The sequence below is a fragment of the Mustela lutreola genome, chromosome 13 (assembly GCF_030435805.1).
Source record: "Mustela lutreola isolate mMusLut2 chromosome 13, mMusLut2.pri, whole genome shotgun sequence".
In the NCBI taxonomy this organism is placed as follows: Eukaryota; Metazoa; Chordata; class Mammalia; order Carnivora; family Mustelidae; genus Mustela; species Mustela lutreola.
Genome location: NC_081302.1, coordinates 61422150 through 61494238, shown reverse-complemented (window position 1 = coordinate 61494238; position 72089 = coordinate 61422150). Strand labels below are relative to the sequence as shown.

At 39.7% G+C, this 72089-nt stretch overlaps 1 long non-coding RNA gene and 1 other non-coding gene across 5 annotated transcripts; one reads left to right on the top strand and one right to left on the bottom strand.

Annotated features, from left to right (window-relative positions):
* Positions 1-26897: 26897 nt before the first annotated feature.
* LOC131813741 (uncharacterized) lies at positions 26898-68178 on the bottom strand. 4 transcript variants are annotated; one of them, XR_009346930.1, is made up of 6 exons: positions 67751-68178; positions 61435-61470; positions 51287-52486; positions 45738-45906; positions 28954-29016; positions 26898-27275 (listed from the first exon to the last, which is right to left on the bottom strand). It is a non-coding gene; the product is annotated as an uncharacterized LOC131813741 (long non-coding RNA). The 4 variants fall into 4 exon arrangements; XR_009346927.1 differs by lacking the exon at positions 61435-61470; XR_009346928.1 differs by lacking the exons at positions 45738-45906; positions 61435-61470 and having other exon boundaries at positions 51276-52486.
* Positions 40153-40259, top strand: LOC131814190 (U6 spliceosomal RNA). The gene has a single exon (XR_009347191.1). It is a non-coding gene; the product is annotated as a U6 spliceosomal RNA (small nuclear RNA).
* Positions 68179-72089: the final 3911 nt, after the last annotated feature.

Here is a 72089-nt window from a genome sequence, read left to right as displayed (position 1 = left end):
AACCAAGATAGTCTTGGAAATTTAAGTCTTAGTTATTCTAAATTTTTCCCCAATTTCTTGCAGAGCCCTTGTGTTTTCAAGACTAGCATCGGATAACATTACATTCAGCTGCAAGTTTTGTGAACATCAATCTTGCCCAACGCTTGGAAAACATGCTGTCCAAGCCACCCTTCAGTACAACTTTAGACTGCAATAAAACAGCTAGATAATATCAATATTGGCTGACTCAGAAGAATGCAAATCTCTAGTAACTCATCAGCTAATAAATGCTGAATGCAAATGTTTAAGTCACACACCAAGACACATGGTTTGACTCTATCCCAATCTTTCATCAAGACATAGAGCATAATCATGCCTGAGAAGAACATTACTTGTCCTGAGATGGTCAAATGTGCCATATATATATATATACATATATATATATATATATATATATGTATATATATATTTTTTTTTAATCTAAACCCCAGGGGATTGAAAGTCCTGCAAATGTCCAAGTGTTTCTTAGAGCCCGCTGGGTTCCTGTGCCTCAAGGAATGTGCCACACATAAGTCACCAAAAGTTTTCTTTACAAGTTTTTTTTTCAATCTTTATTAAGTAAGAATCCAAGAGTAAATGCATTCAGATGTATGAAGTTTATCTGTTTACTCTTGATTATAACAGGATACTGGGGGGAAAAAAAGAAAGAAGGAAAGAAAAAGAGGTTTTGCAAGATTGAAGACGAAGCCTTCCCTAGTTTGTGGCCTCAGTAAGGTTAAATCCTGATTAGATAAACTTTGGCAAGATGCCGCTTCTATTATGTCAATTTTCACAAAGACCAAGTAGTTTTACACGTACTTGTTTATTAAATACCGCAATTCAGCCTCAGAACTTTTTCTTCTTATAGCATACTTTTTCCCATATGTGGTTAAGTTTGTATTTGTCAACTGCAGGTCAAATTCTATTCTTAAGGACCAAGGCAGGGTGCCTTAAAAGTTATATGCGTGTTCCCGCATACATTTGTGAACTGTGTGTATGAATGTATATTTGGAATGTGTCTTTAATTTACCATACGGTTGTGTGGACAAGTTGGTCTTTCACTGATTGAAAATGTATTGAGCTACTTATCAAAAACAAATTGCTGCCATCTGTGAAATAAATGACTAAAGATATTTCTACTAAAATGAAATTCAGGAATCAAGATCGATGAGGAGATGGGTAGTTTTAATATCCAAATTTTACATTTGTTTTTCAACAGGTTTTTCAAACCTCTGCGTACTTAGAGGAGGTTCAGACGCTAACTGCAAAGATGGGCCTTACCTCCTGCGGTGAAGCCTAGGGTAAAGTTCTTGACAGGCTTAAGGCATTTGCATTGTAATGCAGAATCCAGGAATCCAGATGTAGGGTGGGCTCCTTTTGTGTGTATTCCAGCCTGACTCCCAATTTAGGTGGGTAGCTCAGAACCTGACGTACAATCAAGTTCAATAAATATTTGCTGAGTATATGAATAGGGAAAAAAAACGGTCATAGATTCTAGATCATATCATAGTGCTATCAACATTTTGCTAGAGCTGATGAAACTGAGGCAAAGAGAAGTAAAAAGTCTTGTCTATATGGCATAAGCTGAACTAAGGGGTCGGGTATTCTTTTTTACCAGGTGTATTTTGACCACCTGACTTTACAAAGATATCATGGAGTATTAGGACCCCAAATTACAATGCTTGGTCACACCACGGTATTTGTTAGATGCCTATATTGTCATGACTTACAACACCTGCCCAGAGTAATCCAGGGTATGTATTAATTAATTCAGGGCCAAGAATCAAACACAAGCATCCTGGCTTAGGGTTGAACCTGCTCCCCATTACACCACCATCTGAATTCCTTTGTGACTAGTTATTGCTGCATTCCATTGTCATAAACTGAACCCCCACAGAAGAGTGCTATATTAAAATTGTGTTGGCTGTATTTCAAAACATCGCCTATTTGGAAGCACTTTCCTCAGAAAAAGGCATAGCAATAACTTCAGTGTATCTCTAGAGTCACAAAATCTAAAGATCAGGAAAACATTCAAGTTAAATGTAACACATGACTTTTCTTTAAGGACTGAAAGAAACTTTGCTACTAATGGTTATAATTCTCTAAAGTCAAAGTGTTAAAGAGTTATTTAATGCTTCTAAAACATGGTTACCGGGGCACCTGTGTGGCTCAGTGGGTTAAGCCTCTGCCTTCCGCTCGGGTCCTGGGATCGAGCCCCACATCAGGCTCTCTGATCAGCAGGGAGCCTGCTTCTTCCCTCTCTCTCTCTGACTGCCTCTCTGCCTGCTTGCGATCTCTGCCCGTCAAATAAATAAATAAAATCTTAAAAAAAAAAAAAATTTAATAAAATAAAATAAAACATGGATACCTTGTGCTTAGGACTTTGAACCTTGGTCATTTTAAACTCTGTTGTATTTAAATTGCCATTAGTCACATTGAATCTTCATTGGTCCCCTCTTCCTTCCTCCAACAGTTCCCCTTTCCCCTAGGATAAGGAGCCCTACCCTCCAATCCAGGACTACCTATACCTCCTCGCTTATAAGGATCTTTAGAAGCTCAACCAAACCAGACTCTAGTTACTGAACTGTAAATGACAGTATTCTTTAATATGTTATCATTCCTGAAGGGCTTTATATTTTAATAGGAGAGGAAATCTAAGCCAGCCAGTTTGAAAGTTAAAGGAAGAAATATGTAAATTATTGATCTCTGGGATCCAGCTCCGCATCAAGCTCTCTGCTTGGCAGGGAGCCTGCTTCCTCCTCTCTCTCCCTCTCTCTGCCTACTTGTGATCTCTGTCTGTCAAAATAATAAATAAATAAATAAAAATCTTTTAAAAACTAAAACATAAAAAAAGAATATATTATAATACATAAAACATATAAAATATGTCTTAATCAACTGTTTATGTTAACAGTAAGGCTTCTGGCCAACAGTAGGCTATTAGTGATAAATTTCGAGGACAGTCCAAAGTTATACATGGATTTTTGACTGTGGAGGAGGGGGCTAACCCTTGCATTGTTCAAGGGTCAACTGCACTTTTCTTCCCTATGCTTTGAAATGAATGTCCTAGACTAGAATTGATGTAAAAATTGGTGCAATGATGATGAAAATTTTTCTTAAATTTTGACTAGTTCAAAGTTTGAAAAGAGTAGAACAGAGCCTGTCTTACATGGCATGCTGTGATGTAAACCAGGCTCAACTTTCTGTAGGAAAACTGGCAATATGTACAAAGAGTCACATGTATATAATATTTGACCCAGTCATTTGACATCTAAAAATTTTTCCTAGGGAAATAAACACACACTCAAAAATTGGTACAAAATATCTGTGTAACATGTTTAAAAGCAAAATAAAATAATTTCAAACCAACCACAATGTCCAGCAGTAGGAGATGATTAAATAGAAATGCGCATCCCTGGAAGGGATTACTGTGTAGCCCCTGTGGTGAGCCAACTCTGGCTATATACACCAACTAGAAAATACCCACCCAGGGAAGCCACCTAAAGAATCCCATAGTAGAAAGTGGCATGAATGAAATGACTCTATTTAAAGGAAAAACTCTCACATCACAGACACTCATATACATTTACATACTTCCTTTTTTTTTTTTTTTTTTTCTTAAATGACTGTTTAACATTCCCTGGAGGTGATTCCAGGGAATGTAACTGACCTAGAGTGAGTGAGTTGATAGTGTGTGGAGAGACAGTTTAATTTTCAGCTTTATAAAACAAATTATTGCTTAAATCTTTATACTCAGCAAGTATCTGTAGTTCAAAAAACAAAAATAAAAAGCTTTTAAAAAATCATCTTTCAGAATAAGGACACGGGAAACAACTCCTAATATTTTCTCAAGTGAAAAAAAAAAAAAAAACCAAGATACGAAATAGCTCAAACCAATATGATCCCAACTCTGTAAAAAAATAAATCATAAATGGCACAGAATATAAGAGAAATATAGAGTCAAAGGGAATGAAAAGATACCCACTACTACTAGTTAGTTCTGAATGGTAAGACAAAGATCATTTTTTCCTTTTTTTCTGAATTTCATTAATTTTCTGCAATGAACACAGATTACTAGTATAAGAGAGAAGAACAATAAATATTATTCTTAATACATTAAACTCTTTAATTATCAGTTCAATACATTAATGGTATTTGCTTCTCTAATGTTAAGTCTTACACTTTCTGCCATCATCGACATTCATTTTAATTTCATAGTGTTACTCTGAAGCCTGAGATGTCAAATTTCTATAGATGAGCATCCTCTGAGCTCACTAGGATGTGCATATTCTAACAGACTTAAAATGTTAGATGACAAAAGGGACTTTATATAGCAGACTGATGCAGCTGATGAAACTGAGGTCCAAAGAGTTAAAGTGGTTTTCCAAAAGCTCAAATCTTTTCATTTAACAGAAGAGCTGAGACGAGAATTGATTCTCCCAGTCCAGTGTTTTTCCATGACATGATGCTGCTGTGTTTTGGAAGAGAATCAGCAAAACCACAACAAAAATAGCACTTTAAGAAATGTACAGCAAAATGGCAAATGGACAAAATTTGTATGTAACTTCATGGAGAATTGTTAAATCCAGCAAAATACTACATTCCACTCTCAAAAAACCAACTGGTCTTTCAGAGAAGTCTATCTAAAGAAATGACTAGATTATACCTAGAAGGAATTATAAAGAAACTTGATTTTTATTTTAATAGTAACACAATTCAAAGCTTAAATGAAAACATCTGGTTTCACTTTCTTTACTGATTATGATAGCTAGAGATTCTGAGACATCAAGCATGACTCTGTTATTTAATATGCAAATAAAATTTTTGGCTTAAGTATAAATCTTATACTTTCGGTTGTGCCCCTTGCAGTTAATTTTTTTTTTTTTATGTCCCCTCCTGGATCCAAAAAAGCTTGAAGTAGAGTCATTCATTAAGAAATGCATCCTTCCCACAAAATGTCTACAAGCACAATTCCACCTAAAAAGTAGGGAAAAAAGTAGACCCTAATTAATTAGAATCTAGACCACTGGGTTTGTTTGGTTTTTTTTTCACTCTTCCCCAAAGGTTGTGACCCAAACCCAAGGATGAAAGACCAAATGGTGTTGGGAGGGAGGTGACATAACAAAGGGATCAATTTCTATTGCAGCTATGAAGCAGAGCATTTATTATGAAACAGGTACTGTGCTAAGTGATTGTCAAGGACTACCAACATCAGATGAGAAACTTGAGTTGTTTATAGTGGAAGTAGACCCCCAAAACTGTTCTCACACTGCCTCACTCTCTCTCTCTGCACCCTCTATACATATATACACACATACACACCAAAATAAACAAACAAAAACATCCATAACTCTCAGTTCTCTCATTAATCAGATAAAGGAAAGTTATGGATATTTTTGAACAGAGTATTGGGCACTTTCACCCTTGGTAATGGAAACCTTGCTGTGGCTCTGTGTTTCATAATGCTAAACATGTAATTCTGGATCTCAACAATGAACTACTTCTTGGAGCAACACATCCTCATATTCAAGGGGCTTAGACCTATCTTTTTCTCACAGGGGATCCTCTCTTAGTTGGGAACTATGCAAATATATTCATTGATATTCACAGGTTGCCAGAGTGTGGTGTGTATTCATTCATGTCAGGCAATGTGACATTTCAGAAAATGGGGGGCCAAGAGACCCTTCTCTGTCAGTATTTATTTCACCAGACCTGGATATAAAGTTGATAATCCTATCTGAACCAGAGGGAGACACTGAGGAGAAAATCCAGATAAAAGGGTACAAATATATACCTTTCCACAGTCAAATGTCAGTGTTTCATTTCACAATATCCCTAAATTTGAAGTGGAGGAGGCAAACTCCAGAATATTCCTTCATTTATTTAAGCAAACAGAAATTAAAGCAATGGAGAAAAAGAAATGATACACAAATAGCAATTACTTTTTAGAAATAAATAAATAAACTAGCTAGTTCACACAGCTAGGATTTTTAAAAATATGTTATATAACATTTTTTATGAGATGAGGACAAATGAATAACATTCAAAGTGGCAGCAGGATATTCAAATAGGCAACAGCCAACTTATACCACTAAACTTGTATCTTTTAAGCTGAATCCCAACAGATTTGTGTCTAATGCCACATAGTAACAACTTCTGTTTATAACCCACTGAAGGTCACAGTAGTAACTCTGATATCCTAAAATGCCTACCAAATAAATCAACTAGATTAAATTCTATTTAATGTAGTCATTAAATAGACTAAATTCTATTTAGTGTAGTCATACTAACCAATATATCTCGTATTTTTCTCATATTTTAATTGCTCGTATACTGACAAGCCACATATGATAACACAGTCCAGTTTGTGGGTGGAAAAAATAGCCCAGTCCTGAACATTTAAAACCACACCTGTTCTACTTACTACAAGTATGACAAGTAAAACAGAAACAGAGACAGAGCTACAGTGACAATCCAGGAAGCTCTAAGCACTGCACTGTCTCATCATCTGATATTACATATTGATATATTTAAGCATGTCCAAATTTTTACATCAGTCCAGATCTCACAGCCCTAAATAGACATAAACCATGTTCTAAGTTAAGAAATCAACCTGGTTTCTCTCATCCAAGCTTCCTGAATATTCTGACCACTGCCCTACCACCACCTCCCTCCCCCATGCATACTTTTTCACCATCTGAGACACTGCAGAGCGAGGGAAAGAAAGGCAAAAGAAAAAGTCTCATGACTTCTGAAATTGGAAAGGGAAGCTGTTTTGAAAAGAAGGGGAGGGGGGAATGACAGTTTTGCTTAACTCTAGTATTGAGTGCTATTGCTTGATTATTCTTTGTAAGATACATTTGTCCTTTTTAGCCATTTCTTTATTTATTTAATTTATAAGATGTAAAACTCTAATGTAAAGAAACTTCTTCCACACACAAAAATCACTTTGCCCTTGTCACCTGACAACATCCTGCCCCGCCCCAGATCATAGCCTGCATGATAGGGCCTTGCCCTACGTCCTTAAGTCCTAGGAGCCTAAATGCTAAAATGAGGAGCCTAACACAACTGAACTGGGGAAAACACAAAGTAGAAATTTATTTCCCTTAGAAAAATAAGTAAAATATATGTTAAGGAAATGGGTAATTCAGGGAACCAGAGTATTTAAACAAATTCCCAGATGTTTGTCCTGCTGTCTGAACATTTTAAAAAAGGAAATGGCTTTTCATTATTTCATGAATCCTCCCTTCGTTGTGAAGACAATTTCAAGGCCCCCAGCATTCAAAAGAGAAAGCCTCAAACTTGTCAGGGTCCCATTGTGTCTTGGGCACCAAGAATGTTCCAGAAACCTACAGAAAAAGCTCAGCCTGAAAACACATCTGATCTTGACCTCCCAACCTCCCAAATCTGTGTTTATATAATTCATGATTAAGATGGACTTATGAAGCTCGGGTTAAAATCCCATTTCATATTTCCCCAATCAAAATTTCAAAATAATTAACCCAACAGTCATTTTAACATTAATAGCACGGGTAGGGTGACCATAAATCCCCACACCTTCCTTTGGACATCAAATGCCTGCACTGGGAAGCTTTAACTACTTCTGGCAGTACCAATAAATGTGGTTAAAAATCAAGAAGGAAATGTCCGAATGTGCACACTCAGCTATGTGATTTTCACTAAGACTCAAAAGAAATTCTCAAACAATTTTCACCGAATTTGGCTTGCCTCTTTCTTGCCTGTAAATTGCAATACTGCCAAGTTACAAATTAAAGATTCTGCCAATTTTTCAATTTTGTGAGCAAAGAAAGAAAAAGTCAGCATACTTTCCCTAAACGGATAAAGTGTGTGTGTATGTGTGTGTACATGTGTGTATGTTAACACTTGGTTGTAACAGTATACCATAACAACATATGGAACACTTATTTAAATTTTACAAAATAACACACACACATACACACACACAGAGTATACATATCACTAAAAAAAATGTTAGATCTGGATTGAACTGAGAGGGACTAGAAGAGAGAGTTTTTGTAGCTCTTCATGCTAATATCCACAAACACTAGTGCTGCAATTTAGACAATTTACCCCCTTCTACATCTTTATTCTAATGTAACTCACATCACAAATGTGGTCAAGTGACCAGTTTCAGCCTCCACACAAATAAACTTATCTTCTAAAAAAGTCCCCAAAGCAAATGTACAGCCAAAGAAAGACTCATCCCGGCCGGGGTGGTGGTCACAGTGGCAGAGGTGCTTCTAGGGTAACGTTTCACTGAGGCCTGAGAATGAGGTCTGAAATCAAGAAGGAAATACTCAAAAATGTCCTGTAGGCATTAAGAGCCACAGCCACAGAGTCCGCTAATCAGCCTTCCGCAGACTTTGTTGTGTTTTAAGAAACACAGAATACTGAGATAAATGCTGGAAAATATCTACTCCCAAACCTTAAATACCCTCTCCTCCTTCCCAAAGCAAGGAGAGTGGTGCATTTCCTGTCAAATACAAAACATAAATAGCCAGGATGTCATTGCAGATGAGAAGTAAAAGCTCTAGTGTGAGGAACAAGAACCTGTATCCATCCAAGGCAAGAGTCTACCTTACTACAACCATTCTGGAGGTTAGGTTATATGCATCAGACTGGCCGCTCTGGGACTGCATGACGTCCCCTAACAGTCTTAAAGAGCCATGGGGGAAACTATTCACCAAAATGCTCTCCCATTTAATGTGTTATATTTTACATCACCTATATCTGCTTTGAAGACTTCCCGTCAACCTTTCCCACCACTTGGCACACACATTCTCTAAGTGGGTTTGGATTCTGAACTTCCACTGGTAGAGTATAACCTCATTCCTGCCCACAGTGTCAGGGGGCTAGGGACTGTTTTTCTTTAGGCCACTTGACTGTAATCAAGTGGTCTAGATATTTTTCCCAAATGCTGATCCAAGCAGACTTCGTAAGAGCTGTTGGAAAATTTGTTTCCAGTGGAGAGTAATGGGGGCACCTGGCTGGCTCAGTCAGTAGAGCATGTGACTCTTGATCCTGGGGTAGTGAGTTCAAGCCCCACGTCAGGCATAGAAATTTAAAAAAAAAAAAAAAAAAAAAAAATTTAGGCAAGGAGAGGCAGAGGGAGAGAGAATCTTAAGCAGGCTCCATGCCCAGAGCATGGAGCCCATAGTGGGCTCAATCTCACAACCCTGAGATCATGACCTGAGCTGAAATGAACAGTCAGACACTTAACCAATGGGGCCAACCAGGGATCACAATTTAAAAAACAAACAAACAAACAAACAAACAAAAACCCACTTTTTAAAAGTAAAATAAAGTAAAATAAAAGTAAGGCCCCACCTCCAGAAAATCTGACTATACAAAAGGGAGGAATGATTTTGTTTTTAACAAGCTGCTCAAGTGTTTCCTAGCTTGAGAAACAATGTTTCAGGAAACAAAAGTCTAGGCTGGGCAAGGGAGCCTCAGAATGCTGTTGGATCTCAACAGACCTCAGGCATCTGTTACAGCACATTTTCATAATTTACCTGTTTATGTCTCTTTTACCCACTAGACCTGAAGCTCCTTTTGGATAAGGAACTTCTCTTAATCTCTGTATCCACCAGCTCAGTAAAATTCTTCTACATCCAATAAGTATTAGGCACTGAATTAATTACTAAAAAAAGAACAATAATAATTCATCAAAATCAGATCCCACTGGACTAGAAGTTCTTTTTCATCAATAGATTGCTAAAATAAACCTGTCATTAGCGTTCATATGCTTTTTATCCTGTGATATTAAATTAAGCTAAACAATTGCTTTTGGGTTTTAACAGTGCTTCATGAAGTAAACAGGATAAGAATAATTATCTGTTTTAGTTGAGGAAACAGGACAAGGAGCGATAAAATGACTAACAAGTACTTACAATTTTTAGTATCTGCATAATGAAGGATGCATAGTGGGGTAATGGAAAAGCACAGTCTGTATTGCTGGGTTTGAAATGGAGCTCTGCCATTCACTAGTGTGATCTTGAACAAGTTATATTTCAACTTTCTGAGCCTCCCTTTTTTGTGTATGTACTGTATATACAGGGACAGACAGCAGCCCTGTCTGAAAGATTAAGTGAGTCTCAGACAGTGTTTAGCACATAGCAGGAGCTGAGCAAACATTGTTTTCCTTCCTTCCTGATACACTGTCCACAGCAAGGACTCAGTTTGTCTTAATCAATGTTATATATTCAGTATACAGCACTGTACCTGGGAAGTAATATGGATTTAACAGATATTTATTGAATTGATTGAATGACTAATATAATCCTAGGATTAAAAAAAAAACTTGTCCTTTTACCTATCAAATATTATCAGCCTATAAAATTGTAGTATTACCATAATCTCCCCCAATCACAAACCTCCCATGATCTGCATACTAATGACACAAGTCTCCTCAGTCAAACCCCAAGGAAAGTGACCTAGAGACTGCAGGTTAGAAAATCAAAAAGGGAATTTTCACTTAAATGTAAGACTATACACACGTTTCTCTGTATAATAAACAAAACTAACATATAAGCATGTCTTTTTTTTTTTTAGTGTTTTTTTAAAGGTTTTATTTATTTATTTGACAAAGATCACAAGTAGGCAGAGAGGAAAGGTGGGGGGGAGCAGGCTCCCTGCTGAGCAAAGAGCCTCATGCAGGGCTCCATCCCAGGACCCTGAGATCATGACCTGAGCTGAAGGCAGAGGCTTAACCCACTGAGCCACGCAGGCACCCCAAGCATGTCTTTATTCTGAAATTTTTCTAACAAGCAAAGGATGGTACAGAGAAATTAATCACATTGTGTTAATTCAACTTGTATAAAAACATTCCTGGTGTTCTGATTATTGCAATCACCTTAATTTTAATATTGGCAACTCTAAAATATAATTTATAGGGATACTATAACTTTGCTCAATTCTATATTTTCCAGAAGGATTTAAAGTGTAAATGTGAATCCTCTTACTATGATATTCTTTTTTAGGATCATCGCCTAAACCTTCTGGTTGGGAACAGACTCTGTAAGAAGAATGAAAAGAACACAGACTTGGAGTCAGACAGCTTTGCCAAGTGACGTTGCATAAACACACTGAGCCTCCGTTTCCTAATCTATAAAACTGAAATAAAAACACCTACTTCATGGAGCTTTTATCAGAATTAGAAAAGGCAATAGGTATGAACTATTTTGTCACACAGCAGGTGTTCAATGAATTGTTCCCTTCTGGCCCTACTGAGAACACAACGAAGGAATTCAGTAGCTCTAGTTAAAGGTACCAGCCTAGGTATTTTCATACTTAATAATTGTTACATCAAACTAACTCTTTATTTTTAAGTCTAATTAGTTGCAAGACCTTTCTTTTGTCTCTCTGAAACAGAGTTATTAGCTGATAGCACGCCTAAGACTCACAAATGTTGTGAAGACTCCAACATTTCCAGAGAGGAAAAGGACTGTGTCAACTCCCAAAGGCTTTCTTTTTCCTAGGAATGTTTTCTGGGATTTCCCGGAGGGACTTCCCTGAGCTACCTTGAACTAAATGCCCCACCCCCATGACCTGGTCTCCAGAGTGTAAAGCCTGCCTTGTTGGCTGCCCTTTGTATTCCAGAACACTGAACAACTTGTATTTATTTCTCCATATTTTCCACTGGATTTTAAACTCCAGGAGGACAGGACAGTGTCTTCAGTGTCTAAGGTTTAGTCTCAGATACAATTCTCTAATTGCCATATTTTCACAAAATTTTCTGCTAGATGGTTCTCTTAAAATGAGTTTTTAGTTTTCTTCTTTTTAAGGTCTGAAGGATCAGTCACCTAGGTATAACAGGGGTAGATGTGTTTTATTTATTTATATGTGCCTCAGTGGGTCCTGAAATGAAAATACCAACTCCTCAAATAAAATGAAGTAAATCCTTCTTGGTGCCAGAAGGAAAACCTAATGGGCATCTGATCTACGACAGCACCACAGGCTTCTCAGCTTTATTTTCTGGGCCACCCACCACCCTGAAGGTCCCATGATGCACTGTCTACCCTTTAAACTCCTCTCTTGGATCGAGGCTAATCACCTGAGTCTGTCTCTCTACTTCCCCACCCAGTCCTCTGACCACTATATTCCAGGGATGTTGTTGTAAATAGGCCCAAATAACTATGTTCACTTCACCATGGATGTGTCCATGTATCCCTTTTCACAGCATATTCTAATTGCCGGGGGGCGGAAGGTAGTGGTGGTGGTGTTGGTTGGGTTCCCCCCCTCCATAAAGAAAATTAGATAGCAAGCTCTGTAAAGACACAAACTATCTTGTTCTCTATCCCATTCCTGTGCCCAATGCACAATAGGCTCTCAATAAAGATCTGTTAAGTGTGTGACTTCCTTTTGCAAGATTTTCAAAAACACTTGACTGAAGAGAAAACGGAAAACAAATGCAAAGAATGTTAAAGCACGGTATAAGAAACTTAGGCAGGAACATACAGATTTCTGACACTAGCATAGTCTCTGGAAGCTTCTGCCTTGACCTATTCACCTTTAGACTGGGCATATCCACCTTGTCTTTTAGGCAAGGCAACCCCAGGCCTCCTTTTTTGTAGGGAGAAAACCACCCCAAGTCCTCCACACATACTCAGGTCCCATCTCCTGGTCATTTTCATGCCCTCCTGCTGTCCCTGCCAAGTCTGTGGGAAAAGACCTCTCATTTGCAAGTCAGACTAGCCCTGCAAGGAAGCCTACCTCCTCAGCTCAGTACAGGACCTCCCCTAGCAAGCCTAGGAGTGTGGAGAGCACGCAATGTCCCAAGAAGGAGACACATACAAGAACAGGGGATGAATCCTTCCCAGGCCTGGAATCCACCTTTTGTCTGTGCGACCCCCTCACTTGAGGGAAAAAAGATAGTCCCCAAATTCACTTCTACACGCAAACATACCTACAGGATCCTAAGAAAACAGTCAGCCTTGAGTTCATTGATTGCAGATTTGGGAAAACTGTGTAGTTCTTTTTTGGTAAAAGAAGAAACCTGACTCTGAGCTAACCCCTGCCCAGAGACCGCTGGGGCCTGGAAATACCCTTGTGAATTCTCAGCGTCTAGGCCAATGCCTGAGAGTTCCCCGCCATCAGGCCATCTGCACAGGCCCACTCAGGGAGTTTGGCTGGGCCCAGCTGTAAGACCTGTGCTCTCAGGCTGTGTGCGGCACCCATGCGGCGAAGGCCGCTGCACCACCCTGACCGGGAGAGACTCCTGGTCGCTGCAGCTAGGCCCACCTTTGCTGCTCAGAGCTACCGGGGTCCTTCGACCGTTCACCCCGAGCGCCTCTGTAGACGGCTGAGACCGCAAGATCCCTGATGAGAACAGACTTCGTTCCCGCCCCGTATCCCATCCCCGCCACACTTGCCTGCTCCACGAAGCTCGCGAAGTGGTTCCCCCTGCGTGCCCCTCGCTCGAGGCCGAGGCTGGAAGCGTCTCCGCCTTCGCTGCTGCGCTGGATCGGCGTGGGCTTCCCGCGGCCGCCGCTCCCCAGTGCCCGCCACTCGATGCGCGACGCCGTCCCCGCTGCCCCGCCACAGACAGCGGGGTTTGGTGCTGGGCCTGCCCGGACCCCTGGCCTTCCAGATGGGAAAGCCCTGTGGTGGCTCCCGGGCCGCGGGGGTGGGGTGGAGGATGGGGGCTCACCTCAGGTCTCAGTTTGCAAAAATAATAACATGCTCTGGTCGCACTGATGCCAGCACCCGCACGAAAGGCAAGCGATTCTGCGGGCCCTTCTAGGTGTGGCGTCCAGTTTGCTCAAAATATCGTAATCCACTACTTTTGCGCTGAGAAGGATTTGAGGGGGCTGGGCTAAGCCCCAGACAGCAGCTCCCGGCTGGACCTAGATTTTTTCCCCCTCACTTCTGACCTAGATCTGCGACTCTGACCTGACTGTGACCTCGCCTTCGGCTCTGTGCGGGAACCCGGTGCGAGACTCTGGAGCAGTTGCGCTCGCACCCCGGACTTGCGGACCACTGGAGCGGAGGGCGGGGAGAAATTTTTATATGCTCATGTATGGTGCAGTTTTCCAGAACGAGCTAAATGGATCTCAGAAGTAAAGTCCATCCCAAAGCCACCACGGCGCCGCCTCGCCCTCTTCACAGATTCCTCGAGGGTGCTTGTCCAAAGAGAAGATATTAGCGCCCAAGTTTTCCTCACGTACGGCGCTTTGAACCTGAGTATAGCGTTCGAGATGCATGCACCGTGCTCACGCACTCACGTCTGTGCGAGCCAAGTACTCATTAGGTGCCACTGTCGCCAGCTCCCAGGGAGAGGCAGCCCCGCCCCAGGAAGGGGGCTGAGACCAAGGTCACCCGCCGTGACTGGCCTGGACATTTAGAAGGAGAAAGCGTGCGGGGAACATGTTTTAAATACTTAATCATTTGAGACAGAAAAACCTGTAGGCGGACGCGAACGTGCGGGAGTTCTCTTAAAAAGCAGCGTAAAGTTGCCAACGTAACTGTTTACTCCCGGCTAATGCGCCCCAAAGAAGACACATCTGGACCAGGTACCTGCGAAAGATCTGCACAGATCTCTCTCCCTGCGACTCTCTCAGACCTTCAGCAACTGCGCAACCAAGGGAGGAGGAGCGGGCAGGTGGGTTTTCTCCACCCGTGAGCGCTACAACCTTTTTCTCTGTTTTCTCATTTTATTTTTTAAAAGAAAAAAAAATTGAGTACAAGTCTCAAATGTGGATAACTGAACAGGGTCCAGATAAAATTAGCATTGTGAAAAGTATGAAGTCGAGATAGAGGAGTTTGTGGGCGAAGGCTGCTCTAGCAGAAACGCGAGAAGTGAGCAGGAGCCCACAATTTTCGTTTTTACTGTAGAAGTCGATAAACGAAATCAAATGGTAATGGTTACCTATTACAGCCACTGAAAAGTTTGAAATAATTTAGTGTGTTTCGGATTTATATGTATGTAATCACCATACTTTTTATTTTGTCTAGCTATTTCCATTAAGTTTTAATAAGCTATTAAAGCTCCCTGGATAAATTTTGTGAGGTATTTTTTAAGTGAGTGGAGATTACATGAACCAGAAGCGAAGTTTGAGCATAATTTCCTTAGCCACTGGGAATCTGTACCTCCTGCCAAAATTTCCAGTGATGGGGAGAAGAAAGGGAAAGAAGGAGATTAAATATTAATTGAGTACCCACTATGTGCACGCACCCTGTTGGGGCTAGTTTTACCCATTTTATTTCATATTAATCATTGTTTACAAATAAGAGCTCTTTTTAAAAAGACGGACACTTCCTTCTGCATCCGGACCTCAAATGGACAGCTTCCACAATTATATTTTATTCGCAAGAATTTTCGTTTTTATTACTTCCTTCTTCGAAGTGACATAGTTGCCAAGGTTAATGGAGAGATTCATGTTGTTTAATATTAAAGACTGTTTTGTTTAACAGATTACATCGTTTAGTGTTAATCCTGACTAGGAGAAAAAAAAAAAAAAGTGGTGCGTCAGCAAACGCTGAATTTCTCCTCTTTAGGTCCCTGTGAGCAAAAAGAAAAAGAAATCCCGAACTGTTTGAGAGGAGAGGGAACTTGTAAATGGGAATAGAGCACCATCACTGAACGTGATGAGCCAAAAAAGCAAAGAAAGAAATTAGAAAGGAAAGAGAAGAAAGGAAAGGAAAGAATATGCAAAGCAAAACCTCCGTCGCCGTGGATCAAAGGAACCGAAAACATCACCCATTTTGTGAGGGTTATGCAAACACTGTGGCTTATATTGACCATTGATAAAGGCTGAGTTAGACTAGCGGCTACACGTGTTACAATGGGTACGGTGTAACTGAGTTTAAAAAAAAAAATGAGAAAGGAGTTGACAACCAAATGAAGTGGGAAAGGAGAGGAGGAGGACAGACCTAGGAGCTCCAGCAGGCAGGTAAATCATCAAAAATTCAGTTCCTGCAACTAATGAAAAAAACCAATCTCACTGTAGTCCAGGGAAAACGATTCTCTGACGCAAGCCTGATGGTGAGTCTATCTGTCGTGTTTCTTTTCCGGACTATCAAAAAAGTTATTTCGAAAATCAGCCAAATGTTTTGACTGGGAGACAGAAAACGGGACGAAGCGTTTCCTGCTGTAACGCCCGGGCCGCAAAGCGGCCCAGCGCAGAGCGCGCCGGGAGTCGCGCGCTTCCCGCCCGGGGCTGCTCGCTACGGACGCTCCCCCGCGCGCTGGGAGAACCGAGCCCTAGGTCAGCTGGCGGAGCTGTTCGGGTCCCACGTGGGACCTGCGCTTCAGCTTTGGACTGAAGTGGACTGAAGTTTGCACTTCAGTTTTGGAGGAAAACTCCTTTAGTTTTCTTCTGGAAGGGGAAATGGGCGCAGCTCTTCAAGAGCTATCAAGATTCCCAGTCGCCTGACAAACTTGGAAACTGTGGGAAGTTCTAAACTGAACTTCCCCCATTCCCTGAGTCCCTTTCTGTCTACTTTACCGGGACTAAACGGCTGCTTGCCGAGGGGTTGCTCTTTCAGATGAGTTTTTCCACGTAGACTGGAGAAGGGCCGCCGCCCGCTCCGAAGGCTACTGGTCGACCTCAGCGCCCCGGGCTCGGCGCGGCGCACTGCCAGCCTCCCTGAGCCAGCCCAGCCCCGCTCGCGGAGAGAGGCCGAGGGGGGAGTCTCTTCTCCGCGGGTCAGAGCTCCATGCCAGAGAGGTCTCCTGACATAATGCTGTCCAGAGGGCCCAAGACGTGCACTAACCAGTGTTTGGCTCTTCGGCTACCGGGCCCATCCCCATTGCCGCCCGCATCTTCCCTGAAACCAGCTCCCAATTGCAGAAACCCTCCCCACACAGCTCCCTCCTCGGTCCCCGCTTTCCCGGTCCTTTCCGGGATCCCACACCCCCACCCCGCTTCTCCCGCCCGTCGGGGCCCGAATGCAGGCACCACTCCCCACGCCCACCCCGCCGCGCCATTTAACCCCTTACAAGTTTCCGCAGTCGAGGGAGCGCTAAAAAGAGAATGCTCAACCTCCACACCTCACCCCAACCCCACCTCCTACCCTACCCCCACTTCGCCTGGGTCCCCGCCTAACGCAACCTGAAGGGAGGGGATTATGAAATGAACCAGTGGGGGGCGGAGATGGGGGACATGCCACTTCTGGATTCTCGAAACTTTGGCAAAGTCCGGGGAACACTTGTGCTCCCCCAGGACGGTCTTCTTCGCTTCGCATGCAGCGCGGGGTGTCCGAGTTCTTTGGCACTAGCTGCGAAGAGCCTCTTCCTTTTCCCAGCCCCTTTAAGGACATCTGATCTCACCCTCAAGCTTTCTCCTGTAGTCTAAAAGCTTCGTCAGCCGCCGAGAGCGACCCCAGGCGAAGCCGGGAAGGGAGAGCCCTAGTGTGGGGTTAACCCAAACCAGGGCGCCCAGAGGTTGGCTGAGGCTCTGCGGGTCGAGGCCCCGCGCACTGTTTGCTGGAGGGAGCCCCCAGGGATCCGCACGGGGCATGTTGCCACGCCTGAAGCAGGCGTTCCCTTTTCCAGATCATATTCCCCATAAAATCTAAAGCCAGATGCATCGCTTGGGCAAGTTCCCATTTCACCGCGAAAAGCACAGATTTGTTTCCAAACTAGACTCCAAATCGAGGTTTCTGGTGCGGGTTCCAGTGGAGTAGGCAAGGTTGGGCTTTCGATGGCTCAGGGGACTGCCCGGGCTGATAACGTTTTAAGTGCTGCAGTTTCAACCTAGAGCAGGAAATGTATTATTTGGGTGTGAGGAGATTTAAAAAAAAAAAAAAAGGAGGGTGGCGGAATAAAGGTAACTAGGGCTTTCAAAGCTGTGCATGTACTTTTTATTTAAGTAGGGGTGTAGAATAGACCAACTTCATAATTACAGATGCCCAGGTAAGCAAGATAACTTGATGGAACCTCTGTTACACAACAATAAGTTACAAGAGGAAAAAACTTGCAAGAAAGTGAGAACAGTGGCCAGGTATGAAGCCAAAGGGCGAACATGGTGAAAGACATTTTTATCAGTCTGCTGAGTCAAAAACAGCTTCTGATGAATATTTTTTTAAAGAAATAGATGGCTCTTTACAAAAGGGTAGCCTAAGGGCCGATAAACCTAAGGGTCTATTTCACCTGTAGCTCGCTTCTCAACATTGTATAAAGAAATTTGGGTGGAGTAGGCCGTCCTTTTTTTTTTTTTTAACAGTTAGAACTTTCTGGTATTTGCACTTGTGGTGAGAAATGAAGGAACAAAAAAACGAACTGCTGCTCTGGGATTGAGTACTGCCTGTTACCAGCAAAACACTAGCAGGAAACCAAAACTGCCTTCCCGAGGCTCGCCCAAGCGAACTCAGTTTTGCATCTTTAAAAATTACAGCTGTTTTAAAGTCACTTTGGTGAAATGAATAACCAGCAATGCGGGATCTAAAAGACGCAAACAAATACACAATTCCAAGTCTCTATTTAAAGAGCGAAAAAGCGCGATGCCAAAGCGCCTCTGAACAGCTAGAGATGTAACAGTGGTGGGCTGTACCGTGCACTAGGTGCCCCGTGAGAGAAAGCACAGACCCAAATCCTCACACAGAAAACTGTGTTTCCACATTCGACTCATTTAGGATCAAATGATTTTTTAACACTTGCCAGAACTCACAGATATTGCTACAACAAATGCACCATTAAATAGAATAAAGTTAGTGGTTTATTAGGGTAAGGTGGTGCTTTTCTGCCGTTTGGCATTATACGTATGTACCGGAGTGACAGAGCAAGTCTCTAGCAGACCAGTCTTCCAGTGTTGGTTCACTGCGGGGATGGATGTAGAAGCGAGGACTTAATTTGGGACCGGCTGCCAACTCTGAGAGGGTTGTGGGGGAGTACCTTCACCTTGTGAAGATATTCTCAAGCCTCCTCTTAACTGAAAAAATCTGCGGCGGGTAGGGCCGCCCAAACGGGCCGCGCCTCATCCAAATCTGCGCAGGCCGCCTTTGTCCCCGCAGTGACTACCGCCAGGGAGGAGGGCGGGAGCAGAGGATGTCACCAAAGTTTCCTGAAATCTTTTCACCACGCAGAACTCTGGTATTTGCGGGGAGTCTGGGTGTTTATCCAACGTCAGTGGATCAACAATTCTGTGGGCCTCTGCGGCCTCTGTGCGCACTGGCTCGCCCAGGCCTCTCCCCGGGATCCGCCTCCAGGGGCCAACGCTCGCCTCCGCGCCACACTCCTTGGCCTTCGCGTCCCCTCCGCACAGCCCTAATCAGTCTCGAATTTCAACTCCAGACTCAGGCCAAACTTTCCCTTCTGGACTGGCATGCGCTTCTCCCAGGGGAAGAAAGAGCCCTAGGGCTCGTGGCAGCCCCCGGACGCCCTCCGGAGACCACCCCCGACCGAGTTTCCGCACAACTCTGGCGCCCACCCTCGCCTTCCCCACCCCAGAACTTGGCCTCCCGCGGCCGCTCTCAGGGAAACCCAGGGAAGCCGCTGCGACTGATGCGCCCGGGTGCTTTCGTTTTACTTTCGCTCCCTCCTCTCCGCAGCTGAAAAGACTGCGGAAGAACAAAGTGGGGGTGAAAGGCACGTGTCCCGACAAAGTGGCGGGGACACCGCGGTTTGGCCTGAAACGCGAAGGGGGAAGGAAGGCTAAGGCTCCGGCCTGGACACCCCTGTCATTTACAGGGGCGGGAAGGACCAGGAGGCCCTGGCTTATTTTCTTCCTGCAAAGAAACGTGGTTTGTAGGTATGGATGCAACAAAATTGGCGCGGAAACGAATTCGCCTTCATAGGCAGGCTGTCTTTTTCAAATACAGAAGACAAGGCAGAGTAGAAAGGCAGGAAGAGGGGTGGCCTGGACCTTTCACGGACTCGGAAGAGAGAGGAGGCACGAAAGCCATAACATTAAGAGTGAGTTCCCCCACCAGACTCGAAGACCCGTCAGGTGTCAAGGGACCTACACGTCGTCCAATTTGCAGCGGGTCTGCTGAGCTCTGCGCTTTGCAAATCCAGCAGCTACTGTACAGGTTTGCTTTATTTCTTCTCACCTCTCTTTATGGCGAGCCAAGCGCACGTTGCTAAATTGATGAACCCATATCAAGTTCTCCCCCTTAAAACAAACAAGGCCCAAACCAGGAACGGTTAGTCAAATAGAGACATATTTATTGTTGTCCCGTGTGGCCCGCGCGAAAGCACTTCTAGGTTTGGACAAGCAATAGTGCACCGCCAGGAAACGTAGGGCGCGGGCGCCGGCCGGTACAGAGGTCTCGCCCCTACTCCCCTGGTCCGCACTTGAGCCAGAACGAGGCTGAACGCACGTGTACAGTCTCTCCAAACTCCTCAGAAAATAATGTAACTCTTCCAGACTGTTTACCACACTGTCCAGCTGCCCGGAAAGGTCCAACGCATTTCCTGCACTCGTCCCAGCTCAGCCTGGGCTTTCCTCCATCCGTGATCTGATGGGCTAAAATATTTTACTCCGACTCGGGAAAGTTAAATAGCGATCTAAATAAATAAGTTAGGGAAAAGGCCATAATGTGAGAAGGTAAATTACACTCAAACTAGCTACTTGCACTTGATATTGTTCTAAGGCCTTCTTCTCGTATTTACTGCCCTCCTTGTTTACATCGAGCTCAGAAACAGAGGCTTTAGGCCGGCAGGGAGTTCAGTTTCATTTCGGGGATATGGCGGGGCCTATCATTTCATCAGGTTTTGAAGGAAAGTTCCAATGTTTGTGTCACATATCTAACTTCCAGTACCTACTTTAAAACCATATTCCCCCACCGACTGCAACTTAGGTCTGCAAACTGGTCGGTCCCTAGTTGTCCGGGAAGCGGTAACTGAACTCGCTCAATGCCTCGCTGCACCTGCGGAGTAGAGAGTGCGTCTCCGCGCGTCCTGAAACGGCCGCACCGCGCTTCCCGCGCTCTGCGGACCAGCTTGAGAGCCGCCGCGAGCCAGCTCCGCAAGTCTCAATCCCCCGCCCTCAACCTATCGTGCGGGGGAAGATGGGGGCGGGCATCCCAACGCCTGGGGACGCGGCTGGGCGAGGGACAAGTCAGGCCCCTGACTCCGAGGCGAGGCCCGAACGCGCGCACACTTCGCGACCAGGGCGGTGGCGCTCCCAAAGCGGGGTGGGGGGGGGGAGGGAAGAGGGGGGTGAGGGAAGGGCGCTTATGAAGGGCGGAAACGCCGGACGTTTGTGAGCACACCCTGGAGCCGCGGACCAGGGGTCCCCGCTGGGTGGCTAAGACACGGGTGCCCACGCTGCGCGCGACGCTCGGGCTTCAGCCGGACCCCACGAGCTGGGCGCACAGCTGAGCGGAGCAGCCGCGGCCGCCACAGAGCCTGGCGGGCGGCGCGGAGCCCCGGGGAGCTGGTTTTCCCGGGCGGGCACGTGACGGGGTTGGCAGCGCTCTGGCCCGGGCTAAGAGGAGGGGGAAGAGGCGAGCAGGAGGCCGGGGGCGGGCGGGCGGCTGGCTCGCTGTGTACTTAGGTCGTGTGCTGGGGCTTTTCTCTCCCAGGAGCCGGCGGAGGGAGGGGGAGGGGCCACCGCTCCGCCTTCTCCTTTTCGCAATGTTGACGCAATCTATAAATAGTGGAACAAAAGGACCAACTTCCTCGGAGCTTTGCTGAAACTGCACAAAAAATCTAGCTGGGGGGTTCCCTGGTCCCTGGCGACGGGGCGGGGAGCGCGGCGCCAGGGGAGGGGGCGGGCGCGGTAGCGCGGGCCCCGCCGAGGGGGGACACCTGGCTGAGGCACAGCTGCCGCCGCACCGCTCAGCGCGAACCCAGGGCTCCGGTCCCTGCGCGGGCTCGAGAGTTCGCCCCGAACCGGGGTCTTCCTTCTCCGCCGTTGACAGGTCAGTTCGTACCGCCCCTTTCTACACTGGGTTTTCTTTTCCCTCCCCCAAGCCTCTACTTTTAGAAGGGAATTGAGGGGAAAAAATAGAACAAGGCGAAGCAGTGACAGCCACCAAATCTGCAAACCCAGCAGTCCACGGCGGGGTGGCCGAGGGGGCTCAAGAAGGCGGTCAGCGCCTGGCCCCTCGTTTTACGGCCGGTACCCGTGTCGCGGCGGGAGACGAAGACAGGCAGGACTATCGTGAACCGCCCAGGCAGCAAGGAGAGCGGAGGCGGGAGCGCTGCGGAGGCGCGGGTCGAAGGCTGGCTCCCGGTTGCCGCTCCCGCCCGGGGGCCGACCCCCCGGCGGAGATATGCCAGGTCCAGGAGGCCGCCGAGCGCGCCTCGCCTCCTCCGAGCTCGGACCTGGCGTCTCCGCCTCGTCCTGCGGCTGCTGTGGGAGGGTTGAGCAAAGGAGCTGTCGCCACACGCCGCTGCGCACCCTGGCTCCGGTGCCCACGCACCCAGAGTGCCAGGAACTGGGGGGGCAAGGTGGGGTCAGGGAGCAAGCTCTCACTCGGGAGCCCGGGACCTGTGCGCTAGCGCCCGCCGCGCCGCCGTGGCGGTTACTCAGGGCGCGGGGGAGGGGGCGGAGCTGGCGCTGTTGACAGCAGTGCTGGAGCAGGGAGGGCGAAAGTTGGGGAGAAGGGGCGGGGGAGAGGTGGGAGTCGGAGCTGGGGGAGGGAGGCGCGCGCGGGATTTGGCGGGGGGGGGGCTGGGTCACGTGATGGACAGACGCCCCCGCTACAGGTTAACTGTAGGGGGTGACGTCACCATCCCCTGACTGCAGGGGGTGGCACTTCCGCTCCCTCCCCCATCTCTTCTCCAGCCTCCAGTTAACTGCGGCTGCAGCCATTTCGAAGCGTGGGAGTGGGCGGAGGGTGGACAGGGGTTTTCCTCACTGCTCTAGCCCCTGGCTGCTTCCCCCGCAATCCAGAGTCCCGGGCCTGGACCGGAGTAGGAGCCGTGGCCACCCCCTCCCTACGCGTCCCATTGTGTGAGCCGCCGGCGCTGGGCGGAGGCTGGTGCCGGCCCCCCGCGGCTCCCAGCTCCGGAGGGGGCGGGGCGGCCCCGGAGCAGTCAAGGTCAAGTCCCGCTGCGTCCCGAGAGCGCCTTCCGAGCGTCCGAGGTCCCCACACTTTCGACTCCGGGTTGGGAATTTGGCAGCCTTGCCCGCGTTCACGGGGCGCCCAGTGGTTGGGGACCCAATCAGTGGCGCGGGCCTACAGTCCTGCGGGTGTGTGGTAGGAGTCGGTCACGGTTCCAGGGGACGCGATTCCAGCAGTCGTTACAAGCTATTTGGGGAAGCTGGGGTTTTGGTGACTCAGCGCGGTAAGCGCTATTTATAAGTTGATGCGTTACTAGCAGGGCAATACACTTCACTCAGATCCGTCCGCCGGAGGAGGGTAAAGAGCTCTGTTAGAAACAATTTTTAAAAACAACTTTTTTTTTTTTTTTAAGAAAAAAAGGTTTGACTGTTAGAGCCTATGCTGTAAGGTCTCACAAGTATGCTAGTCAGAACACGTTTTCTCTCAAAAAGTTGGAACATCTTCCAGGGTAGATGGACAAGTTTAGGAACACGTCGTGATGGTAGGCTCTTTTGGTGCTGCGTGAACCAGGAGCCCTCGTAGCAGGTTACAAAATATCAGAACTGCATTTTTACAGGATTTCTTAAATAATACCTAACACTGCAGTGGCTAGGCATAAAGTAAAGGAAAATTGGATGATGCTGAAAATTCTATACAATATTCTGTAGCAGGAAGTTGTGTGTGGTATTTATCATCAAAACTGCTAACAGAGGGTATGTGCTACGGTGAGTGCTGTGAAGTGTGTAAACCTGGCGATTCACATACCTGTACCCCTGGGGATAAAAATATATGTTTATAAAAAATTAAAAATAAAAAAACAAAACAACAAAAAACTGCTAACAAATATAAATTACACATTTACCATCCAATTTCTTCCTAGAGAGTACTGTAAAAATGTATATTGCAGCCTAGAGTTTTACAGTGTACAAGTGCTGCAGAAACGATTATCAGTCCTTGCTTGTTTTATAGGCTTTATGTTTTTTTTTCCTTTTCTCCCCCCTCCCCCACAACTGCCTCACCCAAGTTCTGAAATCCAGAGGGTAAATGCTAAAAAAGAGCAATTGCTAGGCTACACAGTTTTCTCTAGGTAGCGTGATCTGAGGTGTTTCTTGAAAGAAAGAATGTGGTCTTCTGGATGGTCAGTTAGGCTAGCTAGGAAATGAAGGGGATTCCTAAGCTGAGAAGGCAAAGCAGAATGTATAAAGGCCTGGAACCACAGAGAGAGAAGTACAGCACAAGAAGGGAGTAAAGACCTGTGAGAAAGGAACCGGACAAAAGGCCAGAGGAGTCTGAACTTTATCCTGAGAGGTACACGTTTTTAACCTTTTTGTAGACAGGTACCCTTTTGAGAGCCTATAGGAAGCAATGTGGCCTCTCTCCAGAAAAATGTGCCTACAGATCTATACTACAGTTTTACATACATTTTCAGGGGGGTTGTGAGTAAAGGACTAATGGGCTTCAGGATTAAACCTAAAGGAAAGGGAAAACCAAGAAAGGATTTTTTTTTTTTAAAGATTTTATTTATTTATTTATTTGACAGAGAGAGATCACAAGTAGGCAGAGAGGCAGGCAGAGAGAGAGAGCAGAGAGCCCGATGTGGGACTTGATCCCAGGACCCTGAGATCATGACCTGAGCCAAAGTCAGCGGCTTAACCCACTGAGCCACCCAGGCGCCCCAAGAAAGGATTTTTTAATAAAAATGCATGGTCAGGTGTGAAAAGATTACAGGTCTTTAAAAAGATGACATTGCCTGGGGTCCTGGAGACTCCCAAGATGGAATGTAAAACAACGTGAATTCCAAGTAAGAATGGATTGGGACCACTGCTGTGTACCTAATGACAGTGGGGATAGAGAGAAGAGGGAATCAAGAAAAGTAATTAAAATGAATTGGTGGAATGGTTTTATGAGCAAGGGCAGGAGATCCCCAGGTTTCTGGTCCAGTGCATGGATTGGAATGAGTGGGCCTTAGATCCAGGAGGAAGAACCAACTCTCTTCTGTTCTGTGGGATTTGAGCTATCAGAGAACTGGCCCAGGAGCATTGGAAGTAAAGTCTGGCTCTCTAGGGTCAATAAAATGTAGATGGTAACTGAAGTCATGGGAATGTATAAGATGAACCACAAAGTACAAAATGTGAGGTCTGAGAAGAGAACCCTGGGGAGTGCCCACATTTAGGGGAAGGGGAGCCATAGGAACCTTTCAAGGACACTGATGAGTAACTAAAGCCAGAATGGTGTCCTTATTGTGTAACTTTGGTCAGTAAATCCTGCTTCCTTGATCAGGAATGAAAATATGTTGCAGGTTTGGTCCCTTCATGAAATTGAAAAGTCTGTATTCTTTTAGGGGAGTAGGGGAAGCACCTTTCCAAAGATTTGAATTCAGAAGAGATGAGGGCAGGAGATGATTAAATCTTGCTTTCCCCTCATTTTTGAAACTAGGGATACCTAGGGGAGAAGAGAAGGGGAAATATACTCAAGCTTTCTCTTTTCCCTGCTCAGAGGCGAAGCCTCCGAGGAAAAGAAGTTTAGATAGGTCCCCATTATGGTATTTTTTTGGCTCCTGATGGCACTTCAAAACCATACTTAATCACCAATAGTTAATGTTAGTAGGTGCTAAGGTCCCAGTATGGCTAAGAAAAAGAGGAAAAGTGGAGGGAAAGCATTTTCTTTTGCCTCCTCCATCTCCTTCCTACTTGTTACACCTAACCTGAGCTAGAGCTAGTCCCTGCAAACAGGCACTCAAGTACATAACCAACCACCCCAGAACCTATTCATTACTTTACTTGAATATGCAGTCTGGGTGGGGCTCTGCAGGGATAGCTTGTTTCTAATCCACTTGGCCTCCTCTGGAGCAGCCCATAGGCTGGAAGCTGGTATCATCCAAAGGCTTGTTCACTTAACATATCTAGTGATCAGTACTTACTGATGACTGGGACCTTAGCTGGGACTCTCAGGTCAGAACACCTTCACAAAAACCTCTTCTTAAGGTTTGGGCTTTCTTACAACAGGCTTGCTGGGTTCCAAGTGTCCAGAGACTCAGAGCCAGGTAAAGCAGTATCACCTTCTATGACATAATCCTCCTTAGAAATCATGCAGCATCATATCCATCACATTCTGTTTGTTACAGAGAAAAATTACTAATGCCATACATATTCTAGAGAGGGGAATTACACTCCTCTTTTAATGGAAGGAGTGCCAAAGAATTTGCAATGTGTTTAAAATCACCATACCTATTAACTTCAGATAAATAGATTTATAAACAAAATACTGTATATTAAAAATGTTTAAACATAAGAAACCAAACATCCTCTTTTGATAGCAGAATGAGATACAAAAACCCAAACATTCCATTGTTACAGCAAAGCTAATTCTAAACCAATCCAAGTAGGCAGTTTGTCTCATCTTTCCTCCTTCTCTCTCCTGACCATTCTCCCCACTGCAGGTCAGGTGTCCTATACACAGATACCCCCTCTCTCCCAAACCAAGTAGGATCCCCACAGTGGCTATACCTTAAAGATAATCAGGTCCTAAAAGTTTTTTCTGTTCCTTCCCTGAATAATCCCTGACTTTATACCTCACCAGATCATTGGGAAGGCCATCAATGACATGTCTTTACTTCTCAGAGTTAAAAAGCAAAATGCTATAAGGGGACTATTCCAGTAAACAATTTTATAACAAATTTCATGTTACATAATTAAAATGACACTTCTTTTTTTTTTTTTTTTTAAAGATTTTATTTATTTATTTGACAGAGAGAAATTACAAGTACACTGAGAGGCAGGCAGAGAGAGAGAGAGAAGGAAGCAGGCTCCCCACCGAGCAGAGAGCCCGATGCGGGACTCGATCCCAGGACCCTGAGATCATGACCCGAGCCGAAGGCAGCGGCTTAACCCACTGAGCCACCCAGGCGCCCCTGAAATGACACTTCTTTAAAAGAGCTGTATAAGTCAAGATCTTGACTTAGGCTTGTTTATTCATAAAACTCAATGATTCTAAAAGGAATGGTTGAAATTTTTGGTATTTTATAAGAATTTGTGTGTTGCCTTTTAGATGATATACCACTTGATTATTAAAATACAAAATTTAAAATGACTCTTCTTCCATGTTTACAATGCACATTGCATTATTTTTCTTTAAAACCAGTACACAGGGGTGCCTGGGTGGCTCAGTGGGTTAAACCCTGTGCCTTCAGCTCAGGTCATGATCCCAGGGTCCTGGAATCGAGCCCCACATCGGGATCTCTCCTCCACGGGGATCCTGCTTCCTCCTCTCTCTCTGTCGGCCTCTCTGCCTACTACTTGTGATCTCTGTCAAACAAGTAAATAAATAAATAATCTTAAAAATAAATAATAAAACCAGTACACATAATTATTTGGTTGGTAAAAAGGCTCAAGAGTTCTCTTAGGAACTGAAAATACTACCCTTCTTTGAGTAATCACAAACAATCTTTTCTTATAATCTAATATCTTTAAATTCTCCTAAAACTGGTATTATTATAATTTACACATCTTCGATGTTCTCTTAGAAAGATTTCATTTATGACTTAGAAATAGTGCTTTCTTGGCTTAGAAATAGAATTTTAATAATTTGTACTTTCCTAAAGGCTAATACCTCTACACAATTTGGTCATTTTGCATAACCATTTATAATTATATTGAGTCAAAATCATACTGTGAATCCATAGTATGGAATACAAGTTTAAAAAATAAGCACATCTAAAAGATGAGCAAAAACACATTTATGAACCCTTTGAGTATTTCTTAATGATTTTTGAAGAAGCATATGTGTTTAAAAAAAAAATGAATTACGTATATTTTTGTTTTTAAAGGTTCTTATACAGCAATGATAAAAAAAAAAAAAAAAAAAAAAAAAAAAAAAAAAAAAACTTGACAGAGCATTCACATTAAACAAATAGACTTTGTTATCAGGCCCTAAACTGTTCCTAATTCTGTGACTTCATAGCTACCATGGAGGCAGCCCAAAGGAGCTTAAGTAAACACTTTTAAATTACATAATGAAGTTCTGAGGGAGGAACAGCCCCAACCAAACTGTGCCATATAGTTTCACAGATGCTATTTTTCTACATGCCAGAATGCTTATTACCCTATCTATAGAATGACTTCATAGTAATGATAACATGAAAGAAAATTAAAGTAGGCAAGTCTGTTTCTAGGCACTAGGAATGAAAGCAGAGTTGAGGCAATTATTTCAAAGTAGTTACCTAGTGAATGTTTTTCTTAACCTTATAAAAACTAATAAGCATTTAGGAAACATTTTGGATAGTGCTATAATGAAAATGGCACATTAAGCAATAAATTCAATATGATTTCAGAAAAGAAATTCAATAAATAAAATACAATATTATTAGCTTATTGTAATAATGCTCTATTTACCACATTACGAATGATACACAGTCTTGGGGCATCTGGGTCGCTCAGTGGGTTAAGCCTCTGCCTTAGGCTCAGGTCATGATCTCAGGGTCCTGGGATCGAGCCCCTCATCGGGCTCTCTGCTCAGTGGGGAGCCTGCTTCCCCCTCTCTCTGCCTGCCTCTCTGCCTACTTGTGATCTCTCTCTCTCTGTCAAATAAATAAATAAAAGAAATCTTAAAAAAAAAAAGAATGATACACAATCTTACCTTTTTTTTACTAAGTAAAATAATTTGGATCCTTCCTTATGCTATTTTTCTTCACCTTTGTATGTGTTCAAAATATAATTTATTTTAAAAGAAAGACTGCCAAAGTCAATAAAAAATACATTTCTTAACCAGCTGAGTAAGCATCATAGAGAAGACAAAGAATATTAAGTCCTTGAGGTAGTAAAGTTATTAATATGATTATATGTGCAAAAATGCAATTTTATCAAATTAAATTACACAGGAGTCTCCCCATCAGATTGACAAAGATTGAAAATAAGTAATAAGTGTTAATAGCTAGTGTTGCTAAGAATGTGTTCACATTTATAATCACATTTAATACTGTATTACCTTTCTGGGGTCTTAAAAATGTCCAAATCTTTGATACAGTAGTTCCACTTCCAGGAACCAATCCTAAAGAAATAAATATGAAATCAAGATTTTTTTTTTTAATTTAAAGATTTCATGTATTTATCTGACAGACAGAGATCACAAACAGGCAGAGAGTCAGGCAGAGATGAGAGGGGGAAGCAGGCTCCCAGCTGAGCAGAGAGCCCCATATGGGGCTTGATCCCAGGATCCTGAGACCATGACCTGAGTGGAAGGCAGAGGCTTTAACCCACTGAGCCACCCAGGCGCCCAAAGGCAAGATTTATATATATACTCACTACAGTATCTATACAGAGGAAACAACCTGAATATTCAACAGTAGCGCAGTGGTTAAATGGTACATCAATCAAATGGAATATTATGTGATATCTAAAAGTACTTAATGCCACAGAAAAATATTAATAGTAATTTAATGCACAGTTAAATTTTTTAGGTTATAAAACTATTTCTCATTTATTTGAAAATGCAGCTATTTATATGCATAGACAAAGGATGGGGAAAAACATATCAAAGTGTGTTACGTGTGGTTATGATAATTTTTGCTTTTTCTTTTTTAAAATGAGCCAAATTGGGTGCTTGGGTGACTCAGTCATGGGATCATGCCCCACACTGTACCCTGCATCAGGCTCCCTGCAGAGCAGGGAGCCTGTTTCTCTCTCTCCCTCTGCCTTGCTGCTCCCCCTGCTTGTGCTAGCTATCTAAATAAATAAAACCTTTTTAAAAAATGAGCAAAAATTATCTTAACAATCACAAAAAAAACCCACTAAAACTCAAAGATCTCCTTCTAAATATGTAAGTCAAATGACATATATTTACATTTTTACACTAGGATATTTCATAAAGTAACACATCATTAAAGTTATTCTTCGTAAGTACTTTTTTCATTTTGTATACTTGTAATAATGCCTACCAGTGAATAATCTCTGCTCTCTAAAATTAAATTAGATAAAGTATAGGCAAGTGGAGAATATTCTGTGAATGGCATAACCTGAGAGGTAACCTTTGGTGGTAAAATTGATTTAAGAAAAATTTAGCATAGTCAAAATCTATCTGTAAAGCTATAATGGCTGGATCTATTTTATAACAGTATGTTTAAAATTTTTTATTTTAAATTGTAGTAAAAAACACATAGCGCAAAATTTACCATCTTAGCCATTTTTTTAAAAGTACAGTTCAGTAGTACTAAGTATATTTACATTGTTGTGTATAATAGTGTTTTTATAAAAATAACAAATGTTCGTAATACATGTTCACTTACAAATATTTTAAACAATATAGAAAGTTATAGGAATGTTTTAAAATATCAGATCCTAGATCTTAACGTCAGTTTTAAGTGAACGTCATGGTAGGCATTTCTATGCATTTATACAAATAAGATAATTTTATTTAAGATCAGAATGTGTACATTACACTTAAGTTAAAAAGTATTAAATTTAAAATTATTTTAATTTGGTAGTGGTAAGATAACTGAAGGAATTGCTGAACTTTTAGGGAAATGTTTCTTTACCACAAGAGATCTTATTTTCTAAAATACCTGAAATTTAAATAGGAGTTTGGAGACTTTGTTTTAAATCTATGTTTCAAATTTAGAAATGCTAACAGACTCTGCCGTGAAAAATGTATTTTTACATCATCATTTTTACAAAGTTAAGGTTTTAATGTTTATTTCTGATTTATAATTCTAATTTCTTTGAACACTTGGTCTTGATCTTAATGCAGTGCTCACAACATGGCTTGATTCTCAATATCCTAGTTATTAATTTTGATTGATCAGTTATCTGCTCTTCACTAGTTTCTTGTTTTTTGCTTTTTTCTACATGGATCCATGGATGCTGTGTTTGCTTTTTTCATCAGTTCTCAAATGACACTTACTTAAATGTAATAGTTTGGGGTCATGCTGGCTTTGCCTCAAAACTGTACAGACATTTTTCCTTTGTTTTCTGGCTTTGAATATTGCTTAGAGGAAGTCTAAGGCCAGCATGATTTCCTCCCTCTAGATAAGTTATTTAGTTTTCTGCCTGGAGATCTGAGAAGTTTTTCCTTCATTCTTTATGGTTAGTAGCTTAACCAGGATATGCCTCAGTTACTGAATATTATGTGTTCATTATTTTTCTGCAGGTTCAGTTCTTTCATTATTTTGTGGAAATTCTCTTCCGTTACATCTTTATGTGCTTTTTCTGATTCATTTGTTGTATTATGTGCTCAGGAAGATGAATCAGATTTATTGTGTTATCTTTGTCTCACTTACATGATTTTCTTTGCAATTACTTTGGTCTACTTTTCTCCTACGTTCACTGCAATTTATTAAATTCATTTGTCACCTGGAATTTATTGAGTACTAGCACCAGTGGTAAATAAGATATTCTGCCTTGATGAAGCTTTTAGTTAAGGATAGGGGAGAGAGAAATAAATAAACTTGTAACAATGTCAAGTAGTAATATGAAGAACCCCAAGTAAGAAAGTGGAAGGATAGGGGAAGGAATTGTGCATTTTATATGGAACATGAGAGCAGGCCTCTCTCCGTGTAAAATGACACCTGAGAAGAGATCTGAGTGAAGCCAGGGAAAGACCTGGGCACTCCAGACACAGAAAAGAGTAAATACAAAGGTCTTGTAGTGGGAAAGTGGTGTGTTCAAGACAGAATCATTAGAGCCAAATGAGTAACCAAAAAGTGGTGAGAGATGAGACTAGAGAATGGATAGATCAGATCACAAAAAGGGTTGTGAGGCGAATGAATTTTGTTCTAAGTGTAATGAGAAGGGGGGAGATGATGTATGCTTCAGAGCAGTAATTCAGGTTGCCCCTAAGTATTTCAATAGCAATAACCAGGTATAAAGAATGGTCAGATAGGTGCTGTAGAACTGAAAATGCAAAAAGGGAACACTGAAATAAGATTAACTTCAAGAAGCAGCCACTACACCTAAAACTCGATAAACACAAGGAAGGCCTAGAGTTTTTAGAACCCAGAAGCTAGAAGGGGAGACTCAGCAGAGCTGGAACCCTGGCCTCAGAAGACAGGTTGCTGCCCATTTGCTGCTGGTACCTCTGACAGGGTATGTTGGGTATGCTGGAACTGGTTCTAGGAGAGGGAAATATTTGAAATTTGGAGCTGACTGCCACTGTGAGGGTGAAGGTCCATAACTGGGACAACCCTGACATGTGCAGAAAGATAACAAGGAGAGAGTTCTTTTCCCCTCTCTTCTTGACTTTCAGTCTTTCTCTAATACGCCTTATTAACAGAATGCGGCAAGGATTCAGTTGCCAGAATAGAAATGTAGTTTACAGAGTCCCATCCTGTCAGGACAAAATATTATAAGTGTGGAAGGGTTTATAATTAAGAGATAACAGCTTAGGGCGCCTGGGTGGCTCAGTGGTTAAGCCGCTGCCTTCGGCTCAGGTCATGATCTCAGGGTCCTGAGATCGAGTCCCGCATCGGGCTCTCTGCTCCGCAGGGAGCCTGCTTCCTCCTCTCTCTCTCTGCCTGCCTCTCTGCCTACTTGTGATCTCTCTCTGTCAAATAAATAAATAAAATATTTAAAAAAAAAAATAAAATAAAATAAAATAAAAAAGAGAGATAACAGCTTAGTAACCGGCACAGAAAGGAATTAAGGATGACTTCTAGATTTTTGTCTTGAGCAAAGGGATGAAAATAATGTCATTTATTGACCCAGGGGAAGACCTGGAGAGAAGTAAATTGAGGGTGAGAAGAAAATAAAGAGATTGGTTTTGAATGTGTTAACTTTGAAGTCCTTGCTGGACATCTCCTACGCTGGCAATTGGGCATAAGTTCAGAGTTCGACAGAGATATGAAGAATAGAATACAAATTTTAGAACATCTGCAACATTAAAAAAGGAAAAAAAGAACTTGATGAGATGACCAAAGGGAAAATAAATGTTGATAGAGAAGGAAAAAAGGAGTGAGGAATATGCCTGCCATCCCAAACATTTGAGAAGAGGAAAATGATGTGGCAAGAAGTTCATTGGTGATTTCAATAAGCCTAGTTTAGGTGGGACTGTAGAAACAGTAATCCTAATTGAAATGGACTGAAGGGATGATGTAAAGCGAGGAAGTGGAAACTGCAAGCACAGTCTTTAAAAAGTTTTATATAAAGGGGAGTAGAAAATGGGCTCACTCAGTAAGTAGAGGGGGAAAGGTGGTGATAGTATATTTAGAATGGGAAACATTATAGTATGTTTACTGATTAGAATAATCCAGTAAAGAGAGAGACAATGAGGATGCAGGAAATGGAGGAAATAATCACAGGAACACAATCCTTGAGTTTACAAGATAACAGAATGGGGACACAGCTAGGGAGTATGCCTTATTTAAGAGAAAAAATAGTTGATCCTTCATAAAGGAAAACAGTATTAAGTACAGAAGAAGAGAGGTTGGTAAACAGGGTGTAAGAAAGATGAGTTTTTCTTGTGACTGCTTCTATTTTACAGTAACACAAGAGTTTGGGGGAAAGGGGGAAATATGAGAGATTTAGCAGAAGAGATGAGGTGTAATCACTTAGAATAGAAAAATGAATTGAATAGGGGAATGTGTTGGGATTGTCAGTCTTCCCTTTTTCTGAGAATTTGATTTCCAGGCATATTTCATTTCTTGGTATTCAAATGTATTGGTCTTGAAATAATAGTATTATTTTGGTCTTCACTGGCTTAGGTTACAGACATTTTTTGTTTTTAAAGGAATTTTTTACTGTTGTTTGCTTTTCCTGTATTGTAAGAGATTTGAAGAGGAAGACTTTGTGGTCTGCCTTTACTTCCCATCTTTATCTGGAGGTCTAGAATGTTTTTAAATAGATTGCACTTCATATTTTTTCAGCTCACTCTATATATAGGAATAGAACAATAAGATGTCACAGTAGTATACAGTATTATAAGAGCCACCATTTACCGAATACCTGTGTGCAGTGCATGCTAGGAACTTGACATACATTACCTCTAACACTTACCACAAGCCTACAAGGTAAGTACTATTGCTAGTTATTTCCACAAGAAACCTTTTTGCTAGTGACATCAGATCACAGAATCTTACCTGAAGCTCACAGCTGACCAAAATAAACAAGGTAAGAACAAATTTTTCTCTCTTTTGTGTTTTTAATAAATTAGCACATAAGAGACCCTTCTTTTTGAAGTACAAAATAATAGTTTGCAAAAGTGCACCACACAAACTAAGAGGAATTTTAGGGACAGCTTTTTGACACTGTAATATATCATTAAACCCTTGGTGGAAGAGGTACTACCTAACAGACAGATTCAAGGAACTTGATAAATTAATTGAGGTGCCCTTACTCTAACCATCTTCATCATCCATGAACATATTGAGAAGCTACTATGTTAAAATCATTACTAAACTATATTAAACCCTTATACTTTTATAATTTATAGGAGATATATCAGTATTTGTTTTGGATACTCCATAACCAGTAGCTCTCTTATTTACAGGCAACTGACTATTGAGGTTGACATATTTCCACATAGTTTTTTAAGCTTAAGAGATTTAAACTACTTGAGTACACTGCCTTTTTTCATAACAATATACCAGAAATGTTTCCTCAAGTTATTTAAAAGTCCTCAAAAAAATTTTCAATGGCTGTATAACATTATATATTTGAGTAGTATTTCTAGCTCATTTAAGCTGTTTTCCTTTGTTTCTTATAAGTAATGCTGTTATGAACTTTTATGCTTAAGTCTGTTTTAGCATTTCACGTTATTTCCTAAGTTAGGACAAATTCCTAGAAATGAGCTTAAAAGGCCAATATTTTCTAGGATTCTTCATCTGGTAAAAATTTTGCTATAAAAAAACTTTTAATTTTCTACAACTTTTATACTGAAAATAAGTCTAAAGAGAAAAATGTACCTTTTAAAACTGAGACTAATATTTAAGTTTGGGTTCAGTGTTTTGGTTTTGATTTTAGTATCTTACCTTTAAGGAAAAACCCACTCTTCAAAATATTTACTTGTTTTTGTCAAGTTCAAAACTTACACTTACTTTGAGGATATAAGTTTAAATATATACTTATTTCAGCCTAAGGTATCATTATCTCTCTTTTCCTATTTTCAGACATGCTCACCTAACAGTGTTGTCTCCCAACTCATCATCAGTTTAATCTCACATGTACACCACTAATTCATGGTACAGATGTACACATTCATCTGTGGATGGAAATCTAAATAAAATTGCAGGCCAAGGTTATTTCCAAACCGCAGATTTAGCACAAGAGTTTTAAGAATGCCTAAACTAATACTATAAAACAGTTCTGTTTTAACAGTTAACTTTAAACAGTTAACAGGTTAAACAGTTCTAGGCTGAAATACAAAGCATATGAACAGAGCAGGTTCATCTAATTCTAAAATTAACTTAGACTGGTGATGGAACTGCAAAGCTTGAGAAACTATCCAGAAGAAATCTAGTCTAAGTTAATACAGGATTACTGCTTCTTAGTAGCTATGATTCATTCACTCACCAAATACTTAGTGATTTGTGTGTCAATCACTTGCTGGGCACTGGAATCAACAGAAAAAAGATATAGGCCTGTCCTTTTGGAAGATATATTCTAGTGGAAGAGGCAGACAAAAGCAGATGAAAAAATGAATAGTCCTAAATTGTAATCTAAGCACTTCCACTACCAGTATTACATGAGACAAAGAAATGATTTGGGTTCTACACAAGTTGTATTAAGCGTAGGCCTTCAGCTCAGGTCATGATCCCAGGGTCCTGGGATCAAGCCCTGAACCTGGCTCTCTGCTCAGCAGGAAGCCTGCTTCTCCCTCTCCCACTCCCCCTGCTTGTGTGCCCTCTCTTGCTGTGTCTCGCTCTCTGTCAAATAAATTAATAAAAATCTTTAAAAAAAAAAAAAAAGTTAAAGATTTAGAATCCTAAATTTCTAATTTCCTAATTAGAATCCTAATTTCCTATATTAGGATATACAGATATCTCTCTACATAGATACCTCTATAATTTTTTATGAAAGGTCATTATCATCCCCTTCTGCTCTGTACTCCCCCTCCAAAAGAAAGGATAACCGGGCACCTGGGTGGCTCAGTGGGTAAGCTTCTACCTTCAGCTCAGGTCATGATCTCAGGGTCCTGGGATCGAGCCCCACATCGGGCTCTCTGCTGAGCAGGGAGCCTGCTTCCTCCTCTCTCTGCCTGCCTCTCTGCCTACTTGTGATCTCTGTCTGTTAAATAAATAAATAAAATCTTTAAAAAATAATAAAAAAGAAAGGATAGACTGGGATATCTAGACTTTGGCCTTCCCTTCATTACTCTTTCTACTGTGTCTGACCCAATCTCTGATGTAGCATGTAGTAGTAGAAAGTGAAACATTCCAAATATGGGGAGTTAAGAAAACCTCAGTTACAGCAACTGGCAGTGCTAAAGGGATTGAAACCTTAGGTGAGACATTTCATTCTCCAGAGTATCAGTTTCCTTTGCAAGATGATGGATTTTGTCTAAATGAACTCTAAAAATCACTTTAGGTTTTGAAATTCACTGTCTATGCATCTTTCTGTTAAACATCTCTTTCATTATGCTCCTATTTATATGGAGGATGAAAAGGAATAAGATTGAATCCTGTTTAATAGGGATAAAGGATTTATAGTTTTTAATGACCATTTTTTCATGTTATTGAATATTTTTACAAGATGCTTCTCACATCCATATATTGGAATGTATGGATATACCAAAATGTACTTATCCATGCCCTTATTCTAAAGATCTTTTTTTTCCCCCAATTTCTGCAGTATTGTAAAGGATATCTTAGAATCCATACTTATCGGGGCACCTGGGTGGCTCAGTGGGTTAAGCCTCTACCTTCGGCTCAGGTCATGATCCCAGGGGCCTGGGATCGAGTCCCGCATAGGGCTCTCTGCTCAGCAGGGAGCCTGCTTCTCCTCATCTCTCTGTCTGTCTCTCTGCCTATTTGTGATCTCTCTCTCTGTCAAATAAATAAATAAAATCTTTAAAAAAAAAAAAAAGAATCCATACTTATCTACTCAAAATACTACTATAGGCTTTCTCTTTTGTTTTATTCCTTTTGTTTGGGGAAAAAAAAAAATCACTGTGATTCCCTCTTAGCTACTCCAGCCTCTACATGCTTTTTATTAATATAAGAACTCTACTTTGGACAATGTTACAAGAGCCTGTTCTTTCTCCTTTCTAAAACAGCATCCAGAGTAAGGTCCGTATTTCCGCAGCTTCCTGCAGTAAAAAAATGTGAAGAAAAGCCAAGTCCATGCCTGCATCAAGTCTGGATAATGTATAGTTTAGCTTTAACCAAAGTTGAAATCCATGATATTAAAACCCCAACTGCAGACAAATTAATTAGCAAAGATTCACTTCTGTTAGCCATACCAAAAATGTGATTTAGTGTGTTAATTATGACAAAGGTAATTATGACTTCGATGATTTTGCCAGAATCCTGAACTTGCTATATTGGCTATTGCTACATTGAAACACTGGAGCATAAATATACGATTAGGAGAAATAAAATTTAAGGCTTTAACTACTAAATTCAGTGAATAACTATATACTCTACTATTTAATTTTTTCCTTTTTTTCAGTATGATATGATATATTATTTCAATAGATAGCACATTCTGCATTAGCATTGGTACTTTTCCACCCATGAGCACAGAAATCGGAGAGGTGTGACACCCACTTTAAAATTAGATACCTTTTCAACTTAGTAGTTTTTTTATTTAGGAAAAGAATGGAACCTCTCTGTGCCTCTTTCATTATAAATTGGTGCAAGTTAGATACCTTTTTAAAAAACTTCCAGGAGGGGCACCTGGGTGGTTCAGTGGGTTAAGCCTCTGCCTTCAGCTCAGGTCATAATCTCAGGGTCCTGGGATTGAGCCCTGCATCAGGCTCTCTGCTCAGTGGGGAGCCTGCTTCCCCCCCACCCCTGCCTGCCTCTCTGCCTACTTGTGATTTCTCTGTGTCAAATAAATAAGTAAAATCTTAAAAAATTTTAAAAACTTCCAAGATACTAATAAGACCTCTATAGGATCAATTTGGAATCCAAAGGAACACTCACATTAACAATTATTTCTACCAATAGCTCCATAGCTATTGACTGTCAGTTATGTCAACTGATATTATATCAAAGACATTATAGCAGAATTTTAGTGATGGGATCTTTGAGTTCATATAATCCAGCTCTCATCTTACAGATGAGGAAAGCAAAACCCAGAAAATTTTTATTACAGCAGTAAGCTTGGAGTGGGTGAAGGCAGATGAGGGATCCTAACACTCTTTCAGCCTAACACATACCAGAGGGTATTAGGTTATACAAGTATAGTAGGTAGCTAACAGTTGAACAAATCTAAAAAAAAATTCTGATTTGTATCCTAAATATGCATTTTCCCCTTAAGATTTTTGTTGGATGATGCATTCTACCTCAGTTTGTTAGCACAGATACAGTATTATACAAACTGATGCTTGTGTACAATAAAAAGTAGGAGGGTAGCTGGAGTTAGTTTGGCAGAACTACATTGTTGCATAAGCCCTGGGATAAAGATTTATGTATATCCATATGTATACATACCTGTAGCTTCTTAATCCTACTTCAGGAAATGCCATTTATATACATTACAATGTAAATAATGCCCAATGGTGTTGTGCATCATAGGGACACTGCAAATACTAGTTTTGTATATTAAATTAATTAGGGTAAGCTAATTGCCATACAGATCAATCCCAGAATGTATAATTGCTCAAATTATATTTGCTATAATCAAGTTTCTTGCTAAAATAAACAAGAAGTTCAGTACTTAGTTTCCAAGGTATTCTATTACCTAGGCTTTCAGTACCAGACTTCTAAGGTCTCCTGTGGGGTCTTGTCTATTCCAGTCCATTAGAAGAGGAGTTTTTTAGGAGACTCAAAAGCAGTGCATATAACTGCCATTCTTATTCCACTGGCTCTAACTTGGTCACATGCTCACAACTGTCTGCAAAGGAGGTTGGGAATAAGTTTATCTATGTGGCCAAAAAGAAAGGAGAACATGGATTTGGATGTCTGACTAGGAGTTATTGCTCGCTTTCTCTCTACACACACACACACCCACACAAAATCTGAAGTGGACACCAAAAAATAAACTACATTATTATGCTTCAGATAGAACAAATAAATAAAGAGGCTTTTATTTAAGAATTGCATTCACCTCCACCTTTTCCCTCCTTCAGGTGGGACTGTTAATTAATGCGTAACAATAACCAACTGGTAATTGACATCTGAAAAGGAGGGAAAAAAAGCAAATTTTTTCAAGTATTACCCTTACATACATTATATGTGTATGCGTGTGTGTGTGTGTGTGTGTGTTTCAAGGACACAGGACTACCAAGTTCCCCTTCCTAACTACACTATTAGTAAATGATGTTTGAAAAATATTCAACAAAGATAGCAATTCCACCAAAAAAAGCAGTAGTAAGTTTAGTGTCCCCCCGCCCCGCCCCTTGGATAAGTTGTCATTGTAATCCTCAAACTGTTCTCAGTCACTCAATTTTTAATAGAAGCACTGCATGGCTGCACTTCTGAAATCATAAACAGGAAGTATGATATATAAATGTCAGTAAAACTAAAACTCAATTCTGTGGCTTGATATTTTATGTTAATGTGGATTTGTATGTACTTAAAATGATTACATGAAGGCAAATAGGAATATTACTTGATAAGTTTTCTTTGGCAACCTAACACTTTGGGGTTTGGAGGAAATATAGAGAGTAACCCATGTGTTGTAGACTTTCACAAAGAAAGAAATGGGAGTGACTCAGAAACTATTAGTTTGGCATCCTCAGAAACTGCTTTGTTATATAGGTTGCCCAACTTTATAGCCAGAAGACAGTGTAGATGGAGAAAGAAGCAGAGAGTGCATGACTCTTAATCTATTCAAAAATGCATTATAGAAAATAGTCTTAGACTTTGTGTATTTTTATTCTGACATCTCAGTAGTTCCTTGAATGCCTTCTACTACATTAACTCTTTCATGAGACAACTAAGGAATAGATTAAGTACTGCAAAACTCAGGATATCTCTGTTTCCTCTCTGAAGAAATTAGGGGTCTTTTTAGGATTGGTGATATTTTCTACATAATACTATTTCAGTTCCTTTGCTGCATGGACATCTCTGTGGAAATGACAAGAAGAGATGCAGTGCTCGCTTCAGCAGCATAGGTACTAAAGGTGTAACAATACAGAGAACATTAGCATGGCCCCTGTGCAAGGATGACAGGCAAATTCATGAAGCATTCCGTAACAACAACAAAAAAAAAGCAGAAGAGATTCAAACTGACCAGTCCAGAATTTTATATTACATTAAATATTTCTAGAGAAATGTACCAGCATATAGATACTTCTATAACTTTAAAATGTTTTTTCTTTAGGAAATGGTTCCTTAATTTCTCCTTAAATTGAGCACTGAAGGAATTTTACTGAAAGTCACATAATAGAGGAGTGAAATACCAAAAAATATAACCTATCCAGTATCCAAACTCCCTTTCAAAGCAGATCACAGTGATCCAAGAATGTCTTAAAAGGAGGTAGCCTGGGGCACCTGGGTGGCTCAGTGGGTTAAAGCCTCTGCCTTTGGCTCAGGTCATGATCTCAGGGTCCTGGGATCGAGCCCCACATTGGGCTCTCTGCTCAGCAGGGAGCCTGCTTCCCTTCCTCTCTGCCTGCCTTTCTGCCTACTTGTGATCTCTGTCAAATGAATAAGTAAAAATCTTAAAAAAAAAAAAAAAAAAAAGGAGGTAGCCTGCCCATCTATTGAGTATCTAGCTTTCTACAGCACCTGAGGCACTGTTGAGCAGCATATATAATATACAAAATTTGAGGTGTTTTTTTTTTTTTAAGATTGATTTATTTTAGAGAGGCTGCATTTGAGTGCAAGCAGTAGGGTGGGGGAGGCAAAGGGAGAGGGAGAGAATCTCAAGCAGACTCTCTGCTGAGCACAGAGCATGATGTTGAGATCAATCTCAGGACCCTGAAATCATGACCTGAGCCAAAATCAAGAGTTGAATGTCAACTGACTGAACCACTCATGTGCCCCAAGAATTTGAGGTATTTTTTGAAAATACAGCATATGTAAAAAGGATTTGGGAGTGTTTAAAAAGTAACATAATAAGAGTATCTTAATCAAATACAAACTATTAAGTAATTGTTAAGGAGAAGTAAAAAATGAAGTGATTTAAAACTAGATTGATAGTGGATAGAAGTTTACTGGAACAGGCATATTTTCTGACGATTTTTTAAAGTAGTGATAGATTTTGCCAGAGAGAAAAGAACCATTCATTCGTCAAAAATTTATTGAGTGTTCACTATGTGCCATGTGCTAGATGCTATTCAAGGCCCTAGAGATAAGGCAATACACAAAAACTATTGCAGAGCAGGAATGGATATTTCATTGCCCAGGAGGCTTTGATAATTTGATAGGAACAGAAAACACAAATATGACAGTAGAGAGAAATGAAAGAGAAAGGAAAAGAACTGGTAATGCGTTTGTAGTAGAAGACCTTCTAAATAGGAGTAAGATGTTTGGTCTGAATTGAACTCCTTTGGTCACTGCAGTCAGAATAGACTGCCTTTTTTTCCACCGACTGTCAGTCAGCTCACCTAGCCTTTTAGAAAACTTTGTAATAACAAGGATAACACAAAATATATACTGCACATATAAAGATTCCCAACTGAAGTATGTGGAAGGCAAAAAGGGAAAGAATGGGAGGCAAAAGTTGAATTTTATGTCTCCTTTTATCTTTCCAATGGCTATTATATATTATCAGTCTCTTTCTAGCAAGTCTTGTGATTTCAGTCCCTGAAGGTTCTGCTCTTCTTCTTTCCTTCAAGGTAGAATCACTGAAAGGAAAAGAGATTCTATTTAAATTCCCTTTTTCTAGTCAATCAGGAGTTCCTTATTCACCTAGCAATACTTCTCTATAGTGTGTGAAGAGAAGTATTTTGTGTTTTGTGTAGGATAGTGGGAAAAGGATAAGACAAGATGAGGGCTGGGGAAAATACCAAGAGGCTGTAATGCAATGCAATATAAGAGCCTAGAATACGAACTTGACAATTAAGAGTGTGGGTTAAATGGGCAGTTTTAAAAATGAAAAGAGACATATCTGAAGCACACAATAAAGAACAACTATAACAAGTAACAAGTTTAACCCCTGTTTACCTATGGGAGGATAAGAAAAGAAGGAAATGAATGTAAGATTTTAAGTTTGAAGGTCTGAAAATTTGTGTTGTCAATAAGAATAGCCAAGAAATTTGAAAGAAATAGCTTGAAGGAAAAAAATGAACTTAATGTCAGATCTAAATGAGATGTCACCAGAATATAGAGGACTTAGACTTTCTTGATAAGCCACTGGACCTATTGATGTACACGTGTAAGTAGGCACCATATAGAAACTGATTGAAACTCTATGGACTAATGAGGAAATACAATGAAGAAGATCAAATGGTTATGTATGAACTTTGTAAGGTGAGGTATCAATTTCAAAGAAGGTAATCTAGTTTTGGAACTCTTTCCTTCAGGGCAGACAAAGCTGTCTTTTATTAAACATCATCTCTTCATTTTGACTGACCCTTAGTAAGTGAGAATAACAAAACAAATGAATAAAGTTGAAAGACTAATTTTTTTTTGGATTATCTCACTGGAAAATCTGGATTTTTTTGTTAAACATTTATTACTGGGGCACCTTGGTGGCTCAGTGGGTTAAAGCCTTTGCCTTTGGCTCAGATCATGATCTTAGGGGCCTGGGATCGAACCCCGCATCGGGCTCTCTGCTCAGCGGGGAGCCTGCTTCCTCCTCTATCTCTTTCTGCCTCTGTGCCTACTTGTGATCTCTATCAAATAAATAAATAAAATCTAAAAAAAAAAAAAAAAAAGATTTATTATCTGAGAGAGAGTGCACACACACAAGAGAGGGAGGGTGGGAGTGGTAGGGGTGGGGAGGCAGAGGGAGAGGGAGAAAGAGAATTTAAAGCAGACTTCCAGCTGAGTGGGGAGCCTGATGCTGGGCTCCATCTCAGGACTCCAAAATCACAACCTAAGACAAAATCAAGAGTCGACACTTAACCAATTGATCCACCCAAGCAACCCTGGAAGTTTTGATTTTTAACTGAATATCTTCCTAGCCAATTCATATGAATTATGTGCCTTAAGATACAACAAGCAAAACAAATGTCTGCAACTTTTCTTTGACTGTATACTTTCCTATGAAGGCTATGGCTTTAAAAATATAGAATTTTTTCTATAAGTTAATTTATAAAATTAATATTATTATAAATTATACAATTTTATTATAATTACTATATTATTATATAGTAATTTATTATAATTATTAATATTTTATAAATTATAAAAATAATAAAATTTACATCAGCATTTAAGTCATTCAAACTAGTTAGCTGTTAAATATGGAGTTTGTTTTATATAAAACTGTCAGAGTGAACATGAATTTCCATTCCCAAAGCAAATCTGTTATGGAACCACATAAATAGAAATTCACCTTTAAAGAAGACTCAATTATAAAATGCACTAGGCTACATATTTCTTTAAATAGAAAAGGATCAAACTTGATACTCCCTGAACTAACAGTTTTTAGAATCTATTTGATATTTTCTGTACACAGATCACATGAAAATAATTTCAGCATTTCATCATTATCTAAACTGGCTTTAGATTTCTATATTTATGTAGAAGTACCTTCATAGTAGCTAGCAGTGGAACATTTAGTAGAGTACTTTCTGTATGTTTTACACTACGTTAAGTGCTCCAATATTTACTATCTCATTTAATTAACATTCACAACTCAATTAAATATTACTAACCCAGGGGCGCCTGGGTGGCTCAGTGGATTAAGCCGCTGCCTTCGGCTCAGGTCATGATCTCAGGGTCCTGGGATCGAGTCCCGCATCGGGCTCTCTGCTCAGCAGGGATCCTGCTTCCCTCTCTCTCTCTCTGCCTGCCTCTCTGTTTGCTTGTGATCTCTGTCTGTCAAATCAACAAATAAAAAATCTTTTATAAATAAATAAATAAATAAATAAATAAATATTACTAACCCATTTCACAGATAGGCAAAACTGAAGCCCAAGTTAAGTTATATCTGCAATGTAACCTAGTTGGTAAGTGGGCAGAGCTAGGATTTGAGTTCAGATGTGTCTTGATTCCAATGTCACTTTTCATAATACCCTTTGCCTCCAAAATTCACCTAAAAACATTTTTATTATAAAAGTTTTATGTCTGTTGAATTCATTCAGTATAATGGAATACTTTTTTTTTTCTTGTTTACTCTCATGACTTTAACCAAGAAAATCTTCTTGGGTGCCACTTGGACCACATATCAAACCATATCTCCCAGATTAGTAACCATTATCTAACACACACACACAGGAAATGAAGATTTCATGGAAAAGTTAAAAAAAAATCCTCCTGTTCAATTTTAGGGATATAGGGATATATACACATCTATTTAATTCTACTTATAGAAGTGCATAGATAAATTACTGGCTTTAATATTAGCCTGAAAAAATCATCCAAAGTCACAGATTCAGTTTCTTAGTTTCAACAGACACAGCTATACTATGAATACTGAAAAGAGAATTGTCAAGACAAAGCAACAAATAATTCTTGAGTTCTTACTTGCTTATCAGCGTAAAACATTTTCTAATCTATAGTCAACAAACATGCCAGACAGCTCTATTAAGTGGTAAAAGGGGTATGGAAGAAGTGGATCACATAGTTTGAGATCTTAGTTATCTCTAGTATTATACCATCAGTCCTGCTATTGAACCACTGAATGGAAGCAATCTAGTATAGAAGAGTGTATATTTTGGAGTAGAACAAATCTGAGTTTAAATCTTTACATTACTTATAAATTCTGTGATCCAGAAAAAGTTACTGCCTTTGTGGGTCATAATTCTTTCATTTTGTAACCTGGAACTAAAACTCTGCAAAAGAAGAGACTTCCCAGGTTCAAATCTCAGCTCCGTTGTGCAGAAATTGTGACTTAATACCTCCTTTTCCTCATCTGTAAAATGAGGGTAATAAAAGTCCCCATACCTCAAAGAGTTGCAAGGATTTAACACCTTAAAATACTTAAAGTACATGTAATAGAGCTTGGCACATAGGAAATGATATATTTACATATACTGTAATTCTTAAAGTACCTACCTAGTTCTTGCCCCTTGGTATATTTCTAATAAATGTTAATTCTTTTTTATATTTCAACTGAAATTCTTTTCTTTTCTTTTCTAAGATTTTATTTTTCAGTAATCTCTATACCCAATGTGGGGCTCAAATTTACAACCCCAAAACCAAGAGTCATGTGCTCTACTGATTGAGCCAGCCAGGCACCCCTCCTTTATTTTCTAGATACATTTTTCAGTGTATTAAGCTAAGGTATAACTGATATTCAATAAATTGCATATATATAAGGTGTATAATTGATAACTTTAAACATGTATAGAATTGATTGAGAATACAATTGATAAATGTTAACATGTATATCTCTGTCAAACCATCACCAGAATAAGAAGTGAATATATCTATCAACCCTAAGAATTTCCCCTGCCATTTTATAATCCTCTCCCAGCACTTCTCTCTCCAGGCAACCAATGATCTCTCAGCCCTTTGTCCCAATAGATCTGTTTGCATTTTCTAGAATTTTATATTTTCCTCCTTCGCTCACAATATTGTTTTGAAATTAATCATGCTGGTGCACAGAACAATAGTTCATTACCTTTTTATTGCTGAGTAGTATTCCATTATATGAATATATCACAATTTATCCATTTGTCTGTTGGTGACATTTGAGTTTTTTCAAATTGGAGACTGTTAAATATAAAGCTACTATGAATATTCATGTACAGATCTCTGTAGAAACATGCTGTCTTTTCTTGTGGAATTACCTACAATGAAATGGATCATATATTGGTGTAAGTTTAACTTTTCAAGAAACTGCAAAACTGTTTCCAAACGGATTGTATTATTTTAGATTCCTATAAGGAGTGTATAAAGTTCTAATTTCTCCAAATCCTTAACAACACTTTTCATTTTAGATGTTCTAATAGATGTGTATAATTTTTTTTTTTTTTTTGGTATATGGATATCCACTTGTTCCATCATGGTTTTACAGTATGTTTCCCTAAAGACTAATGAGGTTAATAAAGTTGAACATCTTTTCATATGCTTATTTGCTATATGGGTTATCTTCCTATTGAAATTACTATTCAAGTCTTTTGCCTATTTTTTGAGACTTTTGTTTTCTCATTGTTGAGTTTTGAGAGTTTGTTACATTCTTTTACTTTTTAATCTTTATTTTTTCATGATCTCTATACCCAATGTGAGGCTTGAACTCATGACCCCCAAGATCAAGTGTCACATGCTCTTGCAACTCAGACAACCAGGCACCATGAAAGTATGTTACATTCTTTTTTTTTTTTTTTTTTAAGATTTTATTTATTTATTTGACAGAGAAATCACAAGTAGATGGAGAGGCAGACAGAGAGAGAGAGAGAGGGAAGCAGGCTCCCTGCTGAGCAGAGAGCCCGATGCGGGACTCGATCCCAGGACTCTGAGATCATGACCTGAGCCGAAGGCAGCGGCTTAACCCACTGAGCCACCCAGGCGCCCCAGTATGTTACATTCTTGATAGAAATCCTTTATTACATGTTTCTGTCAGGCTGGAGCTTGTCTTCTTTAGCAGTGTATTTTAAAAAACAGAAGTCTGTAAAAATTTGATTAAGTCCAGTTTTTCAATTTGTTCATTTATGGATTATACTTTTGATGTCACATTTAAGAAATCTTTGTCTTAATTCAGAGTCACAAAAATTTTCTTACATTTTCTCTAGAAGTTTAATAGTAATGTTAGGTTTTACGTTTAGGTCTGTGATCAATTTTGAGTACATTTTTGTACATTGATTTATGAATCAAATTCCTATTTTTATAGGTGGATATCCAGTTCTTCCAAGTACAATGTATTTTTTTTTAATTATTCTTTCTTCACTGAATTATCTTTGTACTTTGCCAAAAATCTGTTATCATTATATGTGTGGTTCTATGTCCAGACTCTATATTCTGTTCCATCAATCTATTTGTCTATTCTTTTTTATATATACATTTTTAAAGATTTTATTTATTTATATGAGAGAGTGTGAGAGAAAGAACACAAGAGCAGGGTGAGGGGCAGGAGAAGCAGACTACCCACTGAACAAGGAGCCCGTCGTGTGGCTCGATCCCGGGACTCCGGGATCATGATCATGACCTGAGCAGAAGGCAGACGCTTAACAGACTGAGACACCCAGGTGCCCCTATTAGTCTATTCTTAATTAATACCACTCTGTTTTGATTACTGTAGATATTTAATAAGTCTTGAAATCAGGTAGTATCAGCCCTCCAACTGTTCTTCTTGTCAAAGTTAATTATTCTGGCTATTATAGGTCTTCACATTTCTATATGAATTTTAGAATCAGCTTATCTTTTTTATTTTTTTTTAAACTTACTGGGATTTTGGTTTGTGTTGAACCTATAAATCAATTTAAGGAGCTGGCATGTTAATATGAATGCATTGAGCCAGGTAAATCTCTCGGTTATTTAAGTTGTCTTTACTTCCTCTCAACACTATGCTGTTTTTAATGTATGGATCTTTCATGCCTTTTATCAGATTTATTCCTAAATATTTCATATTTTTTATGCTATTGTAAGTGCTGCATTTTCGGTTGTTTGTTGCTAGAACATAGAAATACAGATGATTATTGTACATTGATCTTGTATCCTGCAGTTTTGCTAAATTCACCTGTTACTTCTAGTAGCTTTTTGTAGATTCCACCAAGTGGAACAGATGGATAATTATGTCAGTTTTATTTCTTCCTTTCCAATCTGAATGTATTTTTTTCTTTTCTTGCCTGACTACACTGGCAGGACCTCCAATGTTGAATAAAAGCAAAAAGAACATGGGCACCTGGGTGACTCAATTTTTCTGTCCAAGTCTTGATTTCAACTCAGGTCATGATTTCAGAGTTACAGGATCCAGCCTAGTGTTGAGCTCTGTGCTCAGCATGAAGTCTACTTGGGATTCTCCCTCTCCCTGTGCCCCTCATCCCACTCACACTCTAGATGGATGGATGGATGGATGGATGGATGAAAGAAATCTTAAAAAACAAAGTGGTAAGAGCAGACATCATAATGTTGTTCCTGATCTTGGGGGACAAGCATGAAGTCTTTTACCAGAGATTATCTGTAGGCTTTCTGTAGATGTACTTTATCTGGTTGAAGTACCCTTCCATTACTAGTTTGCTGAGTTTTTAGAGAATGAATATCGGGTTTTGTCAGATGTTTTTTCTGCATCTATTGAGATGATCGGTTTTTCTTTTTTAGATTAATTTGGTGAGTTGCAATGATTAATTTTTGAATGTTAAACCAGTCCTGTATTCTTGGGATAAATAGCACCCAATAAATAATATTATCTTTTATGTATAGTTGGATTTGATCTGATAAAATTTTGTCTAGAATTTTTTACATCTGTGTTCATAAGGGAAAGTGGCCTGAGTTTTCTTTTCTTGGGTATCAGGGCAGTGCTGGCCTCAAAGAACAAACCTGAAAGTATTCCTCTCTTCGCTTTTCTGGAAGAGTTTGTGCGATTGGTATTTTTTTCTCTAAATGTTGGAAGGATTCACCAGTTAAGTCCTGTGGACCAGAACTTTTCTTTATGGGAATGTTTTAAACTAAAAATTCAATTTTTTGCTGGGGCACCGAATGGCTCCATTGATATAAGCGTCTGCCTTCGGCTCAAGTCATATCTCAGGGTCCTGGGATCAAGCCCTGCATCAGGGTCCTTGCTCAGCAGGGAGCCTGCTTCTCCCTCTCCCACTCCCCCTGCTTGCTCTCACTCTCTTTCTCTCTCTGTCTTACAAATGGATAAATAAAATCTTAAAAATAAAAAATAAACAAAAATTCAGTTTTTTGGAAATGGATATGTGACCATTCAGTTTATCTCTTTCTTCTTAAGTTAGCTTTGGTAATTTCTGTCTTCCAAGGAACTTGGTCATTTCATCTGAGTTGTTAAAAATTTTTGCCTGAAGTTGTTCATAATATTCCCTTATTATCCTTGAAGTATCTGTAGAATTTGTAATGATGGCACCTCTCTCATTCCTGATAAGTATCTTCTCTCTCTCTCTCTCTCTTTTTTTTTTTCCTAACCAGTCTGGCTAAAGGTTTATCAATTCTGCTCATCCCAAACAACCAGGTTTTGATAACATATTCTTAATTGATCTTTGCTTTGTATTTCATTGATTTCCACTTTGACCTTTATTTCATTTCCTTTGGTTGTGTTTAATTTGCTTTTCTGTTCTAATTTCTTTTTTTTTATTTTAAATATGTTATTTATTTATTTGACAGACAGAGATCACAAGTAGGTAGAGAGGCAGGCGGAGAGAGAGAGAGAAGGGAAGCAGGCTCCCTGCTGAGCAGAGAGCCTGATGCGGGGCTCGATCCCAGGACCCCGAGACCATGACCTGAGCCAAAGGCAGAGAGAGGCCTAACCCACTGAGCCATCCAGGCGCCCCTCTGTTCTAATTTCTTAAGGTGGAAGTTGAGGTCATTGCTTTGAGACTTTAATTTTTTAACATAGGCATTTCATTTATGTATTCTGATATATTGTATTTTTATTTTCCCTCAGGTCAAAATACTTTGTAATTTCACTTTGGATTTCTTCTTTAATCAGTGGGTTATGTAGAAGCATGTGATTTTGTTTCCAGATAATCAGGGATTTTCCAATTAGGTTTCTGTTATTGATTTCTAATTTAATTCCACTGTGGTCGGAGGACATATTTCTCATGACTTAAATCCTCTAAAATGTATTGAGACATATTTTATAGTCTAAAACAGAGACTGGCAAAATTCTTTAAAGGGTCAGACAGTAAATATTTTAAACTTTGTGGGTCACATACAGTTTCTCCTGTCACATATTTTTTTCCTTTTTATAAGAAACCTCTCAAAATGCAAAAACCATCTTTAGTTTATAGGCCGTACAAAACCAGGCTAGATTTGGCTTCACAATCAATAGTTTGCTAACCCCAGCCAAGAATATGGTCCCTCTGGGTAAAAGTTTCATGTACTCTATTTAAAGAGAAAGTATATTCTACTGTTAGTAGAATGTTATTAAAGTTGGGTAATATTGGTGGATAGTGTTGATTTTACTATATCCTCGCTATGTTCTTTTTTTTTTTTTTTTTTTTTTTTTTTTTAAAGATTTATCCATTTATTTGACAGAGAGAGAGATCACAAGTAGGCAGAGAGGCAGGCAGAGAGAGGAAGGGAAGCAGGCTCCCTGCTGAGCAGAGAGCCCGATGTGGGACTCGATCCCAGGACCCTGAGATCATGACCTGAGCCGAAGGCAGCGGCTTAACCCACTGAGCCACCCAGGCGCCCCTCCTCGCTATGTTCTTATCCTAGCAACTACTGAAGGGGAATATTAAAATCTCTGACTATAATTGTAGATGTGTCTGTTTCTCCTTACAGTTCTATCAGATCTTGCTCTACATATTTTGGACCTTTTTATTTGGGGCATAAACATTTAGGATTGTTACATCCTCCTGATTAACTGATCCCTTTATTTATAAAATGACCTTCTTTTACCCTGGTAATATTCTTTGCTCTGAAATCTTACTTTGTTTCTGTTATGTTAATACAGCCCCACTAGTTTTTTTTTTTACTAATGTCAGCATCAGCATGGTATATCTTTTTCCATCCTTTCATTCTTACCATTCTTAAAGTGTGTTGAGTCTTGCTTTCTAGCCAATCTGACAATCTCTACCCTTTGATTAGGGTTTTTTAGGTCATTTACATTTAATGTGATTATTGATATAATTAGATTTAGGTGTCTCATCTTGCTATTTTCTATTTGTTCATTTGTTCTTTGTTCCCTCTGTTGTTCCTTTTTTTCTTTATCTGCCTTCTTTTGGATTACTTTATTATTCCATTCTTTTCTTTGTTGGCTTATTACCTATAACAGTTGTTTTATTATTCTACTGGTTGCTTCAGGGTTTATGGTCTACATAGTTATCACAGTCTGCTTTCAAGTGAATTTATACCACTTAAGATATAATAAAAGAACCTTATAATATCTTATTTCTATTTTTCTCCTCCTGGTTTTCATGCTATTGTTGGCATATATTTACTAATGCATGTTGTAAACCCCATAATACATTGCTATTACTTTTGTTTAAACAGTTGATTAGCTTAAAAGAGAATTAAATGTAAAAAGAGCTTAAACATTTACCCTGCAGTTACCTTTTCCAGTGTTCATCATTCCTTTATGTAGATCTGGATTTCCATCTAATATTATTTCCCTTCCATCTGGATTACTTTCTTTAACATCTTTTGTAGTGCAGTCTATTGGCAATGATATTAAATTATCATTTCAGAGTCTTTGAAACACTCTCAGGTTCAAAGTAAGTAATCATCAATTAATCTACTCCCTACCATACACTACTATAAATAGCCTGGGCTAAAGAGAAAACCGAAAAGGAGCATATTGTACAACCATCAAATAGCCTAGAACATTGCTCTGAAAGTCCAGTTTGAGACAAAGGAAACTTATAGTATGCCAGGGTGCTAAAAGCTACTGAATAAAACATAAGGCATCTTCTTAGATATTAATTTTACTCAGGGATTTTGAAAAAATTTATAAGTATTGTATTTATACTAAACATAGAACTATTATATATAATGCAACATTTATATTAAATTTCAGACAAAACAAGAAACTTAAGAAAATCCTAGTTTGGGGGATGCCTGGGTAGCTCGGTTGGTTGGGCAGCTGCCTTCAGCGCAGGTCACGATCCCAGCGTCCTGGGATCAAGTCCCACATCCAGCTCCTTGCTCGGCGGGGAGCCTGCTTCTCCCTCTGCCTCTGCCTGTGCTCATTCTCTCTGACAAATAAATAAATAAATAAAATCTTAAAAAAAGAAAGAAAAAGAAAACCCTAGTTTGGGATCAAGCTTCTAGGGCACTTTTTTCACTTTTCTGTAGTATGAACTACACTTTTGTGAAAAAGTTCGAGAAGCTGTGAACTTGATGATTATTCATGATTTACTAAAACCTCCCCTAAAATTGGATACTGTCAACAAATGTAGGTTATTCATAGAGTTTTTAAAATTTAATTATAATATGCATTTATGAATTGACCACTATATCCTATTATTCAGGTTATGAATCATTTCTTATTGTGCTCATGAAAACTACACTTAATTCCAAGTTTTTAAAATACCCATCATTATTCTTGTAAAGGGCTTTTACTTACCAATTCTCACTTTGTGGCTATCAGCATGCCTATATCATTAAGTACCTACAACACTGTCCAATTTCCTGATTCCCATGCAGGATAGAATAGCTAATACACATTAATATGCCTGTTAGAAATCAGCCAAAAACAAGAAAAATAGGCTGGCTATAAGATCTTACTGGAAAATCCACTTGTAAGTCTGCATCCTAAGGAAAAAAAGCAAAAATGTAGTTATTAGATTGTCCATTTACAAACAGAAAATCATATATATAATGTACCCCCAATAAGAAACTGCTTAAATTATGGTATATACTTATTCTATATGGAATACCTACTCAGCCATTAAAGGATATTAGAGCTGAATATTTATTACTGGGATGAACAACTAACAGGTATGAAAATGTAATAAAAGGGGGTTAACAGTGGTTAATTCTGGGTTTGGGTTATTAATTTTTTTCTACATCTTGTTCATCTTGTTGTATATTCTTTAGTAGCAACTGCATATAACAACAAACACCCAAAGTTTCCAAAAATACTAATACAATATGAATACTTATTCAAAATGAAGAGGTCATCATTTGTCTATCCATTAATCAACAATTATTTGCACTATTAAATAAGGCAAGTCCTTGTCCTCATGACTATTGATTTCTGAGGGCAAAAAGGACATATTCAGCAATCTTGGAAATTTATTATTCCTCTTTTTCATTCTCATTACTTAATTGCCCAGTCATTCCCTCCCTTATTTATAGAGGACTTTGGCACCCGACTTCCAGTATCTGCATTTCCTGCCATCATGTGCCACTTCAGTGTCCCCATGGACAACCCATCCAACAACCTTGAACTCTGACTCCAGCAGCTTACTATCACTTCATTCAGTGATCCATACCCAGACCCATACTCTCAATCTTTGATCACTAGGAAATTGTTCCACAGCCTTAGACTTCAATACTATTGTTCTCAGACAACAATCACTTATTGTTCCCCATTTTTTCACTCCCTTATTCCCATAACACCTGCTTTCTTATTTTAGCCTCTATTCCTAAAGTATTCACTTTTTTTTTTTTTCAAACCACAATCTTCAGCATGGCTTCATATCTTTTCCTGTCTAGCTTAGTTTCCCAGGTACATTAGTCTCTCTTTATAATAACTTTGCCCCCTGGTTAATTCCATCTCCCATTCCTTAGAGCATATATTTTTATGCCACTTTACTACAGTTCAAATGTGCTACTTCACCTACACCCTTTTCTTTAACATCTTCTTTATTAGAAAAAAAACGTCAAAACTATAAGCTATGAACCTCTTGTTGAACCTCTAACCTTCTTGTTCCACATTTACAAGTTATACATGTAACTATCTTTTACTTACTTTCTTCTAATCTCAGGGAGGAGTATCCTATCTCTTTCTCCAGGTCAATTTCTTTACTGCTCCCTTGATCCCACATTCCCTCATCTCCTACAGATCTTTCTTTACCTTTATCCCTCTTGTCTTTAATCTCTTTTCTTTCTCTTCTGCTGTCTCTACCCACATTTTATAAACAGTAAACTCTCTTCACTGGAGAATCTCCTCCTCAATTCTACAAACTATTCTCTATAGTGAGCTGTTATTCCTGTTTTGAAGAAGAAATAAAAAGCCTTGAAATAATATAAATCTATTGTAACTTTTCTCAATTTAAAGTAATTTTCAGGATGCCTGGGTGGCTCGGTTGGTTAAGCATCTGCCTTTGGCTCACAGGATCCCAGGGTCCTGGGATCGAGTCAGTCATCGGGCTCCCTGGCTTCTCCCTTCTTGCCTGCTGCTTCTCCTGCTTGTACACTCTCTTGCAGGCAAATAAATAAATAAATAAATAAGATATTTTAAAAAATAAATAAAATACTTTTCAACCCAGCACACAATTCTGCCATCATCAACACAATGAAAATATTCTGGCAAACATTACAATGACAAAATTGCCAAATTCTATTATCTTTTTCAATTTACTTGACCTGTCTGTATCTTCTGATCCTCCTGACTCCTTTTTTCCTGAGTCCTCCCATTGGCTTCTAGAACACTGAGCTCTGTTGGTGCTCCCTTCCACCCTTCTGTGATTTACACTTAATTTTTTTTTCTGCCTTCTGTTACTTTGCCCATTTACTAATGTTGGTTTTCATTTCCTCTCACTATATTCAGTTTCTATGAGTAACAGTATCCAATTCCCTAAAAATTTCAACTACTACCTTTTTAGTGATATTTGCTTCAAGCTCCAACCTTTCTCCCAAGCCTCAGATGCACATGCTGAGCTCCCTACTGAACTTCCCTATATGGATATCCCAGTGACAATTTTCCATATTCAATATGTCTTCATTGAGTTTCTCATCACCTTCCTCTTACCCAGTTTTCTATTCCACATCCTTATACACACATACTCATAAGCCAAAATCCCTGTTCTTCTCCATTTGCCTCTGTCCTGGTTAATTTTACCCCTATTGTACTCTACAGCCAAGACAGGAACTAGAAAGTCATTCTAGATTCTTCCTTATCTCTAGCCCATCCATTACTACCCTAGTCCAGAATCTTATTATTTGCCCCCATGACTGTGAAACCATGTGAAACTACTTCCATTTACTTAAGAAGTAATTATTATTATATATAATAACATGTGATAATAATAGAGCACATTTTACATTTCCCCTAGTATTTAAATTAAGAAATTACAAACATGTTACCATATTAGCAAACCATAAAGGCTTACACAGAAGCATAAATAGCCTCCACTATTCCCAGAGATCAGAAACCTTGTTCATTCCCCCATGCCAAAGTTTTTAGCACACAGCAGTTACTGCTTTACTATCTGTTCACTTTTGAATAAGGTAAACATGGCACACTTAAAGGTAATCATAATAATCATTAAGCTGCATATTAAAAGTTAAATAAATAGTAGGATTCATATTAAGTTTATATAACAAGATATAACTTTATAACTTGTTAGTTCACCAGAATTTCTTTAAAACATATACTACACACATACCTATAAACATATATCACATTAGGAATTAGATAAACTAACAAAGTTTTCCCTATAAACTGAGCTTCCTTTCATATCCTATTCTACTGTTTTAAACAGCACTCAACCTATCCATGCTTCCAAAATTATGAAAGTGAACGCACCCCCATAGCCACCCTTGTAGTAAAGTTAGTGTGGCACAGGTAGAACAGAGGGGTCCCACTGCCTCCCCAAATCTTTTCCACTTTGCTTTCTGATGCCTGGAAGATGGAACCATCTATTCCACAAGATACAAACTGCAATTTTCCTGAAGAAGAAAAACCAAGTATAATATATAATAATGCTAAATGAATAAAATTCAATAATACTGAGAAACAAAAGACAGAGTCTTCCTTTGTCAGTTGGGAAAAGAGAGTAAAGTAGGATATTGTTAAGGGACCTTCAGAAACAATGCCTCGCAAATCATTCCTGATTTTTTTCAATATTGTTTAATGCCCATGTATTTTATAACTGGGGGGATGTTCAAAAGTGAGTCCACAGGTCTAGTGTCAAGGGCAAATAGAAGTATTTTTACATCAAGTTATTTATAAGAAGCTTTGAACTCTATCATAATTAACAACTGTATTAACATTTTTTATATCTAAAGGGTTAAATTTTAGGAACTTTCAATTTTACATTCCTTTCCTTTTAAAGGAAGTATGTGTATAAATAAAGGTCAATGGGGAGGATTATTAGGTTTGGTCATATGCTAAAAGAATTTCTTGTCAGGGGGCATCTGGGTGGCTCAGTGGGTTAAAGCCTCTGCCTTCAGCTCAGGTCATGATCCCAGAGTCCTGGAATCAAGCCCCACACTGGGCTCTCTGCTCAGTGGAGAGCCTGCTTCCCCTCCTTTCTCTCTGCCTGCCTGTCTGCCTATTTGTGATCTCTGTCAAATAAATAAATAGAATCTTTAAAAAAAAAAAAAAAAAGAATTTGTCAGGAAAAGTTTTGTATCCATCATAATATATTAGTAGTTTTCCAGTTTATTAAAAATATTGCAGTTAAGTCACATGAGCTTTTGGTTGTTTCGCTAATGGCATAAATATCTTATTGTTAAAGAAAACCCTGGGGCGCTTGGGTGGCTCAGTGGGTTGAGCCGCTGCCTTCGGCTCAGGTCATGATCTCAGGGTCCTGAGATCGAGTCCCGCATCAGGCTCTCTGCTCAGCAGGGAACCTGCTTCCCTCTCTCTCTCTCTGCCTGCCTCTCCGACTACTTGTGATTTCTCTCTGTCAAATAAATAAATAAATAATCTAAAAAAAATAGAAAACCCTATGCTTATAAAATACATTCTCCCAAAAGGGGAAAAAATTAGTATGTATGATACTTCAAACCACTTATTTTTCTTTAATAGTTTCCTTAAAATTATGTATATGTATTGTATATACCATCCTGGGCTCAGTGGATCAAAAGTTAATAGAATAGGGTCATCAAGTAAATTACATGTTAACAGCAAAAATTAAAGGACTTAAATTCAAAACATAGGGCCTAATCCTGTGATGAAAAGTGAGGAAAAAGTGTTCCCACAAGAGGTGTAAACTGTTCACCTATTTAAAATAAATTACTTCTTCAGAGCTGCCTTAAAAAGTTAATTTGTTTTAAACACATAAGCATTTCTATGCCAGAAAAGAATGTGTTACATTTTATTCTCATTTCCCTATAGACTTGTGCTACATGGAAGAAATAATTTTTTACACATGAAGAATTGAAATATAGCATGAAGTTCAACTGTCATAGAGAACTCATCACACATTGAGAACTCATCACACATAATCGTATCTCCTAGAGACCAGAGGGTCTCAATTTTACTTCTGTTTACTAAAAATAAATAAGAAATGAATGATAATAGATTCCTGGTTCATTGTCCTCAACTTTCAGGACAAGGCTTGCCCCAAGTCAACAAAGTCTCTGAGAAGGTCATGAGTTACAACTTTTAAAAGTTTTTACTCAATGTGAAGTTTATTATATTAAAACCCTTCAATTTTCTTTTGATAAAGGATCAATAGATCCATTTCTATTATTTACCAGTCCTTTTTATTATCTGAGATTAAACTGTTTCCCAAATACAAACATTTTAATGGCTAGGACAAAAAGTTAACTAACACTGGGTGTATTTCAGACCATATATGGTATATGATTTACTGTTCTGGGTGTGTCACTTTTTGAGAGGGGCCCTAATAAAATGGCGCATAACCGGAAGAAAGCCAAGATGGTGAAGGGTTTAAAATCATAAGGATGTTTGGGGGGCAGGGATTCAGTTGCCTTCATGGTTGAAGATAATAGTGATCTTATTTATTTATTTATTAAAATATTTTATTTATTTATTTGACAGAGAGAAATACAGCAAGAGAGGGAACACAAGCAAGGGGAATGGGCAAGGGAGAAGCAGGCCTCCCGCTGAGCAGGGAGCCCAACTAGGGATCAATCCCAGGACTCTGGGATCAAGACCTGAGCAGAAGGCAGAGGCTTAATGACTGAGCCACCCCGGTGCCCCTATATTTATGTTTTTAAGCTTCTGTATTTTTTTAGTAATCTCTACATCCAACATGTAGAACTCACAACCCTGAGATCAAGGGTCTTGTACTCCTCCAACTGAGCCAGCCAAGTGCCCCAATAGTGGTCATATTTAAAAGGTTATCACACATAGATGGGAATAAATTTATTCTCAGTAGCTGCATGGGGTACTTTGAAAATGGGTAGCAGTTGTAAAGGACATGTTTTAACTATAAGATTCTATGACTTCAAACCTATTATTTTTAAAAACAACATTCCAAAACATTGTATTCAATATTTCATCTAAAGACAGCATAGCATGTTCACACGAATTCTTTAGAAAGTAGATAACTGCAATCAGTGGGTTTATCCTTTTCCTGGTATCCTTATTGGTAAAGAGAGTGAGGGGAACTCATACTTCTTCAATAAATATTAACCATTATTAACTGTAATTGAATTTTATTTATTTATTTATTTATTTTTAAAGATTTTATTTATTTATTTGTCAGAGAGAGAGTGAGAGCAAGCACAGGCAGACAGAGTGGAAGGCAGAGGCAGAGGGAGAAGCAGGCTCCCTGCGGAGCAAGGAGCCCGATGTGGGACTCGATCCCAGGACGCTGGGATCATGACCTGAGCCGAAGGCAGCTGCTTAACCAACTGAGCCACCCAGGCGTCCCTGTAATTGAATTTTAGATCAGCCTTATAATATGTGCTCAAGACTATATAAGTAAAACTGTTCTTCATATGGGGAGAAAACCCCTTATACTTCTCTAACCGTAAATCAGAATTGAAAATGCAATGTATGAATCTGTTCTGACTGCTTCCATAATACTCACTCATAATACTATTTTTAATTGAAATAAATTTATATTAGCCTAATTTTCTTAAACATTACAAGAACTTTAAGTATATAGATCATTCCTACCTAAGCTATAATAGGATATGTCTGATTTGCTAAATCATTCTACATTTAATTTGTATCTTCTTGGGACTAAAACTCTGACTTCCTGGTAAAAAATGCCAACTCAAGCAAGTTAGAGTTACCATGCCAGGCACTGAAATTAATTATCAGAGCCCCAAAAAGAGGTGATCTTACAGACATATAACCCAGAATCAAATTACACATAACTTAATTCTTCCATGTACCACTAAGATTATAGCTAATTTTCATCACTACTTAGTTCATTTTCCATATTTCTGGATACCTTAAGATCATCCAGTTGGATTTTCCATCTCTCAAGTTCTACAACTAAAGTCATGCTAACAACTGGGATCTAATTTTTTATGAACGAGAGAAACAAATACTTTAAAAAATAGATTTATAAGAATTACGTGATCCATCAGTCCATCAACACCCTCCAGTCTCTCTTTTTTTTTTAACATCCTCCAGTCTCTTAACAAGGTCCTCAATTACTGATTTTAAAAAAGTAAATCGATAAAAATGGGATAGATGGTGAAAACTTAAAATTACTTTCACTTTCAGGTTTTGCTTTTTCAAATATTCATTAAATTTTTAATGTATTTGTTTTCCTTCTTTTGTTAACTGTGTATTTGTTAATTGTTCTATTTTTCTTATAGACTTATCTCTTTGTTCATTGAGTATATTAACCCATTATTTGCTTTATAAGTTGAAAAATATTTTTCAGTTTGTCATGTATCTTTTGTATTAATAGTGAATTTTTTCCTGTGTATTTATTTTTTGTGTAGCTACCAGACAATGTTCTCTGGGATTCTGTGTTGAACCTCTTTATAACTCCACATACATTGGTGACCTCATCCAAGCCCATAGTTTAAATGACCATCTATAATTGGTCAACTAGTAAATCTATAGACAACATGCAAACCAGACCTTTCTCCTAAATTCCAGACTTGTAAATCAAAATCCAATCCTGCTATCTAGTTATCTGTAAGTAAAGATGGGGAGGATGTACTTAACCCACCAGGCATCTCAAAACCAATATATCAAACCTGTTCTAGTTTCTGTATCTCAGGAAATGGCATCCATTGCCACTCAGGTGCCCACACCAGAAACCTAGGAGTCCCATGACATATCTCCTCCTCTCTTCTCCATAAACAGAGCCTCCTAAACCTTCTCTGTAGTCTTACCTTCCAACTTTTTCCATCTTTACTTACTCTGCTCTAGCCACATGGGCATTGAATTTACCAGTCCTTCCTGCTCAGGATGTTAACATATACTCTCTCTTTGCTTAGAATGTTCTTCCTTTCTTTTTGGCCTAGCTAATTCCTAAGTCTTAGCTTAAACCGTTCCACCTTAGGAAGGCCTTAGTTAAACCTCCAGTGTTAGGTCTCCATAGTGTATGCTTTCAATGCATCTGTGTTCTTCTGGTACAGTACTTACCACAGTTGTAATCTGTAAAACTATTAACTTAAACATTGTTTCTCTCATGAGACTATACCACAACAGGAGGAGCCATGACTAATATGCTCGTACCTTGAACAATACCTGACACTTTGTGCTAGTTACCTGGAAATACCTACATATTAATACTGAGTAAATTCAATCCCTTTGTACTTGATTTCACTCGCATTTCTACTTCTTTAGTTCAAGCACTCTTTATTGCTAGACTGGATAACTACAATAGCCTCTGAAGGACTCAACCATTACTCTCACATTTTTTCATCTATTCTTCAGTATCCTTGGATTTTGGGGGGTTTTTTTGTTGTTGCTGCTTTTGTTGTTAAGATTTTACTTATTTATTTGTCACAGAGAGAGAGAGAGCACAACTAAGGTGAGTGACAGGCAGAGGGAGAAGCAGGCTCCCTGCTGAGCAAGGAGCCGAATGCAGGACTTGATCCCAGGACCCTGGGAACATGAGTGGAGCCGAAGGCATACATTTAACCAACTGAGCCACCCCAGCATTCCTCCAGCATCCAATATCTTACTCACTGGTTTGAGATTTTTCAAGTGCATTTTATAAAGGTGACATCCAAGACCCTTCACGGTTACCTCTATCCATTTGATTAGGCTAAACCTCCTCAACTCCTCCAAAGTCATGTAGCAACAAATCATATAAACTACCTGAATTTTCTTGAACATGCAGGTTCTTCCTGACTTCTGTTTTCTTACAATGAAATGATTATATTTAAAATGCTTTCTATGGCCTATGTCTACTCTCTTTCACACTCGAATAACCTTAGTCCCTTTAGGTTCCATCAAGATACCTCTCAAGATACAGCTCTACTGGGGTACCTGGGTGGTTCAGGGGGTTAAGCTTCTGCCTTCAGCTCAGTTCATGATCTCAGGGTCCTGGGATCGAGCCCTACATCAAGCTCTCTGCTTGGTGGGGAGCCTAATTCTCCCTTTCTGCCTACGTGTGATCCCTCTTTCTGTGTCAAATAAATAAATAAAATCTTAAAAAACAATAAAAAAAGATATAGCTCTACTCCTAAAAAGCTTTTCTGAGCCACTTATTCCTAATCTGGTTTAAACACTCTTTGTCTATTATTTCTCTAATTGTCATTTTTAGATAATTTCTCTATCTTTCATTAGACTTTCAGTTTCTTCCCAGCAGGGACTACCTATTTTTCATCTCTATATATCCAACCCTGGTTTGGGCTTTGGTAATTGTTTGATTAAATGTGTTTGCCAAAACATATCAAACCCATCAAAACATACCTACCTACAGGAACTGGTATTCCCACCTCTGGGAAATCTTCTAATAAATAAGCAAATAAATAAGAAAGTTAGTTAGAAAAGGTATATGCATAAAAATGTTCACTTCAGAATTATTTTTAATAGCAAAATACTGGAAACAACCTAAATGTCCAGCAATAGAAGAGTGGTAGAATCTGCTGAATGACATGTAGCAGAGCAATTTAGAATGAAGATTATAAAATGATATAGTAACTCACAGATGCTAACAACATGTTGAGTGGAAAAAGATAAAACTGATTTCACACTATGACCCTTTAAAATTTATATGTATAGACACTGACTAAAAAAGAACATGAAAATTGTATGAGTGGCTTGTGTGTGGATTGTGATTTTGTTGCCTTTATTAAGAACTTTGTAAATGTTGCTATGGCGTCTTCTCAGTTATAATGATAATGAAGCCCATATCATTAATATATGTATGTAAGTGTATGCACATTTGTTTGTATGTAGGTTTTTGTTTGTATATATAAATATTCTGTATGTATGTATATATTTCTTAGTGCAGTCATATGAAAGATCCAAGAAGCAGAAACACTTCATTAGCATGAGCATACCTATCCTTGGTCTCTAATACCATTCTGTACTAACAGGAAACAGGACTCCTTAGAGAAAAGGCTAATTCCAGGGCTAGCGCAGAGTAAGCACAAGATGAACATGGAACATCTTATTATACCAGAAAATAAGGAAGTGCCAAAAAAAAAAAAAAAAAAAGAAATGATGTAGGCATATCACAAAGACACAGTACCCAAACTAAAAGTGCTCCCACTAGCTTAATCTGGGACTATTTAAATACCAAAATAATTAAATACAGACTTAAATATTTAGAGGTGAAAGGTCATGACATAACAACTTAGCTTCAAATGACTGATTTTAAAAAAGTGTACAGGGGCGCCAGGGTGGCTCAGTCATTGGGCATCTACCTTCAGCTCAGGTCATGATCCCAGGGTCCTGGGATTGAGCCCCACATCAGGCTCCCTGCTCTGCAGGAACCTGCTTCTCCCTCTCCCACTCCACCCTCTCTCCACTCCATCTATTGCTGTCTCTCTCTGTCAAACAAATAAAATCTTTAAAATAAATAAATAAATAAGTGTACAAAATTAAAGCTAGAACTCAAGAAAACAAAAATAAATACACAATGGAAAAATAGGAATTCATAAGTTAATGCAGACAATAAACAGAGAAGAAAGGGCTCTTTTTTTTTTTTTTTTAAGATTTTATTTATTTACTTGACAGAGATCACAAGCAGGCAGAGAGGCAGGCAGAAACAGAGAGGGGGGAAGCAGGCTCCGTGCTGAACAGAGGGCCTGATGTGGGGCTAGATCCCAGGACCCTGGGATCATGACCTGAGCCGAAGGCAGAGGCTTTAACCCACTGAGCCACCCAGGCGCCCCAAAAAAGGGCTCTTTGTTCACAGTGGAATGCTGTGGACTACTTGGTAGATGTGGAGAGAGTATTAGATTTGTTGAATCATTTTGCAATCATTATGGCAAAATTATATCAGCAATAATCAATGCTAAATTTAAACGGGGATTTTGATGATGAGCAGGATGTATCTTCAAATCTTTCCCCACAATTTGTTTTTTTAATACCAGGAAGAAAAAAAAAACAAAACAGTAACTATACAATGGAAAATTCAGGCCACATATGGACCAAGTGATCAAAGTAGTATCACCAAGGAGGGACAGATGGATCATGTGCTTCTGGAAGTGATACACTACACAGGACACAATACCACCTGTGCAATACTCCAGTTGAGAGTATATATAACCCCACTTTAATCATGAGGAAACATCAGACAAAAACAAAATAAGGAACGTTTTTTTAAAAAGAGTGGTGGAGGCATGCCCAGGTGGCTCCCACAGTTAATCCAGCTCAGGTCATGGTCTCAGAGTTGTAAGATCATCAGCCTTGGGCTCCATGCTCAGTGGGAGTCTGCTTCTCTCCCTCTCCCTCTGCCCCTCCTCCCACTCAGGCACTCCCCCCGCTCTCCCAAATAAATAACTCTTAAAAAAAAAAAAAGAAGAAGAAGTCCAATGGAGTAAAAAGCTATATTCTTTAAAAAGGTCAAGGTCATAAAAGATAAAGGCTGGAAATGTGCCAAAATAAAGGTAGCTAAAGAGTCATGACATCTAAATGTATTCCCTGACCCCAGACTGACTCCTGTACTGGAGGGGGAAATGCTAGTAAGGATCAAGCTACAATATGGTGATAGACTGAAGTATTATTTCAATGTAAATTTAACCCTAACCCTAATTGGTAGGAAATACTCTTAAGTATTCATGGGTGACAGGCCAAAATGTATGTAACTTAACCTCAAATGGTTCAGAAAAAAATGTACGGAAGCATACATGTATGTGGTAAGAGAGGGACCTTACACAAGAGCAAGTAAATGATAAGGAAGTTCTTTGAACTATCTTAATTTTTGTATTTTTTGATAAATTTTAAGTTATTTCCTTTTTTAAAGATTTATTTATTTGAGAGAGAGAGAGAGAGAGCGAGCATGTGCAAGTGTGGAGGGAGGGGCAAAAGGAGAGAATCTCAAGTAGATTCCCCATTGGATCCCAGGATCCCTGAGATCATGACCCTAGCCAAAATCATGAATGGGACTCTTAACCAACCAAGCCAATTTTAAGTACTTCTAAGTCAAAAGGTTTTTTAAGAATTAAGTCCACCTTGGAGAAACAAGACCAGTAAGAAAATAAAAGTTACTTTAAAACCCATCAAAGCAAACTTTTTTTTTTTTTTTTTTAAGATTTTATTTATTTGTTTGACAGAGAGAGCACAAGTAGGCAGAGAGGCAGGCGGTGGGCGGGGGAGGAGGGGCCTGGGGAGCAGGCTCCCCACCTAGCAGGGAGCCTGACCTATGTGGGGGTTGATCCCAGGACTCTGGGATCGTGACCCAAGCCAAAGGCAGAGGTTTAACCCACTGAGCCACCCCGGCGCCCAAACAAACTGTCTTTAAAACATTCTCCCATGTATACTAAGTTTTCAAGTTACTGTTCAAAATGTTTTCTTCAAGAGTCTTCATTCTTTTGTAAAAGATGAACAGACCTATAGCTTTCACAGTTTTATCTAAATAAGTTACTATGTTGAAGCCAACATTTCATCAGTTGTAGCTTACTCATTAGAAACAGCAGGTAGGAAAGAAAGCATTGAAATTACAAAACCTCTGTTCTCCACTCTACCCGTATTTACCATTCATGAGCTGGTGATTGCATTCCAGTCTCCAGGTAAAACCTCAGATTTTAAATTATAATTTCAGTTCTATTGTTATGACAAGTAGAGTGTGCAGAGACACAAATGGGGTAAGGAGTCGGGGTAGGGCTGATGAACTCTTCACCATGTTGAAGATGAAAGAGCGGAAAACTTCTGTCCTAATTGAGTACCTAAATAACTGACTTATTCATTAAGTACATAACTATGTGGAGTATTAAAGTTTGGAGGAGGTATTCTTACTAGTTTTTTACCTGTGAATTTGATAATTTGAAGTAAAAAGCACTTTTTTTCCCTTTAAAATTCAGCTCAATTATTTGCACCCCCTTGTGGTCAAATATAACTGGATTTTCAAAACATTTTTTCCAACTGGGCTTTTTGTTCAGGCATGGCAACCATGTTACTTGATTTTGTTTTCTCCCATTTTGGTGAATTGAGAAGATTTATGAAGGGTTTTTGGTTTATTGAATAGTATTTTAAACAAAACAGGGCTTAAATCTTCTAAAAGTAACCACCATGTAAACTTCAGTCTGCAAAATGGAGATGATTACACCAGCCTCAGGTGTTATTATGAGATTGAATTCAAGGGGAAATGCATATACATGCTTAGCTGACACATAGTAGGAACTCAGTAAATGTTACTTACCAACAACATCATCACTTTAGAATTCTCCTGACAGACTATATCTAAAAGGGGGCTAGATCAAAAATTTACCAGTTGGGGGCACCTGGGTGGCTCAGTGGGTTAAAGCCTCTGCCTTCGGCTCAGGTCACGATCTCAGGGTCTTGAAGCCTGCTTCCCCCTCTCTCTCTGCCTGCCTCTCTGCCTACTTGTGATCTGTCTCTGTCAAAGAAATAAATTAAAAAATCTTAAAAAAAAAAATTTACCAGTTCATTTAATTCAAGCACAATCATGCAAGTAAGTTCCTCAAATATACCACTTATTCCAGACTACCTCTAGCCAATTCTCACCACAGATACATTTTTAAGGAGCAAAGAATATGTATTTATGTCTGGATGATAGAAATTTGGACAGTTTTTACTTTATATTTTACTTTATATTTTAGATTGGCCTGATTTTCCCCTCCCCCCTTAATTTTAAAAATTAGAAAAAGCAAAACTATTCCATTTCCGTATGATACTCTTATGAAATGATAAGACAAATTAACATTCTTACTCATCTGGCAGAAATCATTACTCATATTTGGCAAAAATAATTTGTCAGGCTGATTTGTCATTTTAAGGGACTTTTGTTCTGTGTTGTTGTTTTTTTTAAAGAAAGATTTTATTTATTTATTTAACAGAGAGAGGCCCAGCAAGAGAGGGAACACAGGTAGGGGGTGGGAGAGGGAGAAGCAGGCTTCCTGCTGAGCAGGGAGTCTGATGTGGGGCTTGATCCCAGGACCCTGAGGCAAAGGCAGATGCTTAAGGACTGAGCCACCCAGGCGCCCCTTTAAGGGACTTCTGAATACAATAGCCTAACTCCTAATGGCGCTAACTTAAAACTTTTTAAGACACAAGAAGCTATTTTAAATGATCAGTGTTAATGGCGCACAATAACATTTACCAATACACCAAACACTTTTCAGATGCCTTTACTACATGTTAGCTCATTAACTTCCTTACAACAACCTCATGAGATGGTTACTCCTTTTCAAAAGATCAAAGTGAGAAAAAGTAACTCACATAGGATCACAAAGCTAGTTAGTAACAGAACTGAGTTCCAAAACCAGGCAGTTTGGTTCCAGAGTCCACACACCTAACCAATGCACAAAAGTACTATACAGATAGATAGATGTAAGACAAAATACTATTCTGCAATGTTATTTCTTGATAATCTCAAATTACTAAAACCCAGTTCTTTCCTAATTCTACTTAAGTAATGCAAATTATGCTAGCCTTCTCCCATTTCCTTACTTCTTAGTACGTCAGACATTTTGAATATCCATAGTCTTCTTTAACCCTCCTGTGTTTTAATATACTCCTACAGTTAAGGTTCATCACAAGTTTTGCAACAAAAACTGGGAAAAAATGTAGCAAGACCCCAGATTTCAAATTGTTGGATTCTTTAGAAAATGTATTTTAACTTGGAATCAGGAAAAAAGTAACCAAAAATAAACTTAAAATGTCATAATTTAGAATCAATGGCAGTGGTATTGTTTTCATTTTCATCTTAACTAGCCTGGTGGCGGGTAGGATAACGCTCCCAAGCATATGAATGATTCAAAGAGGTTTTTAAGGAAGGTGTTAAGATACTATTTTATTATCATTTATTGTCCTGTCTTAGCGTCCAGTTTTTGAAGGTAAGCACGGATTTGTCTAGGTCTTTTGCTTCTACTTACTAGTTATAAGATTTAGGGCCAAATTTCTTAATCTGAGTCTCGGGTGTCCTCATGTGTAAAATGACGATAATACCTTCTTAATGGGGTTGTTTTGAGCAGCAAACAGGATCAGTCCGTAAAGCATTTATTTACTACCGTGCCCGGCCAGAGTACAGTCAGTACGTGATCTCTATCTACTATTATTTTATTAATGTGTTGCACAGTGGAACCCCGTCTTTGATAGTTTCAGTTCCTTTTACCATCCTTAAAATACACACAAACACACTCACACACTCACACACACAAAGTGATGACCAATTTGGCCCATTTACCCCAAACAGAGCAAAACGTTTAAGAACAAGTGAGGCTGTAAGAGAAACTGGACTGGATGAAAGCACCGACTCAACAGGCAGCCTAGAACCGGGAGGTAGAGCTCCAACACACTTAAATAATCCCGAACGCCGGAGGCGCGCGCACGCACACACCGCACACACATCTCTCTCTCTCTCTCTCTGTCTCACACACACACACACACACACACACACAGAGTTGTTGAGCGGGGGAAACCACGCCTGTGTGAGTTCAGGTTGCATGGCACAGCGGGATACAAAGTGGCCCAAGTTCCAGAATCTGACAGATGGGGACTCATCCACGTGCTTGCTACCTGTGTCTCCTAAGGCACATTTCTTAGAAGTCTCTGAGCCTTGCTTTCCTGGTCTGCAAACCGATAATAATAACTGTACCTACCTCATAAAGTTGTTCTGAGGCTTAGGTGCAATAACTCCCGTAAAGCGTTGACATACAGCAAGTGCTCTACACACACACCAGGCTGTTTTAAGTACACGTGTATCCATACACAATTCCGTTGTTTAGGAGTTTAGACACTGGCAATAAAACGTTTCTTTTCGTCTAAGCTGCACCCTTATTTGTTTTCCTCGAACAGTAGAATAAATACCTATCGACTGACAAGTCGTCTATAGATGGACCTCTGGCCCACAGCCGCACGGTTCCTCCACGTCCGCGGCTGAGCAAAGGAGTTGCACGCACGCGCAAGAAAGGAGGCCGGAGGAGTGAGACTGAGGAAAAGAAGTGAGAGCGGCGAACAGCGACGATTCTGCGCATGTTCAAGGCGCGGATATTGGGGTAGGAGTTTGCGCATGAGCAGAAGTGTAGGGAAAGCCGGAGAAGGGTTTGGAGGCGGTATTGACAGCTGTGGAGGCAGCCCGCGTTCCCGGCATGCCCTGGGGCGGCGGGGTTGGCTCTAACGAATTTGAATGAGGAGCCTCAGCGCTTTCGGCGCCATTTTCGAGTGATGCCTGATCTCATCAATCTAGCGGGAGAGACGGGATAACCTGTCCGAGATTATAGCGCTACTAGGACTCCGCCGAAAAATCACTAAAAAAATCGCCAAAAATTACTTCGACCAAAGGGCAGTCCTTGGGGCTTCGCCAGGGTTGCCGCAGACGGTAAGAACCTGAAGAAGTAATAGCGGGACCTGGGAGGTGGCAGTGGTGGGACCGTCAGGCGTTGGGGGGGTGCAGGGAATGGGCACTGGGTCCGCCCTCATTTTAATTGCTAAAAATGCGAGGAGATGGTTTGGGGGTAATTGGGTGTCTGGGAGTGGGCGGCGGCGGGCGGAATGTGGCGGGAGCGCGGAGAGACGGGGGCGTGGGGGGAGGGGAGTTGCAGTTTGAGCGGGACGCGGACGGGCTGCGGCGGAGCAGCCGCCGCCCAGCGGATCTGTCAGCCGGACCCCCCGCCCGGGGCCGGGCGCGGGGCGCTGCGGGGCTCCGCAGGCCGCGGCCCCTTGACAGGAGAAGGGGGACCAGCGTCCCCTCCCCCATTTGCCGAACCGAGCGGTCTTTTATCGCAGTTTTCCCGGCCCGCGCTGACTGCCGCGTTCTCGTGACATGAAACTTAAGGTCGGCAGAAAATTAAGAACCCGGAGTGGTGGGTGCCTCCAGTCCGTCGTGCGGACCTACCTTCTGCGGGACCCAGCACTGTATATTGTGCTTGACGCTAAAGCATGGGGTGCCCTAGGAATGTGAGTTTCACAACGTAGCCCTCCGGCTCTGCGCTCCTGGGTCCGGACAGGGGTAACCCTGACGGTGTCTGGCTTTTCCAATTTGGGTAAGATAGGGCGGAGGGAGACTTTTGAGGTTTTAGCGGGCTCCTAGGAAAGATGCTGGGCTTTCGCTTTTTGCTCGGGATTTTTGTCATTTGCTCTCACCGTGTTGGTTTTTTCGGGGGCGGGGGGAGACAGGGCTTCGAGCTTGCAATTTCTTTCACCCAGATGCACTTTTCTTAGAAGACTTTTTTCCTTCTCCAGTCTTTGAAACATGTCGCAAGGATAAAAGCAATCTGTGAAACTATTGATGTTTTCCTCCCGAAAAGTCTTAGCCCGGACAACTTAACGGTAATTTTGCAATCCCCACCTTTTCTCGGGAACTCTCTTGACTCTGAGGCGGAGGGAAGAGGGCTGTTATTTGTCTTTCCCTTTAGTGGTTTTTTTTATCCTCGTAGTTTCTACCAATTCTTAGTCGACAACTCTTGAATGATTTGGGCCAGTGACGGCTTTAACTTTAAGTAGTACTTTATAAATAATGGCCTTTGTAAAAATTCTTCATTAAAGATATATTAGGTTTTGAGTCTTTTTCCGCGCTGAAGGCACCTCTGATTAACCCTTTGCTAGTGTGGTGTTTTGCGTGTGGGGCGCGCGGCTCTGGGTTGCGAATATGCCGGAGATGGGTTTTGCAGCAGCAGTTCAATTGTTCGCAAAGAGGAATAACGCTTTCTGGGAACCCGCAATCTTACATTCTTTAGGACCACCTGCCTAAAGTGTTTTTCCTCCTGGAATTGATGTAACGATTGATCGATTTCTTATTTCTATTAAGACCAGAGGACCCGCCCTCATTTAGAATCTATCCCCGAGGAGAATAGGAGAGCGCAAAGTGATGTTTTTCAAAATGTATCTAACGGAGTTCCCAAAACACCGGACTTGTCACCCCCCTGATTGGCTGGAAGAGAGCGGGACTGGGGGGTTTGAATGTTGAACACTAGATTACAATTCTCGGCTTTCCGAAAAATTATACTTTTAGAGAACACGGAAATAGGAAACGTTAAGACGAGGAGTTGGGGGGGCTGAGCTGGAGTTTAATATTTTTTTCTTCCATAAAGGACTTTCGAATGGTTCTGAAATGTATATTAAAAGTAAAACTGAGGAGTCAGTTTTCTTAAAAATTTTAATTCTGCTGGTTGAAATTGCAAAGACTTTAACGTATTTGCTTCCGTTCTTTTTTGGTTAAAAACTGACTGTACGATCTAGGTTTTTTATTTCTTTGACAGAAATTTTCCAACTTAAGCTACATATTCGATGGAGATTACAGGAGAATAGTTTCTTTTATTTTGATGAAAAGAAACTTTAATTTTCTTAGGAATGAGCTTCTCCACATTCTACATAAAAATTGGATGTATTTAAATTTTTTCACATGTAACTTAAAATACATGGATTTTGCTAATTCAGCCATTGCTGTGGACTAAAACTTTATAAGAAATTTATCTTGCATAATTTAAACAGTACTACAGGTAAGTATGCACAGGTGCCTATGTATGATTTCATTCCTTTGATAAATTCACTGTGAAGAAATACATTGCATACAACAGTGTGGGTGTGTTGTGTCTTACTTGGTTGGTTTTCAGTTGATTTTTGTTTAATGTTGCTTGAGACAGCCGTCAATATATTTCTATTTATTACCAAGCTTGTCATTCCGTTTAATTGCATCTTGATAAAAGGCGGGTGTGGTTTTCTAAGAAAATCGGTAAACTCAGTGATAAACAAAATAGCTGCAGATGCTTTTTTTAAAGATTTTTTTGAATTTAATAGAAATCAGTGTTCTTTTATGAATAGCGGTTGAAATTTTGAAACTTAACAGTTTATGGTTTCACATTAGGTCAAATATGCATTATTAGAAAATACTCAAATGAAAAGATCCCACAACTTTTATAAATCTCTGTAGAGCTATAAATATAATTTATATTGAGTGGAATAGCTGAGTTTGTAAATCATACTATTGTGTTTTGCCTTTGTAACAGGAATTGCAATTACATAATCTTTGTTCATTACCTTTTTTCAAAGCTGTTTATTTTGAATCATCTCATGAAAATTTCATGAAAGGTGCTAATTATCCTTTCTATAAAATTTGACTTAATGAAGTTGTAGGAGACCCCATTTCTATTGTAAATGTAATTTTATCTATGATAACAGATCTAGCAGGTTTTGCTTTTTTATATTTGTATGGGGTTTTGTGTTTTAATTTTCATTCAAATTATTATGTGACTTGCAGAGTTCTGAGGGTGGGGTGGGGGAAGTCTTTAAATTCCACCAGCCTGGTTAAATTTAACCCTACTTTTTTAGTGCTTTTGTTTATGGGATTTTTTTGTTTTGAGGGGTGATGGTGAAGAATTGTTTTATTTAATAAGCCATTTTTAAAAGAAGTGAATAAATATTTTATTTAAAATACTACACTTAAAGCTTGAGAATGCACTAGCACCTAAATAAAATCCACAGCGTTCAAGATATTTTCCCTTGTGATGCTAGATAAGAGGAAGATTTGGGTTTTTAGATTTGTGGGCATGTAGGTATGACAGCCAACAGATGTATTTTTTTATTGTTATGTGTATTATACATATTACTCTATGGAAATTGATAATTCTAATTTATTTTCTATTGTGAGGACTAGAAAAGTCCTATATTATCACTGGAAAATAATGATGGGGAAAGGTGTTGCTACAGTAGCTCTTCTCTTTCTAAAAGCTAAGTTTATATAACGTGAGGGAGAGGGAGCTAGAGAAGGTAAGGTGTTTGTCTTCCGGGTAGCACTGATTTTCATTTGTTTGCCTTTCATAGTATTTTTAAAAATCCAAATAAAAGGGCAATTTTAGGCTTTGTTTTAATGCTGTCAATTTGTCTTAGTTGTACATTTACAAAATGCAGCCTAAGGTGTTTACGTGTAACACCACATTTTTTTCTGATCAAATTAATATCACTTTTAACGTTATCAAGAACTGGAACTAAGGATGAAAATTT